General features: G+C 44.2%; 2 protein-coding genes across 3 annotated transcripts; both read left to right on the top strand.

Moving 5' to 3' along the window:
* Positions 1-5,262: 5,262 nt before the first annotated feature.
* On the top strand, positions 5,263-21,885 carry LOC130283199 (uncharacterized). The gene is made up of 5 exons (XM_056532404.1): positions 5,263-5,337; positions 8,168-8,371; positions 12,362-12,475; positions 13,780-13,836; positions 21,730-21,885. The coding sequence occupies exons 1-5, from the start codon at positions 5,263-5,265 to the stop codon at positions 21,883-21,885; spliced, it is 606 nt and encodes a 201-aa protein (XP_056388379.1).
* A 2,050-nt stretch (positions 21,886-23,935) lies between these two features.
* Positions 23,936-48,750, top strand: LOC130282099 (uncharacterized). Of its 2 annotated transcripts, none has more exons than XM_056529991.1 (2): positions 23,936-24,052; positions 48,332-48,750. In XM_056529991.1, the coding sequence occupies exons 1-2, from the start codon at positions 23,939-23,941 to the stop codon at positions 48,533-48,535; spliced, it is 318 nt and encodes a 105-aa protein (XP_056385966.1). In that variant the 5' UTR covers positions 23,936-23,938; the 3' UTR covers positions 48,536-48,750. The 2 variants fall into 2 exon arrangements, 1 of the variants encoding a protein (XP_056385966.1); XR_008846246.1 differs by lacking the exon at positions 23,936-24,052 and adding an exon at positions 28,533-28,663.
* Positions 48,751-72,089: the final 23,339 nt, after the last annotated feature.

Consider the following 72,089-nt stretch of genomic DNA (forward strand, 5'->3'; position numbering starts at 1 on the left):
ACATCCTGAAAGCCTGGGTACTTGAGCACAAAGCGTTGTACAATCAGATTACACACATGTGCCATGCACGGCACATGTGTCAACTTGCCCAACCTCAATGCCGCCAACAAATTTGTTCCATTGTCACAAACCACCTTGCCGATCTCCAGTTGGTGCGGAGTCAGCCACTTGTCCACCTGTGCATTCAGTGCCGACAAGAGCGCTGGTGCGGTGTGACTCTCCGCTTTGAGGCAAATCAACCCCAAGATGGCGTGACACTGGTGTATCCGGGATGTGGAATAGCACCTGGGGAGCTGGGGGGGGGGGGTGCCGGTGATGTGGAGCGAAACGCAGCAGTGGAAGAGGACTCGGCCGAGGATGTTATGGAAGAGGATGGAGTAGGAGGAGTAGAGGAGGTGGAAGCTTGCCTACCTGCAAGCCGTGGCAGTGTCACCAACTCCTCTGAAGAGCCACGCATTCCATGCTTGGCAGCCGTCACCAGGTTTACCCAATGCACAGTGTAGGTGATATACCTTCCCTGATCATGCTTTGCAGACCAGGTATCTGTGGTCAGATGGACCCTTACCCCTACACTGTGTGCCAGACATGCCATAATTTCCTTTTGCACAATGGAGTAAAGGTTGGGGATGGCCTTTTGTGCAAAAAAATTTCGTCCGGGTACCTTCCACTGCGGTGTCCCAATGGCTACAAATTTTTTAAAGGCCTCAGACTCCACCAGCTTGTATGGTAAAAGCTGGCAGGCTAGCAGTTCTGACAAGCCAGCTGTCAGACTCAGGGCTAGGGGGCGACTTTGAGACATTGTCTTCTTGAGCTCAAACATCTCCTTGACAGACACCTGACTGTGGGCAGATGAACAGGAACTGCTCAAGGCGAGAGACGGATGGTTGAGAGGGGGCAAGGAGGGCAGCAGTGGTTGACCTGGCTGAAGATGCTGGACCAGGAGGAGGATGGCGGCTTTGACTTTGTGTGCTGCTTGTACTGATGTGTTGATCCCATAGGCATTTGTGATGTGACATCATGTGCCTTCGCAAAGCAGTTGTGCCTAGGTAGGTGTTGGACTTCCCACGACTCAGTTTCTTCTGGCACAGGTTGCAAATGGCCTCGCTGTTGTCAGAGGCAGACACACAAAAAAAAATGCCACACTGCTGAGCTCTGCGATGACTGCATTCTGGTGGTAGCAACAGCATGCGTTGATTGGCGTCCCGTCTGGCTGACCCTGGGTGCTGATGCATGCTGTCTGACTGTGCCACTAGCTACTTGCAACGACCTCCCCCTGCTTCCAACTCGTCTCCTCCTCCTCTCTGTCTCCCCATCTGAACTTTCCCCCTCTTCTTCTCTTCTAGCGGGCACCCACGTGGCATCCACGGACACATCGTCATCATCAACACCTTGACCACTATCTGACACCTCAAGAAAGGAAGCAGCAGCGGGTTCAACATCATCATCACACCGTACGTCCATATGTATAATGCTGCCTTACTGAGACATATCCCTGTTAACTACATCCTCTGGCAATAATGGTTTTGCATCACTCATGTCTTCAAACTGATGTGTAAATAACTCCTCTGACGGATCAAGTAAAGCTGCTGTGGTGCTAGTGTTGGTGGTGGCGGCAGGCGGGTAAGTTTTAGCATGAGAGGTGCCCGAAGCTAAGCTAGGGGAGAAGGACGGTGCGTCAAGGTTCCGAGCGGAAGCTTTAGTAGTAGATTGGGTGTCTTGTGATAGACAGTCAACTAAGTCCTCAGAACTTTGGGGGTTCAGGGTACGTGGCCTCTGAACACTGGCCATTCTAGGGCCAAAGGGAATCTCAGCACCACGACGGCCCCTGCGGGGTGGCCTTCCTCTGCCTGTCATTTTTTTGGTTAAATTTACACAAGTGTCACACCTAATGTGATTTGCACTAGGGTGACACAATTTGCCCTGCAGGCAAGAAAAATGGCAACTGTGACGTGAACTATCAGTGACGGCTGATTTTATTTAACAGCCAAAAAAGGTATTTTTTTTTATTTGCACAACTGTCGCACCTAATGTGATTTGCACTAGGGTGACACAATTTGCCCTGCAGGCAGGAAAAATGGCAACTGTGACGTGAACTAACAGTGACGGCTGATTTTATTTAGCAGACAAAAAGGGAATTTTTTTTTAATATGCGCAACTGTCACACCTAATGTGATTTGCACTAGGGTGACACAATTTGCCCTGCAGGCAGGAAAAATGGCAACTGTGACGTGAACTGACAGTGACAACTGATTTTATTTAACAGACAAAAAGGGAATTTTTTTTTTGTTTGCACAACTGTCACACCTAATGTGATTTGCACTAGTGTGACAATGAGCAAAAAAACTTGCCAGCGGAGTTCCCCTTTTAAGCAGTGGTCCCCAACCAGGGTGCCTCCAGCTGTTGCAAAACACGCGGACTGATATACTTTAGCCCTTTGAATACTGTAGTAGTTAGTTGCTTTAAAGAAAAAAAGCTTGCCAGCGGAGTTCCCCTTTTAAGCAGTGGTCCCCAACCAGGGTACCTACAGCTGTTGCAAAACACACGGACTGATATCTTTCAGCCCTTTGAATACTGTAGTAGTTAGTTGCTTGAAGGAACTTAAGTTTGATTCTGGAGTACCCCTTTTAACCAGCGGTTCCCTCCCAACCAGGGTGCCTCCAGCTGTTGCAAGACTAATGGACTGATATCTTTCAGCCCTTTGAATAATGTAGTAGTTAGTTGCTTGAAGGAACTTAAGTTTGATTCTGGAGTATCCCTTTTAACGTGCGGTTCCCTCCCAACCAGGGTGCCTCCAGCTGTTGCAAGACTAACGGACTGATATCTTTCAGCCCTTTGAATACTGTAGTAGATAGTTGCTTGAAGGAACTTAAGTTTGATTCTGGAGTACCCCTTTTAACCAGCGGTTCCCTCCCAACCAGGATATCTTTCAGCCCTAAAAATGGCTTTTTTGGGTGCTGTCCTTAAAGCAGATGTTACACTAGTGCTTTAGGAGTAAACTGGACCCTGAATACACCACCTAGCAGCAACCTAGCTATCACTTTCCCTATACAGCAGGAGCAGCTTCTCTAACCCTCCACTTCCTAAGCCTGCAGCATGCTGAATGAGGCTAAAATGGCATCCATGCAGGAGGTAGGAGGGTCTGGAAGGGAGGGACTGATGCTGATTGGCTGTAATGTGTCTGCTGACTCTGACTCACAGGGTCAAAGTTTACTGCAATGTTAAAGTATCGGGGGTGGATCGAACTTCACATATGTTCGCCCGGTGATGCAAAAGCGAACATGCTAAGTTCGCCGGGAACTGTTCGCTGGCGAACAATTCGCTGGCGAACAATTCGTGACATCTCTATCTGACACCTCAAGAAATGAAGCAGCAGCGGGTACAACATCATCATCACACCGTATGTCCATGTGTGTAATGCTGCCTGACTGAGACATATCCCTGTTAACTACATCCTCTGGCAATAATGGTTGCGCATCACTCATGTCTTCAAACTGATGTGTAAATAACTTCTCTGATGGATCAAGTAAAGCTGCTGTGGTGCTAGTGTTGGTGGTGGCGGCAGGCGGGCAAGTGGTAGCATGAGAGGTGCCCGAAGCTAAGCTAGAGGAGGAGGATGGTGTGTCAAGGTTCCGAGCAGAAGCTTTAGTAGTAGATTGGGTGTCTTGTGATAGCCAGTCAACTAAGTCCTCAGAACTTTGGGTGTTCAGGGTACGTGGCCTCTGAACACTGGCTATTCTAGGGCCAAAGGGAATCCCAGCACCAAGACGGCCCTGCAGGCAAAAAAACTGGCAACTGTGACGTGAACTGACAGTGACGACTGATTTTATTTAACAGCCAAAAAAGGTATTTTCTTTTAAATTTGCACAACTGTCACACCTAATGTGATTTGTACTAGGGTGACACAATTTGCCATGGAGGCAAAAAAAAATGACAACTGTGACGTGAACTGACAGTGACAACTGATTTTATTTAACAGCCAAAAAAGGATTTTTTTTTAATTTGCACAACTATCACACCTAATGTGATTTGCACTAGGGTGACACAATTTGCCCTGCAGGCAAAAAAAATGGCAACTGTGATGTGAACTGACAGTGACGACTGATTCAACAGCCAAAAAAGGTATTTTTACAAGCCTGATGGAAGAAATATGCAGTGGTAAGGAAGAAAAAAAACCTTTTCAAAGGGCGCTGCTGTTGTCCTGGTGAGATGAAGATGAAAAGTCCGAGGCAGAAGTATTTTGCAAGATATAGCTTCTTTATGGGTGTAGAATCATAGCAAGCAGGGATACAGGCTAGATAACGCGTTTCGGGGGACAGCGCCCCCTTCTTCAGATCAGTGATAACAACTGGTGGTGCTTACATGGTATATATACATTTAAAATGGGCGCCAAACATAAGGGGGAGGGGCTACAGTAAACAGGGGCACATACTGTAAAGGCATGATAAATACATCAAAATAGACATGCAAATCATGAAAACCTATTCTGACACATAGAACAGCCTGATGGAATGGAGCTATTACAAAAACTCTAAATAAAATCATTGGTGAACAGTAGGTAATATGCGAGCATCTGGAGCCGCTGGCCGCAGCTCCGGAGTGTGCGGCGGAAGTGGCCGTTGCTACAGACACGTATCCATGCAGTCTGTCGGAAGCGTCCGGCCAGAGTGCGTTGCCCGGGAGACGCACGACGCGCAGAGGCGCAGCGCGTCACGGGCAGCGCTCAGGAGGCCGGCTCACCCGTGATGACAGGCACTGAAGTCCCTCGCTGGAACCCACAGGAGGGAAAATGTCAGGATGATAGTATATGATGAATAGGCAGTGGTAGTTAATGTGTATAGACGTCAATAAAAGTGTCACTGAATATGGACATCTTGAACTAGAGCCAGTGAGGTGGCAATGAGAAAAGTGGGGGGGGGGGGGGCTTAAGGGGTGGAGGGAAAGTAATAAGGGGGGGGGGGAACAATGGGCAGAAACAGAAAAACGATCTATGATGGTAGAAATAATAATGAAAATAAAAATAAATAAATATAAATAAAAATAAAAATAGAATTAGAAATAAAAATACATTTTTTTTATTTATTTATTTATTTATTTATTTTTTATTTATATTTATTTATTTTTATTTTCATTATTATTTCTACCATCATGGATCGTTTTTCTGTTTCTGCCCATTGTTCCCCCCCTTATTACTTTCCCTCCACCCCTTAAGCCCCCCCCCCCCCCCCACTTTTCTCATTGCCACATCACTGGCTCTAGTTCAAGATGTCCATATTCAGTGATACTTTTATTGACGTCCACTGCTTTTATTACTGCTTTTATTACTGCTTTTATGAAGAGGTGAGTAGAAGCCTTGACAGAGGAATGGCTGTGGATATAGTGTTTCTGGATTTTGCTAAAGCGTTTGATACTGTACCTCATAGACGTCTGACAGGTAAGCTAAGGTCTTTGGGTTTGGAAATTTTAGTTTGTAACTGGATTGAACACTGGCTCATGGATCGTACCCAGAGAGTGGTGGTCAATGATTCGTACTCTGATTGGTCCACGGTTATTAGTGGTGTACCCCAAGGTTCTGTACTGGGCCCGCTGTTGTTTAATTTATTTATCAATGATATAGAGGATGGTATTAACAGCTCTGTTTCTATCTTTGCAGATGACACCAAGCTTTGTAGCACGGTACAGTCTATAGAGGATGTGCATAAGTTACAAGATGACTTGGATAGACTAAGTGTCTGGGCATCCACTTGGCAAATGAGGTTCAATGTGGATAAATGTAAAGTTATGCATCTGGGTACTAATAACCTGCATGCATCGTATGTCTTAGGGGGGATTAAACTGGCAGAGTCACTGGTAGAGAAGGATCTGGGTGTACTTGTAGATCACAGACTACAGAATAGCATGCAATGTCAGGCTGCTGCTTCCAAAGCTGGCAGGATATTGTCATGTATCAAAAGAGGCATGGACTCAAGGGACAGGGACATAATACTCCCCCTTTATAAAGCATTGGTACGGCCTCAACTGGAATATGCTGTTCAGTTTTGGGCACCTGTCCATAAAAGGGACACTGCGGAGTTGGAAAGGGTGCAGAGACGGGCGACTAAACTAATATGGGGCATGGAACATCTTCAATTGTTTAGTCTTGAGAAGAGATGTTTAAGGGGGGATATGATAAACGTATATAAGTATATTAATGGCCCATACAAAAAATATAGAGAAAAACTGTTCCAGGTTAAACCCCCCCAAAGGACGAGGGGGCACTCCCTCCGTCTGGAGAAGAAAAAGTTTAGTCTCAAGGGGCGACACGCCTTCTTTACTGTGAGGACTGTGAATTTATGGAACAGCAGGAACAATTAACAGCTTTAAAACAGGATTAGATACATTCATGGAACAAAATAACATTAATGCTTATGAAGAAATATAAAATCCCATTCCTTCCCCAATATCGCGCCACACCCCTACCCCTTAATTCCCTGGTTGAACTTGATGGACATATGTCTTTTTTCGACCGTACTAACTATGTAACTATACTATGTAACTGTGCCTTTACAACCCTGTGTGTGCCAAAGTACCTTATTGCTTGGAATCTGCCCAGTGATTAAGTAAAGTTTATCTTCAAGTTACCAAAGAGTCTGGATCCTCATTACCGCACATAACATCACGAGTACATCCCCAGACACTACTACCCTGAGCTGGCCTGGACTACTTATTACCCTCGCTGGCACCAAGCACATAGGGGCCAATGAAATACAGATATTATCCTATTATTAATATTGACCTATTACTATTGATCCAGACATGGAACAGAGCAGTTTTGTTTTAGAAAATGTTACCATGAAATATCTGAATAATGCGGTTAGCATAATTTTCTAGAAGAAGTTATTACGGGAAATACCATTTGTTATGAGTTGAGATGAGCAAATTTTTGAAAAATTCGACTCGGCCGATTCGTAGGATAAAAAATAAGTCGATTCAATCCTAATAAATTCTCTGCAAATTTTTAGTAATGTATTTTAATAATGTGTTTAATAAAGTGTGTGTGTTTCACTTTTTTTCTCTATTTTTTTTACATTTTTTAGGTACTGCTACTACTCCCAGCATGGAACAGACTGTTCCATGATCGGAGTAGTAGTACCTGTGCTAATAGACAGATTGCCCTAGGTGTCACTCCTGACACCCACTGCGATCGTCCTGTAAAATGTATAGATGCGGGCGGCATTCTCACATCTAGATAGGACGATCTCATCTCCTACACTCGCATCTCTGGACTATACTCTGGCCGGCCAGTGATGTGAATAGAATTCACATCACTTATTCATATTTCCCACAGAGAGCTGTGATTGGCCAGATGGATCCCGCTACTCACAGCTCTCTCTGGGAAATATAAATAATAGGTATATATACGGCATATACTCATACTACAGTGGGACCAGAGAAGAGCGGCTGGCCGCCCACATCTATACATTATACAGGACGATCGCATCGGGTATCAGAAGTGACACTCGCTGCGATCTGTCTATTAATGCACTTACTACAGCTCCCAACATGGAGCAGAGTGTGCTCCATGTTGGGAGCAGTAGTACCTACAGTTAAGGACAGGTCACAGTAAGTGTCACTCCTGACACCTGATGCAATCGTCCTATCTATTGCAGAGATGGGAGCACAGGAGAAAGCTGCTCGCATCTATTCTTTCTACAGGACGGTTGCAGGGGTGTCGCTAATGAAGAAATTTGTTATTTAGAATCGAGTCAAAGTTCAGATTTGGTTTGAATAAAATTTTTCATGAAATTCGGAACAAATTCGACTTTGTCGGATTCGATTCGCTCATCTCTAGTTATGAGCATTCTTTTCATTTCACTCCAAATCTGCAGTGGACCGTATTGAATGAGACAAATATATGACAGCACTAACCAGCATAATACTACAGTAATGTTACTATTTTCAGGGGAGGAGTCAGGGAATTGGATATTTATGGACTTTGACTTTATTACAGTTTTATAGAAGTTGATGCAGCATTCCATCTGTGCCGATCATGCTCTGTGGTCATAAAACAATTGGATGTAATCTTGTTTAAGAGCAAGGTTTCGATTTCACAACCAGCTTCAGTATTTTTCTATTGCTTCCTGTTGTTTTCGTCTTCCCAAGTGCTGATGACTTTATTCCTTTTCTACAGCACATTGTATGTATGGCTTCACAGACAAATACTGTCCATTTCCATGACCCTGTAAACATCAACAGACTGCCTCCGCTACAACAAAATGTAGACCCCAGGTGGGGTGAGCCTCTGCCTGAACCTTACATCAATTCTTCTCCTGGTTACAATCAGAGAATGGCTTTTCACCCAGTCTTTCTGATGTCAAAACCCAGAATGCGTGGGGTAAGTGCCAATCTTATGAAATTATTAGTATTTACAAATAATAACATTACATATAATAGCATCTTACCTAATGACTCTGTGTAGCAATGATTTTGTGTTTGAAAAATATCAGCATTGGTCAGAATGTGTGCTGCTGCAGTAGGTAAAATCGTGGTTTGGGTAAGAGAACCTCTCAATATAGGTAAATTAATAACTAGCTATATAGATTACATATGGATTTTAAACCCCTGGCAAAAAACACAAAATCACCACACTTGTTCACCCCGTTTTTTTTACATAAATCACTGATACAAATAAAATCAATAAAAATACCAATGGTTGATTATCAGCTGAACATTCTATTATAAACCTAAAAATGGCATCCTTTTTTTTTCCCAAGATCAAGTTAAAGGGGTAGTCCAGTGCTAAAAAACATATTCCCTATCCTAAGGATAGGGGATAAGTTTCACATGGTGGGGTGTCCGACCGCTAGGGCCCCCCACGATCTTCTGTACGGGGGCACCGGCTCGCTGGCCAGATAGCAGGTGTCGACCACCGCACAAAGGGGCAGCTGACACGCACCCTCAATACATCGCTATGGCCGAGCCGGATATTGCCGAAGGCAGCACTCCGGCTCTGCCATAGAGTTGTATTGAGGGGGCGTGTCAGCCGCCGCTTCGTGCGGTGGTCAACACGCCCCCTTCCCACAGGCTGCCGGTACCCCGTACGGGAGATCACTGGGGGGCCCCAGTGGTCGGACCCCCCGCGATCTGAAACTTATCTCCTATCCTTGAGATAGGGTATAAGTTTTTCAGCACTGGATATCTCCTTTAAAAAATATCGAATCACTCAATATTATGGAACAAATTATTAAATCCCATTGTAAATTGTATTTCATAAACAAATGTCGGGACAAGTCTAAAAATGCAAATAAGTCTGCTGTTAAAAGGAAAACTGCTTGTCAAGCCCATATCAACTTGTGGACTTCATGTCTATGGGAGGAGGAATGACAGCTATTTACTAGCGTCATGCCCCCTCCCATACACATTAATGGAGGGAAAGGAAAAACAAAAAGACATGCGCCCCTAGTGACATATGTAAAATACACCAAAAGAATTGATAAAGGATAAATAAACTCATCCTGTCCAGTTGCGCTAAGAGCACAACGTCTGTAAGCATGTAGAATAATATAATATCAGGTCCTGCCGCTATGTTCCTCCCGATTCCAGAGGCAACAGGTTCCAATGTGGTTGACTAGGAGAGTAAGCATCGAAAAATAGGAACTCCGAACACAAAGAGCACAGACAACGCCACTCACCATTCAGGAACTGCTTTATTGAAGTAGTCGCAGCATAACAGGTACAGGCAGGTCAAGCGGTGTGGAAGCGGGGTTGCCCCAGCTTCCACACCGCTTGACCTGCCTGTACCTGTTATGCTGTGACTACTTCAATAAAGCAGTTCCTGAATTGTGAGTGCCATTCTCTGTGCTCTTTGTGTTCAGATTGCCCTTGTCTCTCATAAACTGAGCACCAGCGCATCAGAGTTTTCCTCAGGCCGGACAGTTCTCCACATTGTATAGTCTCATCACTTAGTGACATTGTATAGTCTCATCACTTAGTGACGCTAGTGCCGGATTCTCCTCCTACCTTCTTGAAAAATAGGATCTGGTTCCGGTCCAAGGTGAAATACCTTGCGGCATAGATCAGTATATAACTCTAAACTATTTATTAAAAGCACCCATCTATGCATTTCTGTCCCAGTTGATGCACTTTATCCTGAAGAAGGGCCCAATCCGGGCCAGAAATGCATAGATGTGTGCCTTTAATAAATAGTTAACAGTTATATACTGATCTATGCCGCAAGTTATTTCACCTTGGACAGGATCCAGCGCTACACCAGTTCCTATTTTTTGCTGCTTACTCTCCACATGGAGGGGGCGTGGTGTGACATTGAGGCTTCAATCTTTCATGTTCAGAACACCGCAGCGCCGGCCCTGAGATCGTTGGGAGGTCCCAGCTATCAGACATCTTATCCCCTATCTTTGGAATAGGGGATAAGATGTCTTGGGGCAGAGTACCCCTTTAATATGAAATTGGCCTTTTAGCTAGGAAATTATTGTATTGAAAACAGAGCCCAAACATTTTTAAGAGAACTTAAATATGCACCACTAATCTTTTACATAGCCTAGAGACTTGTCAGAAGTTTTGACTGGTTAGGGAAACTATGAGCTAAGATTCCCACGATCAATGGAATGAAGGGCAACACACACTCAAAGACTTGACATCAATAATTATCAAACAGTAAGCAAGTAGATCTGCCAAACAATGTCCATGCAAGTGCAAATCAGTGCACACAGTACAGTGCACACATACTAGTGTACAAATATTTATACCATACTTTGTATACGAAAAACAATAGGGTCCAAGTACAGTGGCAAACCTTGTAACAAAAAAAAAAAAAAAACAATTGTAAAGTAGTGGCATGTAGCTATATCAGATAATATTGTCCACATATTTTCACACCAGTACAAATATTTTGGGGCATATTGTGCAAAAAACTGTGTTAAACAATGTGAAAATAGCAGTGTCATATAGTATAAAAATAGCAGTGCCATATAGTATAAAAATAGCAGTGCCATACACTGTTAAGATAACAATAACAAAAAACAGCTAATAAGCTAATAATACGAAAATAACAGCTCATATAGAGTAAAACTAACAACACTATATCCTAATATGTTTTATACAATACATAAAACAGCAGCACTAACCTATGTCCATACATCGTAGGTGTGCTATTTAGTGAGTAAATGATAGTGAGCAATCTCCCACATGCCCATCTTAAAGGAAGGTGCTTCCTTATATTGAAGACCAGAGATATTTGTCCAAACCCTGAGGAGCACACACCCTAATTACTTCTAAATATGGTCCGAAGCCATTTACTTATTTAAAGATCATGGTCCTGCCTAAAATTTCCAGCGCTAGGTGTTTACCCATCCAAACTTACAGGAACAGTTCAGATCAGTAGATAGTGGAAGAACAAGTTAAATTCTTGAAATATTTGGTTTTACAGCTGCACTGCATTTGGTGAGTGCCATCTGTTCTCTTGCAAAGTGGATATTACTATGATAGCATTTCTGCACTCTTCCAGGATTGAGCACCTCTAGCAATGCAGTTGCACCTATGTGTACCCATACTCAGGGGGAGATTAATCAAAACCTATCCAGAGGAAAAGTTGCTGAGTTGCCAATGTCAACCAATCAGATCACTTCTTTCAGTTTTCAGAGGCCTTGTTAAAAATGAAAGGAGCAATCTGGTAGGTTGCTATGGGCAACTCAGCAACTTTTCCTCAGTTTTTGATAAATCTCCCCCATAGACTCTTGCCAGCAACTCCTCGGTGTTCACATTGCACAGTTGTGCCGATTGCTGTACCTACTTACCAGTAATTCATGGTATGTTCACACAGTTAAAGGAGTTATCCAGGAATAGAAAAACAGAGCTAATTTCTTTCATAAACCAATCCCTGTCTGTCTCCAGGATGGGTGTGGTTTGGCAGCTCAGTTCTATTGAAGTGAATGGAGCCAAAAGGTAATAAATACCACACACAACCTGGGGACAGACGTGGATCTTTTCCTGGATAACCCCTTCAATAACAACCATGTGTGTGAACTACCTGTTTTTGGAAGCATTTTTGGAGGCTTTTTTCTCATTCTCAGGAGATCGTGGGGTGGGAGGGGGGCTCCCAGCCGTCAGACCCCCAAAATCGACTACTTATCCCCTAGGGGATAGGTTAATTTTGGCTGCAGTACCCCTTTAAGATTTCCATGGCACATGTTTACACCAAATTTGCCAAGTGCTTGATGCAGCTGAATTTCTTAAAAAAAACATGGCCTAATGCAGACATGGTCACATATTATGATACAGTTAGGATTGGGGAAATGCAAGGAAAATACTGAAAAGAAGACAAAAAAAAAACAAATAAGTAAGTAACACGATTTGTTACATTTCTCAGCTTACACAGATTGGTGTGGCGCATTTGCAGCTTGCACTTGGAATTATCCTAAACTTTTTTGGTGAACACATTTATACTTGGTTCAGTTATATCATCTTCTGGGGACCACCATTTGTAAGTATTTATTTGTATAGCTATTTATCTATCGTTCATCTATTTCAGACCCTGATGTGCTAATTTACAATGTAATACAAATTTTAAGGGCTTTAATTCAGTTTCTACTTTATATGGCACAAGTTGTTGACTCTTAAAGCTCAGAAAATGAAATATGGAAGATTTAGAAATATTGGCAAAGAGCTTTTAATATGCCTATATATTTAAACATTTTACTGGGGCCTTCCATTCTGGCATCTAAATCTATCTTGTATGCTATGAACTTTAACACTGTGAATATACTTGCGCCATTGCACACTATTTTCACTGGTAAAACTAATATAAGAGAGCAGTTTATATGTGGGCTTGTATGGGCTAGCATTTATTACTGTTGATATTAACTATTATATATGATCTCTTTCAACCAGTACCATTCCCCTACAATCTGAATAGGCAATCAACTTCACGTTGATAGCCGCCAAGAGTTCTACTACAATTTGTAGAAAAGTAGGACCCACTCTCCATTAGTAAATACCTAAAAGAGTAAAGATATGAGCATAGTATCTACAAGATGGTAGTCTCTGTGGTGGTAAGTGGCTTTACCAATACTCACATAAACCTCAGTTTCAGTATGCCTTCTTTTGGTTTGCAAAGACAGTCAATGTGCCGATTAAGCCAACCATTGCCCACAATAGTGATTCATATAAGTCATATCCTGTGTGGAGATCAGTAGTGATCCAGAGATTGTTGGAATGGCAGCAATAGGGGATCTGGTAGGTTACATAGCTACATAATTTCAACATTGCTATGAACGCTTGGCCGCCACAAGCCAGTAGACCCTTGTGAGACAGGTTAGTTTTACCCTACTGATGATAGTTACATAATTTGTAAGGCTGAAAAAAGACATACTTCCAGTTCAGCATATTACCCTGTATCATTCAGCCTATTAACCCTATAGTGTTCTATCTAGTACCTTATAGTGTTGATCTAGAGGAAGAAAAAGAAAACATGAAGTAGAAGTCAAATTGAGCCAATCCATGGATCAAAGTTCCTTTCTGGCACCAAATTGTAGTTTTTGTTTTAAATACACATTAGGATGAATTTAAAAAATGTGTTATTCCAATGTTCAAGTAATTGCACTATACATCAGAAGTCTCCGTGTATGAGAATGTCTGGTATCATTCATAGTCATTCTCACTTCCATCCAGCTTTATGTAGAGAATGGCCTGTGATCTACTCTCCACTCCACTTTATCTATTCTATACTGCAGGATATATTAAGTAATTGTGAATTGATGAGTTATTTTGTCTTTTTCTTTTGCATAGTTGATCTGCTCTGGATTTCTGGCTGTTGCTGCTCACGGCATTGTCTCCTCCAAGTTGGTAAGCATAAGCTACACTAGTGAATATTCATGACAATAATATGGTCTTAATTTATGCAAATATATAAGGTTGATTCAAAACAAAAGTAAAGACCAAATGATACACAGAGCCTATACTAATATAAAAAGAAGTGTGGTGAGTGGGTGTAACAGGCTATTGGGATTAGGTTGCGCAATTGTCAAGTTCCTGCTGCCAGAAGCAGGGTTATGTATGAAGGCTGAAATGTGTGATGAGTTGTAGTATCTTGATATGTTTTCCCGCAAACCACTACTTCAAATAAGCTGTAATCCATACAAAAGGCCCCGGAAATAATACCTCTAAAGACAAGGTTTATAGAAAAAAGAACTTGTTCTTACATCTGGTGCAGATCCAATACAGAGAAATAACACTTTGGGACATTGCATATTTGAAATACAGCACTTTGTGGTTTGAGAAGCTTTTGGTAATTTGCCAAAGTCACAGTCCAAAAGTCATTTAAAGATATAAGACTTGATATTAAGAGACTTGTAGTTCTCCTTAGATTTAGATTTACTTCTCCCTTGTTGTATAAGACTCAGAGACTAAGTCTACCCTGGATATCATATGATCCCCCAGCTTGATCTTCACTACAATTTGGATGAGACATAGTTGAAGATTTAGACCTGCCTTGTTTCTCCCTTGTGGTACATGTTAGAGGCTATGTATTAGCATTATACGATCCTTTTTGGCATAGCCCAGCTTGTCCTCCACTGCACTTGAGATGAAACTTGACCAAAATATTTTTTCTCTTGGGCTTGAGGCTGGAACATTGCACTAAATGTCGAATTTATCTGAGTAAGCTATCAGGGGTTTTCATGGGGCTGTACCATGGTGAACTGTGCAAGGATCCCTTTCTCTTTTTCCTGTGATGTTATAACTATGTACAAGTCTGCACTGTGTTTACATGCTGCACTTCCTCTTCCTGTCCCATCATACCCAGCATGCCAAGAGGCTATGCTCTAATCTCCCCCCTAAGATTTGCCCAGTACTGCCCTTTCACTGCTCTAGACTTCTTTCACTCCACCCGCCAACACCTTTACACACTATATTTGCCAACAATCCTGAATTTGCCAGGACTGTCCCTATTTTGTAAGGGTAAATATTTGATCCTAGGCACTGTCCTGACAGTATTGCTTTTTATACAGCTGTTACTTATTGGTTTAATAGTCCAATAGATAACAGCCAGCAGAGAGTGTTCTGCATGCTAAATCCAGCAGCCCTAAACAGCACTGGCTCTGCCTCTACATCCTATTTATCTTTGCCTGTGTGAAGAACCGGACCTCCATCCTCTTCCTGCTCTTAGTAGTTGGGTGCCAGAAATCCACCGGGGGTAGCACTGAAGGGTAGTGTCAAGACCAATTGAGTTAGTCCTCTCCAGCTCAACCTTCCTAGTAGATTTGTGCAGTGTCTGTATCTATGACTGTAGTTGCCCCATATGGTTTAGCATTGTCATTATAATATGGGCTTTGTTATGAAGATATTGTGGATAGAACAAAAAGACAACAAAAGCGCAACAATGTGCCGTTATTCTGATAAAAAAAAGTGGAGAAAGGCAGTTGATAAGTTCTGCTCACCTGGTAGTGTTATGCTTAGAGCACAAAACCTATTGATGCATTTCGCCCAATCTGTGGGCAGATAGCCGTGGTGCAGCCAGGAGCTAACCCGTCCGAAGATCGTCTCAGGACGGTTGTGCATGCAGGGATGGATCCACAAGAGAGGACAGAAAAAGGATGCTCCGATCGGCGCTTCACCGTAGTGTTCGTGGCAGGTACCGAATCAATGGAAGAGATTAGAATCACGGGATGCGTGAAATAAAATGTGATTTATTGGATGCAGCACTAGGAATACATATTTCAAGGGGTTGGACCCCCTCTTCGTCAGGTCCGATGATTGGTTTATTACACATAGCGTCATTTTACACATAAAAAAACGCGAAAGAGAGCGGTGAAGTTAAATAACATACAGATTGTCATAAAAAACATGTGCTATAATACAACAAATTTACAAATCCCTTGTAGCATATGCGTTCAGAGTAAAAAAGAATCAGAATTAAACACTTAAAAATAGAGAGGAGTTTATTACACATTTAGTTGCTACAACCGAGCATGACAGTCGGTCTTGCCTACTGTTCCTGTCAGCATACGCCTGAACTAAAAGAAAGCTGTGTTAGAGCGCCGTAACAGCTCAGAATCCGCAACAGCATTAGACTGGGCTAGAGCTGTATGGGAGATGGCCGGATCAGGAGCACTGGGAAAAGGCAGAGCAGAGGCATAACTATGATGTCTGAAATGTTTCCCTCCAACTCGCAAAACTCGAACAGAGCTGGCAAAGTAGGTGTTCAAAATACGTTTAGGAAAAATGTAAGAAACACAGAAAAGAGAATTTTAGGGTTCATGGAAACTCATATTGAGGAATACAACTGGGCAACTGCAGTGAGTGGAGGGCATAAATCCAGAACATGTTATTAGTGTAAGGGGGAATGAAATCTATTGTGTGGCAGTGTGGCAAGGAAAGGGTGTATCTCCCTTGCTAACTCTGGAGAATGCTCCACCTGTGGCCTGATTAATGAGGTATCAAGAAGGGGAAGTGTGTGTAAAAGGAAAGGAAACAGAATAGTTGGGGCTCTCCCTGGGAAACAGCATGTCACTGTAGGCAGAGACACTCGAACCGTGTTGAGGAAGCACACAGCCGGAGCTGTGAGTGGTCCAAGAAGTGGTGTGAACTGTGAGTAGCAGTTGTGAGGGTAGCTCACCAGTTAGTAGTCAGGGCATGCTGATATGTGTAGTCAGTGACCAGACAGTCTAGGATTTTATTTTGTTCCTGTGTTATGTTTGTTTTTCCCCTGCAACCTGTCTAAATAAAGCTGGCAAGGCGCCAGACTTGCATGAATAACCGTTATCTGCGGGTTCATTGAGTGGAAACGTGTCCCGTGGCAGTGTTTAGGAAGATCCCGGAGCTATCCCCAAGGAGGAATCCTTAAAATTGGTATAATGGATATAACATTTTCAATCTTATCTTCATCTTGATGGAAAAGGGCGATGTGTTTTGAAAGGCTGTGTTTCATTAAGCATTTTTTATTATTACTGCGATGTTAATTGAGGGGAAGATGGAAGTTGAAGCTTCTGAGTGGTGTACCCCACATACTGCTTCCCACACTTTCAATTAATCAGGTAAATGATATAAGATGATTGACACGTCATGTTGTATTTGATTAAAAATTGTTCTCCTGTTTGGGTACTAGTAAACAAGTTTTTTTTTTTATTCTATTGTCGTGCAACGCAAACAACGTGGCCTTTTACATCTATATGCACCTAAATTGGAAGGTATGCATTTATAAGATGAAATGTCTTTTGTCGCTTTTCTGCTGCGACTGGGTGCAATGATATTTCGCAAGGATGGTGCCCTCAGGAAAGTTAAACCAGGTTTGTCCGGTAAAATGCTAGAAAAAAATGGGTCAGCTTTTAGAATTCCCCAGTGTTTATTTAAAATATTTCTAATCTTGTGGTGACCACCCGAGTAGGTGGCTGTAACATTGGTGTCATATTCGTATCCAGATTTTTTTGGCTGCTGCTGTTTTCAGTGATATTTTTGGGTTTTCTTTTCTATTACCTTTTTTCACTGATTCTTTATCTCCCAACGTTAAATCTGATACGTCAGGGATGACAGAAGGTTAGACAATCATCCTGGGTGAGTGATGTTTTAAAAAGGGCATCTTCTACAAATTTTTGGGGATATCCTTTCTCCAAAAAACGGGTTTTTAAAATTTCGGCTTGTTGAAGAAAGGTGGAATCTTTGCTGCAATTTTTCCTGATCCTCCGGAACTGTCCATATGGCATATTTTCTCTCCCCTTGCGATAGTGGCCGCTGAGGAATGGAATGTAACTATTAGAATCAACTGGTTTAAAATATGTGGATGTGATGATGTGGTCGTCTTCATGTCCAATAACCCTATGGAGTCTGGGGAGTAATTCAGTGGTGAGGGAAATGCCCCAATCATTACTGTTGATTTGTCAATTTGTTCAATAGTGCCTCACCATAACAGGAACCCTAAAATTCTCTTTTCTGTGTTTCTTACATTTTTCCTAAACGTATTTTGAACACCTTTTTTATCGGCTTGGTTCAAGTTTTGCAAGAAACATTTCAGACATCATTGTTATGCCTCTGCTCTGCCTTTTTCCCAGTGCTCCTGATCCGGCCATCTCCCATAGAGCTCTAGCCCAGTCTAATGCTGTTGTGGATTCTGAGATGTTAATGCACTCCAACACAGCTTTCTTTTAGTTCAGGCGTATGCTGATGGGAACAGTAGGCGAGACCGACTGTCATGCTCGGTTGTAGCAACTAAATGTGTAATAATCTCGTCTCTATTTTTAAGTGTTTTATTCTGATTCTTTTTTACTGTGAACGCATATGCTACAAGGGATTTGTAAATTTGTTGTATTGTAGCACATGTTCTTTATGACAATCTGTATGTTATTTAACTTCACCGCTCACTTTCACGTTTTTTTTATGTATAAAATGACGCTATGTGTAATGAACCAATCATCTGACCTGCGAAGAGGGGGTCCAACCCCTTGAAATGCGTAGTCCTAGCGCTGCATCCAATAAATCATATTTTATTTCACACATCCCGTGATTCGAATCTCTTCCATTGATTTGGCACCTGCCACGAACACTAAGGTGAAGCGCCGATCGGAGCATCCTTTTTCTGTACACTCTTGTGGATCCATCCCTTTGTTATGAAGAGGGATACATGGCTGATTTAGCCATGTATCACTGTGCCCACATAATACCCGCAGTGCTGAACAATAAAGGTCAGCTAGATAATACCCCTAGTAATGTATCAGCAATAAAGCAGTAATTTAGGGGAAGTTCACATTTCAACCAATGCAAATATCGTAGCACACCTCTGCCAGATCCATTGCTTTCAATGGACTGAACATAGTCTAATAGCAACTGTGTTTGGTCTAGTTCTAAGCATATATGACTTTGAGTCCCAACCCCCTGCAAAAAAAAAGTATACACTTATTAATGGACCAAATGCAGTAACTTTTAGGCTATGAATAATCAATTCCAAGGAATTCTTTTAGGGAAAAAAAAGGTACATTCTGTTAAATGCCACCCATGATAAACCACACCGACAAGCCCAACCCCCTAAAAAAAACACACCCCACTAAACCATGCTCTGTCCAAGCCTGGCAACATTTATTTTTAGTGTAACCAGCTCAATGTGAAGAACCAATCATCACACACAGAAGGTAAACAAAGAAAACATTTACATATTTCCATATATCTTAATCCCTTGTATACACATCTATACATCTGTATATACATATATGTCTAGTTAAAGATTTATATGCTGTATTCAGGGCCAAGGCCAGAAGGGACAGAGCAGGAGAGATAGCAATATTGCATGGTACTTGGTGAGATTGGGACAAAGCAGGAGAGACAGGAAGAGTGTGGGTAGGGGGGATGGGGAAAAACCAGTGGACACAGAGAGAAAAGAACAGAGCAAAGGAGATGGGACAGTCAGATGAAAGATGGGGACAGAGCATGGGACATGGGCAGATTGGCACATAGTAACATAGTTCATAAAGTTAAAAAAAGACCAGAGTCCATCTAGTTCAACCTGTTAAGGTTGGCTGCGGTTTAGGCCTTAAAATGTTCATGACTGACGCCGTATACTGCTGAGTGTCGACACAAGAAGTATACACCAGACAAAAAGTTTGTATAAAACTCTTTCTCAGCAGGAAGCTCAGGAGCTGTCCCAAGGAGTTCTAAGAGTTCTGTTTATTACACGGAAGTACATTGGTTTTTGCATTTGACAAAAAGGATAGCTTAGTTATCACATCAAAATCATCATGCTATTTTTGATTGGTTATTTGAGTATTGCGTCTGTGTATATATTAGCATATTTAAGCATTCATTTCTCTCTTGGCCAAAGTTCACTTATGCTGCCCTCTCACTCTCGTACGGGAAAATTACGGATTTCTCTGTCCTTCTGCACAGTCTATATCTCTTCAAATATTTTGTCTTCCAACTTTCAGCTTCTTCTTATCTTGCTTCTTTTGGCCTCGTTCCAAGGTCTTCATCTTAGTCACAATCAAGCTAAAATGTCTCATAAGGAAAATAATGTTTTTCTGCAGCATATTAGCATATATCTCTAATATATATATATATATATATATATATATATATATATATATATATATATATAATCGATCAGTAATCAAAATCATAAGGGTCATCCTTATCAAACCTCTATTCCTAATGAGTCCCTATGTAAGGAAAAAATCCATATACTAGAGGTAAAAATTCCTTCCCGATTCCAATAGCTGGGTATCTAGGACAAAACTGAAACATGGTCAGATGGAGGCAAAGCATGGGACATATGGGGATGACTGGAATTGTGGTAGGATCAGACTGTACAAAAAAGCAACTATGCCTGTGTAGATGAAAATCCCTGCACCGAACCTTCATTACAGACAGGGGCAGCACTGCCCGGTTTCTGTAGATCTTTACAATAATAATTCCTTAAGATATATATATATATACATATATATATATATATATATATATATATATATACACACGTATATGGGCTGCATTACCAAACACAACATGAGAACAGGCATGGCAATATGGGGGAGATTTATCAAAACCTGTCCAGAGGAAAAGTTGACCAGTTGCCCATAGCAACCAATCAAATAACTTCTTTCATTTTTTAAAAAGGCCTCTGAAAAATAAAAGCAATCTGGTTGATATGGGCAACTGAACAACTTTTCTTCTGCACAGATTAAAATATCTCCCCTATGTTCTGAAAAAAAGCAGACATATTTTTACAAACCTTTCAAACCCTTTTGTGGTAACTGGTGTGATTAGGGCAGATGTTGTTACCCTAGGGGCAAATGGAATTAACCCCTTGTATTCGTGACTCCAGGGCATGGTTTATTCTCGATACCACCCAAAGGTATGCCACTGGATCCTGGGCTAGGCATTGGGGCAATGATGACTCAAACGCCAAGTTACAGAAAATGGTAGCTCTACTGAGGGTAGACAGATGGTAAAGTCTATACAGTTCAGGCAGGGCCCACGGAGGTGATCAATGACTCAGAGACCTTAAGGGCTTGCTGGGACGTGTAGTAGGACTGGACAATTTAATGCAGGCCACACTGACTTGACAGTTGCTGACAGGGACTGACTTGATTTGACTGATGACTGACAAAGTAATGCCTGTAGCTTACTTGCAATCGACTGTGGCTGCAGACTTGGCTTGAGGCCTCCTTTGACTCTGGACACACACTGCACAACTGCACTGCACTGGACCTAAGCCAGAAGCAAGAGAGCACAGAGGCTCCACCAAAGGGTTTTATGGGACAGACTCTGGGGAGCCCCATTGGTCACTCTAAGGTCATCTGGTCAATGATACCTCCTGGGTAACAATCACATGACATATCACATGGTACATTTCTTAAAGTAACACCATATTATATAACAACATACATTGTAAAACAATATATATTGTAAAATATATATAGGGGGGAAAGGGGGGCCCAGAGGACACTGAAGGTAGTCTGCTGGACAGGGCAGCAAGGGTACGAGATAACACCTCCCATACTGGGCCACCACACGTTTTTTATACAGTATCTGATATATACAACACTTCCACAATGCATAGCTCATTTTATTATTAACTGAAGCCGGAGCAGTATTATACTTTGCAGTTGTCATCCACACAGAAGATGTAAAAAGAAATACAGGTAACGGATCTGTGCAGACAGAACCTCCAAGACACACCGCTCTCTAGTAACACGGCACAATAATTCAGTACAAGTGCAAATAAAATATTCACGCTTAGAATTTTCTCCCCTAACACAGGTCAGAGCGTGCAACGTCTTCCAGACCATCAGTATTCTCATCTCTATTTCTGGGCTAGTCTTATCCTGCATTGATGCATACAGTATTTATTCATGTTCTGGGAATTGTGGAAATGTAAGTATCACAATTGATGGTGACAATTTTCAGGACAAATGACCTGGTACTGGAGGATTTTGACCACCACAGATTTTAATATTGAGGGTGTATTCTCATGTACAGTATCCTGGGCAAATTTCATACAGAGGATTTGAAGCTGTGTTCAGTCATTTGGTTTACATTGTCATCTGCAGCATAAAATCTGCAGCTTCACATCCTGCCCATCAAAAATGCGCAGGATATTGTATGTGTGAATAGACCCTTAAGTATCCCAAAACTACATCTTATTACTTTGGGACTGGAAACACCACTGATTCTGCGAAGAGGAGTCTTCTGTGTCCTCCTATATGAATGGGACAGAGAACTACATACTGTATGCTTGGCTACCTCAGCAGTCTAGCTTGGCTACCTTCAGCACATGCATGACTGTCCCTTCATTCACACTGGGACCTCCACCAATCGCTTATCCTGTGGATAGGTGATGAGTTGTTACTTTGAGATAACCCTGTTAAAGGTGTACTCTGGCCCCAAGACATCTTATCCCCTATCCAAAGGATAGGGGATAAGATGTCTGATCACGGGGGTCCCGCCGCTGGGGACCCCCACAATCTAGCATGCAGCACCCACCTGTAAGTACTGCCGGAAGCGCTGGAGGCTCTCAGTCTTATGCATGCCGACCACGGGGATGGAGTATCGGGATGTCACGGCTCCGCCCCATGTGTGATGTCACGCCCCGCCCCCTCAATGCAAGTCTATGGGAGGGGGCATGACGGCCGCTTCCGGCAGTACTTACAGGAGGGTGCTGCATGCTAGATTGCAAGGGTCCCCAGCGGCGAGACCCCCGCGATCAGACATCTTTTTCCCCTATCCTTTGGATAGGGGATAAGATGTCTTGGGGCCGGAGTATCCCTTTAAATGTAATAGTTAGACATTACATTAGTGAAAGCCATGAAAAGGCAATAGCTTTATTTATAGTGTAAAAAGAACTCACAATATGTTGTACCAAATTATTATGCAGTTTTGGAAAACATTTAATAGGTTATAATACCATATAATGGGCCTTCACAGGCTTACCTTTACATCTGGGACCTTCTACTTGTGAGCCAAGCAAAAAGTGTTTATTTTCCTTATATGTAAATAATATAATGATCACCTCAAATGCCAAAAGAGCACTTTAGGCAAACAGCCACACCCTTTGGCCCTTGCTGCTCATCTGCATATATGAAATAATGCTGAATACTCCGCTTTCCAGCAGAAGGTAGCAGATGTATAGGTATGCCTAAGAAGGCCCTTTACACCCTACCGGCCATTTTTATTAGTTATTTTATGTGAAGCCATCTGACAGATTCCCTTTAAGGCTATGTTTGCACGACAGAATTTCCTCACTTTTTTCCTCTACTTTTCCATGCAAAAACCATGGAACACAAGTAATTTGAAGCAGATTCCATGCAGAATTTCCAAAATCTTCTCTGTAGTCTGGTTAACTTTGTACTCAACTCTCTGAAACCCAGGGCTTTGAGAACCTCTGACTAACTTCCTTCTAGAAGGTTCAAGTAACTACCTGGAGGTTGGGGCCAGTCTTAAAGGGGCACTCTACTGGCCAGCGTTCAGAACTAAATGTTCCGAATGCTGTTTTTGCGCTGCGGGGGTCAGCCACACCCCTCAATGCAAATCAATGGGAAGCCCTCCCATGGACTTGCATTGAGGGGGCGTGGCCAAGATGTCATGAGGGGCATGGCCGATCCCCAGCAGAGTGAAAACAGCGTTTGGAACATTTACTTCCGAACTCTGGCCAGTGGAGATCCCATTTAACATTGCTCTCTATGGAGAGCAGTGTACTATCTTTGATCATAAGATGGCAGTGTTACCTAACCTTTGTGTATCTCAGTTGTAACATGTGTGGGTGTCGACTAAGGAGCAAACAGTATACTTCACAAGTAATATTTTTCCACCTAAAGTCATCCGACACCCAACCCCATACCCGTTGTTGGGACATCACATACACAAAAAGCTTAAGATATTTACTTTGATATTGAAGAGCAATCTGTTTTCCATTCTGAATAATACAGAAAATGACAATATTGATGTTTTATTTCATTTACAGATTGGAACTATGGTTGTCCTACCTTTAGTTATTTTTACTAATGTGATACAGATACAGTACTCCGGCTATATTGTACACTTCGGGTTCCTTTCCATGAATTATATGTTGGAGCCTTCTACACAGGTACTGTATGGATTTCAGAGCAAAATGATAAAATGTATTACAAACCACAATCCATATAATAGATCCCCATACAATATAATCAAAAGGATAGTATAAGAAACAAAGTAACTCTGGTTCAAAGGCTGTGTCTGGTATTTAAGATCAGCGCCCTATAATACACAATTGCGAGTCTGCTTTGAAGGGGTACACCGGTAGAAAACTATTTTTTGAAAATCAACTGGTGGCAGAAAGTTAAACAGATTTGTAAATTAATGCAAAAAGGCAAAGAAAGGAGAGGGCACACTAAAGTGTTACTGCACCTGAATCGGGAATATTGCAGGACATCAGTGGCCCGTAATGAGTCTCCTGCGGGGTGCACATACGAGAAGCGTGAAGTATCAACAAATATAACAAAAAAGGCACGTACGTGCACTCAACCGCTCAATGGAGACTGCTCAGCATGGGGGTCCAGTCCACGGAAAGGCTGGATCACGGCATCGGTGCAGGTAAGTGGGGCGCTCGAAGGCTACGCCGGCTGTTTCACACGTGTAAGCGTGCTTCTTCCGACCTCAAAGTTTTACGTAATTGCGCCCGGTTTATAACAGAAGCAGAGTGAAATGCGGTAACCATAGCAATGGTAAACATATCAACGGAGAGTGTGAAGGATCAAAAAAGAACCGATACCACATGCGGGTGTGACAAAGGAGAAGTGGAAGAATCAATCGGAATGAGTGCACACCTAGAAGTGGAAAAAATAAAGCAACAATAGAAGCCAACCAATAGAAAGGGGTAGTATAACTAGAAAAGAGCTACTAAAGAACCAAACTAGCCACCGGTGCCAAACGAAGTAAAACCCGTCCCAGCAACTATATAGCAAAGAAATAAATTTAATATAGTATATACTATAGGATATGAATAGCCTAAAAGTGGGGAGTAAAATAAATAATTGAGCACCTGTCAGTGTTATCTGCTTTTAGAGATAGCAGTTGAGGATGGATATGGACACACAACCTGCAGATGCATCAGGGCCCATAAACACAGGAAGAGATGGTCCTGTAACAGCCTGGACAAAATTAGGGTGCTGAGCGTTAAAGCTCTAGAGTACAAGGTTACGAATTTATCGGAGAAAGAACTGAGACTTTTTTGGACTATTAATTCCTTGAAGGCAGCATACCAAGAAAGTGGACGTGTCCAGAGGGGACTTAGGGTCTATAGACCCCGTCGCAGTTTTTGGATAATGAGAGCTTTATGGAAGCCTGGAAAAGTGCTCATGCTACCCATTCAGAGAAATTGTCAACCTTAGTCATAGAACAGAACCAGCAAGAATACCTCAGCATTGCAGAGGAGTTATGTAAAACCAAGAAGGAACTTCGCACCCGACTATCCCCACAACAAGCCGAGATCTTTTTCACTAATATAGAAAAGAAAAAAAAAATCACTGAAATTGAAGAAAAAGAAAGGAAGCACAATAAATGTATTCGCGACAAAAAGGATTACGATAGTAATAACACTTTTACATGGAGGAATCAAAAGCAGTTTAGAGGAAGCACAAGAGGTGGGGGCAGACGATGTTTCCAAAGGAAATGCCGTAGTCCAGACTATTGGAAAACCGAAATAAGTAAGGAATCAAGAATGCCAGGACCTTTTTCCGATACAACTAAAACCGTCCCTTTAGACGTAAGATGAGGTGAGGGAAGCGCAACGGGAAGAGCCTTCCAAAAAAGGAAAACAGTATCTTGGAATGAATAGAAAAAAGTGATAATTTCATTAACATCTCAGGAGAGGAGTTACCATCTGAATGCATAGAAGCGCTTTCTAAGGGTCTAAATTTTGGACTTCACGAAAATTTTGATATTGTGAGCTTGAATTGAAATTGAACTCTTTAAAGCGACTAGAAAAATGTCTTTGCATAAAATATTCAGCAATAAGTCTAACGTCTCCAATATTTTCAAAGAAGGCTGCATCCCTTGTAAAGTAGGCCAATTAGTTTTTTTTGCTGTACATGGGTTTGAGTCTCAAGATAATGATTTTGTCCGCATGTTAGCTGAATTAAATGTTCCGTCCCATGATCATGATCTTGTAGAAGACAGTAAGGCAGTGTTTACGGGAGGCAATCCTTCTACCTACAATCCCCCACTGGCACCAGGTTCCCCCATAGATTTGTTTACACAAGCAGTCATGCACGATATGAAATGTCTCATATACCCTGAGAAACCTACTAATCTCACCCCTAGCGAATCTAAAGCTCTGGAGTGGCTTGCGACACAAGATCCTCTCTTCGCTGTCAAAGCTGACAAAGGAGGGGGAGTCGTTGTTATGTTGAAAGCGGATTACCAATGAGAGGCCCAGAGGCAGCTAGCAGATCAGGAGACCTACCAATTATTAATTCAGGACCCTACCCAAAAATTATTAGAGAAATTAAGTTTGTTTTTACTTCCACATGTGGAGAAGGAACTATTGACGCAAAAATTATAGAACGACTGCTCCCTTCCTTTCCTAAAAACCAAAATGGCACATACTGCCCAAGGTGCATAAGTAACTGACCAATACCCCTGGTCATCCGATCGTTGCTGGGATTGGATCCGTGACTGAGCACCTTTCTAAGTATATTGATTGGTTGTTGCGTCCCCTGCTCCATTCTATTCCTTCTTATTTGAAAGACTCCACCGCTGTTCATTCAAGATCTTCCGTGGTCTAAAGATTACAGCCTAGCAAGTATTGATGTGGAGAGCCTGTACACCCGCATCACTATTGATGCGGGTATACAGGTGATCCGCTTTTTTCTCCAACAAACAGACAAATCATTGGGGTTTATCAATTTCGTGTGTGATGCCATCAATTTTGTACTTACACAAAATACATTCCAGTTTGACAAAAGGTGGTACAAACAAAATATTGGGACTGCTATGGGGACCCCCATATCATGCACGTTTGCAAATATTATTTTAGCGGTTTTTGAATATTATTATGTAAAATTACACATTTGCTAAACATATTAAAGCATTTAAATGATATGTGGATGATACCCTGATCATAATGGACGGTCCAGAAACACTGTTCAATGATTTTGTTCACCACCTTAATTCTACGAACACCATGAATATGCACTTTACGAGCGTTTTTAGCACTACCAATTTAAAATTTTAGGACATTAACAATGTCATTTCTCCAGAAGGACTCTGTACCGAGGGCTTCAGAAAAGGGATTGCTAAGAACAGTATTTTACATTTTTCTAGCTCGCATCTAGTTCACACCAAACGCAGTATTCCACTTAGCCAATTTATCTGACTTAAACACCTGAATAGTGACCCTGAAACATATAGCTGTCAGGCAGACGAATTAAAGACAAGGCTGCTAGCCAGTGGGTATCCCCCCTCGTATTTAAAGAGCGCTGAGGAAAAGGTGTCACAGATGTACAGGCAAGATCTCTTGTGCTACAAAAGGAAAAGAAACAAGAAGAAAGACGCTTCACTCTCTCGTTCAGAAATTCTAGTATGAATTCTACGATAAATATCACAATCCATACATACTGGCATTTTCTTGAAAATGACAAAGATATATGTAACATAGCTAAAAAAAAAAAACACCATTAATTACTTTTCGTAAAAATATGACCATTTCTGATCATCTTAAACATCTAACGAAGAAACAGCAAAAAAACACAGAGACTTCTGGCCAGTGGCTGAGTGATATAAAAATAACGGGCAATTTCAAATGTGGAAATTGTCGTTTCTGCTGTTATAATACTTGTGCAAAATCATGTAACCTAGGAGGTGTTCATTTTCCAATCTCTCAAATGATCTCGTATAAAAGCTCATATGTAGTGTATTACATCATATGCCCATGTTCACGCTTTTATATAGGTCAAACTAAGTGCCAGCTACGCGCACGTTTTAGAGAGCATCTTTATACTCTTAAGAAAGGCACTGGTATTCCTAGACTTGCGGAACACCTCGTAACATGCCACAATAATAATGTGGATATATTGAAATTTGGGGGTCTTCTAAAAATCGTTGTACCTGACACAGGGGGTGATCTTCATAATTTACTTCTCCAGCAAGAAGCCTGCACGATCTTGAGAACTGGGGCTCAGGGTCCTGCCGGCTTCAACGATCGTGTGGACATGTCTCCCTTCTTGGTCTAATTTATTTTCCTCCCCACTTTTAGGCTATTCATATCCTATAGTATATACTATATTAAATTTATTTCTATGCTATATAGTTGCTGGGACGGGTTTTACTTCGTTTGGCACTGGTGGCTAGTTTGGTTCTATAGTAGCTCTTTTCTAGTTATACTAGCCCTTTCTATTGGTTGGCTTTTATTGTTGCTTTATTTTTTCCACTTTCAGGTGTGCACTCATTGCGACTGATTCTTCCACTTCTCCTTTGTCACACCCGCATGTGGTATTGGTTCTTTTTTGATCCTTCACACTCTCCGTTGATATGTTTACCATTGCTATGGTTACCGCATCCCACTCTGCTTCTGTTATAAACCGGGCGCGATGACGGAAGAAGCACGCTTACACGTGTGAAACAGCCGGCGTAGCCTCCAAGCGCCCACTTACCTGCACCGATGCTGTGATCCAGCCTTTCCGTGGACCGGACCACCATGCTGAGCAGTCTTCATTGAGCGGTGAGTGCACGTACGTGCCTTTTTTGTTAGATTTGTAAATTACTTCTATTTAAAAAAATGTATCCTTCCAGTACTTATCAGCTGTTGTATTCTCCACATGAAGTTCTTTTCTTTTTACATTTCTTTTCTGTCTGACCACAGTGCTCTCTGCTGACACCTCTGTCCATGGCAGGAACTGTCCAGAGCAGGAGAGGTTTGCTATGGGAATTTGCTTGTACTCTAGACACTTCCGGACATGGACAGTGGTGTCAGTAGAGAGCACTGTGGTCAGACTGAAAAGAACTCCATAAATAAATACAACTTCCTATGGAGCATACAGCAGCTAAGAAATACCTGATTAAGATTTTTAAATAGAAGTAATTTACAAATCTGTTTAACTTTCTGGCACCAGTTGATTTGAAAAAAATTAATAAAAATGTTTTCCACCAGAGTACCCCTTTAACAGACCAGCAGATGGTACGACTTCTACAAGCTAAGGAAAGCCATCAACTCAGAGGGCACCCAACAACCATGTTGGGCCATCAGCTCTGCAGTTCAACCTCATTCAGGTGAATGGGGCTGAACTACAATATAAGATGTAATCTGTAAATAAGAATTGGTTTCTTTCTGTTTCTGGACCCTTTCATTTCAATCCTGAACAATCCCTTAGAGGGTTGTTCAGCACACAAAAAAAAACAAAAAAAAACATAGCTAATTTCTTTCAAAAACAGCACTACTGCTTGACTGGATGGGATTTTAGATACATCCCTTCCTCTCTAACCCACTCTTAACCACGTAACAACCCCTTCTCCCAATAGAAAAGACACTGACACCTGCTGTGGGAAAATTGGGCCGTGTGGCCCATTTATTTAACAAACCAATAAATAACATTTGAATATTTACATATAAACATAACCAAACTGGAGGGCACTCCCCTCCCCCAACCGGATTTGTGCAACACGCTTCTTACCCCTGGCCGCGAGCCCCTGGCCCAGGGGCACCCCGGTAACCTTCTACACAATCCCTCGAACTCTTGAGGCCCAGAACCACCACCAGGAGGCCCAATTGAACCATCTCAAACATTTATCTTTCAAACTACTAACTCCCCCGGGACCCTTTCACATGCCTCCCCCTTATCAGAATCCCACCCAGCAAGCGTTTAAAAGAGGGCGGGCAGGCGGGACCTTCTCCTCGCTTCTACACGCCGACTGGTGAGTACCCTCCCCCCCTGGGGCACCCCCCTATATACACTCCTCCCCCTCCCCTCCAGATGACCTCTCTTTCATCCCACTCTCGAGCCACCTGCTACTGTCCCTTAAAGGAGCAGCAGCCATTTAACCCTTTAACCCCCATTCCCTTGAAATATACCTCTAACCCCATTAACCCTTACTAACATCTGGGAGGGCCACTAAAACCCCCGTCAAGACGCCACTACGCCAGGGGTTCCCCCGCTCCGTTTGCTCCCAGTCTGCATGTTGTGTGTGGTATTAAAACTTGGCTCCATTCATTTCAATGAAATTGAGCTGCAAAACCACACCCAAGTTGCAGGCAAAAAAAACAGCTCTTTTTTTTTTAATGCTGGCTGGATAACCCCTTTAAATTAGCTTTTGTTAGATGGCAAACTTTCAGAATCGGTCATCTGGAGGGCCACAGTTTGAGACCACTGCCCTAGACTTACAGATCACAAAATTAACTCAGATCCTTGCTCAGAGACTCCCAAACCATTTAAAGGGGTACTCCAGTGAAAAACTTTTTTTTTTTTATCAACTGGTGCCAGAAAGTTAAACAGATTTGTAAATTACTTCTTCTTAAAAATCTTAATCCTTCCTGTACTTATTAGCTGCTGAATACTACAGCGGAAATTCTTTACTTTTTGAAATACAGAGCTGTTCGCTGACATCATGAGCACAGTGCTCTCTGCTGACATCTCTGTCCATTTTTGGAACTGTCCAGAACAGCATATGTTTGCTATGGGAATTTCCTTTTACTCTGGACAGTTCCTAAAATGGACAGAGATATCAGCAGAGAGCACTGTGTTCATGATGTCAGCAGACAGCTCTGTGTTTCAAACGGAAAATAATTTCCACTGAAGTATTAAGCAGCTAATAAGTACAGGAAGGATTAAGATTTTTTAATAGAAGTAACCTACAAATCTGTTTAACTTTCTGGCGCCAGTTGATTAAAAAAAAAAAAAAAGAAAAAGTACCCCTTTAAGACCCAAAGTGAAATAGCTCAGAGTGAATTTAGATGCCAGACTTATGACCCTAAAGTGAATTAAGACCCAAGATTCACATGGACTCCACTGTAATATCCCATTATTCAGCCAGCGCCTCCTACGTTGTACAGTCAGGGATTGTTAAGGAAGTACTCTGCTGGAAAACAATTTTTTTTTTAATCAACTGATGCCAGAATGTCGACAGATTTGTTAATTATTTCTATTTAAATATCCTTCATTACTTATTAGCTGCTGTATGCTCCACAGGAAGTTATTTTCTGTTTGAATTTCCTTTCTGTCCAGAGCAGGATAGGTTTGCTGTTACGCCTAGCGCTCCGGGTCCCCGCTCCTCCCCGGAGCGCTCACGGCGTCTTTCTCCCTGCAGCGCTCCGGTCGGTCCCGCTGACCGGGAGCGCCGCACTGTCATGGCCGTTGGGGATGCGATTCGCACAGCGGGACGCGCCCGCTCGCGAATCGCATCCCAGGTCACTTACCCGTCCCGGTCCCCTGCTGTCATGTGCTGGCGCGCGCGGCTCCGCTCTCTAGGGCGCGCGCGCGCCAGCTCTCTGAGACTTAAAGGGCCAGTGCACCAATGATTGGTGCCTGGTCCAATTAGCTTAATTGGTTCCCACCTGTTCCCTGGATATATCTAGTCTCCTCCCTTGCACTCCCTTGCCGGATCTTGTTGCCTTGTGCCAGTGAAAGCGTTTAGTGTGTCCAAAGCCTGTGTACCTGAACTTCTGCTACCCATCCTGACTACGAACCTTGCCGCCTGCCCCCGACCTTCTGCTACGTCTGACCTTGCCTCTGCCTAGTCCTTCTGTCCCACGCCTTCTCAGCAGTCAGCGAGGTAGAGCCGTTGCTAGTGGATACGACCTGGTTGCTACTGCCGCAGCAAGACCATCCCGCTTTGCGGCGGGCTCTGGTGAAAACCAGTAGCCTCTTAGAACCGGTCCACTAGCACGGTCCCCGCCAATCCCTCGCTGACACAGAGGATCCACTACCTGTGAGCCGAATCGTGACAGTAGATCCGGCCATGGATCCCGCTGAGGTGCCGCTGCCAAGTCTCGCTGATCTTCCCACGGTGGTCGCTCAGCAATCGCAGCAGATTGCCCAACAAGGACAGCAGCTGTCGCAGTTGACCGCCATGTTACAGCAACTTCTGCCTCTGCTACAGCAGCAACCATCTCCTCCGCCAGCTCCTGCACCTCCTCCGCAGCGAGTGGCCGCTCCTAGCCTCCGCTTGTCCCTGCCGGACAAATTTGATGGGGACTCCAGACTCTGCCGTGGATTTTTGTCTCAGTGTTCCCTGCATATGGAGATGATGTCGGACTTGTTTCCTTCAGAACGGTCTAAGGTGGCGTTCGTAGTAAGCCTTCTCTCAGGAAAGGCCTTGTCTTGGGCCACACCGCTCTGGGACCGCAATGATTCTGCCACAGCCACAGTCCAGGCCTTCTTCGCTGAACTCCGGAGTGTCTTCGAGGAGCCAGCCCGAGCTTCTTCTGCCGAGACTGCCCTGTTGAACCTGGTCCAGGGTAATTCTTCCGTTGGCGAGTATGCCGTACAATTCCGTACTCTTGCTTCAGAACTATCCTGGAATAACGAGGCTCTCTGCGCGACCTTTAAAAAAGGCCTATCCAGTCGCATCAAGGATGTGCTGGCCGCACGAGAGATTCCTGCCAATCTGCAAGAACTCATCCATCTAGCTACCCGCATTGACATGCGTTTTTCTGAGCGACACCAAGAGCTCCGCCAGGAAAAAGACTTAGATCTCTGGGCACCTCTCCCACAGTATCCGTTGCAATCTACGCCTGGGCCTCCCGCCGAGGAGGCCATGCAAGTGGATAAGTCTCGCCTGACCCAGGAAGAGAGGAATCGCCGCAGGGAAGAAAATCTCTGTCTTTACTGTGCCAGTACCGAGCATTTCTTGGTGGATTGCCCTATCCGTCCTCCACGCCTGGGAAACGCACGCGCGCACCCAGCTCACGTGGGTGTGGCGTCTCTTGGTTCCAAGTCTGCTCCTCCACGTCTCACGGTACCCGTGCGGATTTCTTCTTCAGCCAGCTCCTCCCTCTCAGCCGTGGCCTGCTTGGACTCCGGTGCCTCAGGAAATTTTATTTTGGAGTCATTTGTTAATAAATTCAGCATCCCGGTGACCCGTCTCGTCAAGCCGCTCTACATTTCCGCGGTCAACGGAGCCAGATTGGACTGCACCGTGCGTTACCGCACTGAGCCCCTCCTCATGTCTATTGGACCCCACCTTGAGAGGATTGAATTTTTCATTCTCCCCAACTGTACCTCTGAGGTTCTCCTCGGTCTGCCTTGGCTCCGGCTTCATTCCCCCACCATTGATTGGACCACCGGGGAGATCAGGAACTGGGACTCTGCCTGCCACAGGAAGTGCCTCTCCCCCCCTCCCAGTCCCGTCAGGCAAGCCTCTGTGCCACCCCATGGCCCCCGTCCTGGTGTCACACTGCCCCGTGCCAGGTCTCGCCCTCTGCCCTCCCTCCCCATTCCCACTCCTGCTGTACTGCCTGCCGTTGAGGAAACCCTCCATTCTTTCCCGGTGTCCTCATCCCAGGGGAGGCAGTTACTGGACAAAGAGAAGGGGAGACCTAAGGGGGGGGGTACTGTTACGCCTAGCGCTCCGGGTCCCCGCTCCTCCCCGGAGCGCTCACGGCGTCTTTCTCCCTGCAGCGCTCCGGTCGGTCCCGCTGACCGGGAGCGCCGCACTGTCATGGCCGTTGGGGATGCGATTCGCACAGCGGGACGCGCCCGCTCGCGAATCGCATCCCAGGTCACTTACCCGTCCCGGTCCCCTGCTGTCATGTGCTGGCGCGCGCGGCTCCGCTCTCTAGGGCGCGCGCGCGCCAGCTCTCTGAGACTTAAAGGGCCAGTGCACCAATGATTGGTGCCTGGTCCAATTAGCTTAATTGGTTCCCACCTGTTCCCTGGATATATCTAGTCTCCTCCCTTGCACTCCCTTGCCGGATCTTGTTGCCTTGTGCCAGTGAAAGCGTTTAGTGTGTCCAAAGCCTGTGTACCTGAACTTCTGCTACCCATCCTGACTACGAACCTTGCCGCCTGCCCCCGACCTTCTGCTACGTCTGACCTTGCCTCTGCCTAGTCCTTCTGTCCCACGCCTTCTCAGCAGTCAGCGAGGTAGAGCCGTTGCTAGTGGATACGACCTGGTTGCTACTGCCGCAGCAAGACCATCCCGCTTTGCGGCGGGCTCTGGTGAAAACCAGTAGCCTCTTAGAACCGGTCCACTAGCACGGTCCCCGCCAATCCCTCGCTGACACAGAGGATCCACTACCTGTGAGCCGAATCGTGACATTTGCTATGGGGATTTGCTCCCACTCTGGACAGTTCCTAACATGGACAGAGGTGTCAGCAGAGAGCACTGTGGTCAGACAGAAAATACATTTATAAAGAAAAGATCTTCCTTTGGGGCATACAGCAGATGATAAGTACTGGAAGGATTAAGATTTTTAAATATAAGTAATTTACAAATCTGTTTAACTTTCTGGCACCAGTAAAAAAAAAAAAAAAAAAAAATGTTTTCCAGCAGAGTACCCCTTTAAATCGTCTTGCTTAGCATGGACACAGGTCTCATAAAAACCTAGGAAAGGTGGCTTAGCAGCTTCTAAGATGGATGCAGACAGATGGCACCAATGTGGAAAAGTCACCTGTCTGGATTACACACTAAACAAATGCAATCTGCCGTGTGTGTCTGTTGGAGAAAGCTGAGAATGGAAGATCTAGGAGTTTCCTAAGTGGGTCCCCCACTCTTCAAGTCTATTCACAGTGGTACACATCCTTGCTACAACCCGATTGCTGAATTCCAAAAACCTAGACCATAACATAATTAAGAATAGTGTGACAAACATAGGATAGGTGATTTAACCCTTACTCACCCCCATTTGCCAGGGGCGGGGTTTATGTTTAAAGTCCCATACAAGTCTATGGGAAATATATGTTACTGCATAACTTCCAAACGGCTGGAGATATTTCGATAATACTTGGTCACATGTTACTTATGTGTCCACTTAAAATATAGGATAGTTAATTTAACCCTTAACTACCCCCATTTGTGAGGGTCGGGATTTTTGTTTAAAGTCCCATGCAAATCAATGGGAAATGTATGTTCCCACATAACTTCTGTACGGCTAGAGATATTTCAATTCCTGGTACACATATTACGAGTCGGGATAGGAGGACGGGATAGGAGGTCGAGATAGGAGGTCGGGATAGGAGGTCGGGATAGGAGGACGGGATAGGAGATCGAGATATGGGGATGGGATAGGAGGTCGTGATAGGAGGACGGGAAAGGAGGGCGGGATAGGAGGACGGGATAGGAGGACGGGATAGGAGGACGGGAAAGGAGGTCGAGATAGGAGGACGGGAAAGGAGGACGGGAAAGGAGGTCAAGAAAGGAGGACAGGATAGGAGGACGGGATAGGAAGACGGGATAGGAGGACGGGATAGGAGGTCGGGATAGGAGGTCAGGATATGATGACGGGATAGGAGGTCGGGATAGGAGGTCGGGATATGACAACAATATATGAGGAGGGGATGTGAAGTCAAAAGCTTCCTCCTTTGTTTATTTTCCTCCCCAACAAGGATTAGGAAGGAAAAACGGGGCAACGCCGGGTACTCAGCTAGTATACAATATTATTAACTAAATTTGGCATCTACTTGGTCATTGTAACATGAGAAGATATGTCCCTACTGCAGGAAGCAAGGACCCGGGAGTGTCTAAGGCTAAGTTTCTACTTGTTATTTATTTTTTTAAATGCCAAGAAAAACGCCAATTCTGCCGAATGGCGTTTTTTCGGCCAGATGTTAGCTGTAAATCAATGAGAAATTACAACATTCTTATTCCACTTGGAGTTTTTCACTTTGGCGTTTTTTTTAATCCTTTTGGCATTTTTTCACTCTTTTTTGGCGTTTTTCAGCTCCTTGGCAGTTTTTCTAAATTGCAGCAAGTTGAGCCACTGGCGAATTTTTTTGTCAAAATCGTGGCGTTTTTCCCCCATAGAAGTCTATGGGAGTGATCTTTGGCGATCCAAAAAAGTGATAGAGATACCTTTCTTAATAAAATTTCGTAGGGTACCATTAAAAAAATATATAAAAAAGATACAGTAGTGAAGGAAAAAATTGTATCTAACGAAATTAATCTTTTTTATAACAAAATTGTTATTCATTTTTAAAACAGGGATCAATTTATGTGGGCGAGTGGGGACCTAAAAATAAAATCGACAATAATAAAAATGTAGTGTGTGTGTTTTTCACTTTTTTACTTTATTTTTTACATTTTTTAGGTAGTACTACTACTCCCAGCATGGAACACTGTTCCATGATGGGAGTAGTAGTACCTGTACTAATAGACAGATCGCCCATTGCGATCCTCTTGTATAATGTATAGATGCGGCCTCTCTTCTATGGTCCCCTGCACTGACGTATATATACACATATTCATATTTCCTGCAGAGAGCTGTGATTGGCCAGATCGTTCCAGTCAATCACAGCTCTCTGTTGGAAATAGGAATATGTGTATATATACGTCAGTGCAGGGGACCATAGAAGAGCGGCCGTCAGCATCTATACATTATACAGGAGGATCACAGAGGGTGTCAGGAGTGATATCTACTGTAATCTTTCCTTAACTGCAGGTACCACTACTCCCAACAGAGAGCACACTCTGCTCCATGCTGGGAGCTGTAGTACCTGCATTACTAGACAGATCGCAGCGGGTGTCATAAGTTACACTCGCTGTGATCTGTACATTAATGCAGATACTACAGCTCCCAGCATGGAGCAGAGTGTGCTCCATGTTGGGAGTAGTAGTACCTACAGGTAAGAACAGATCACAGCGGGTATCACTACTGACACCCGATGCGATCGTCCTGTCTATTGCAGAGATGGAGCGGCTTTGTCCTGCGTTCGCATCTCTGCACTATACTTCGGCTGGCCACTCACTCATTCATATTTCCCTCAGAGCAGTGATTGGCTGCAACCATCCGGTCAATCACCACTCTGGGCGCGGAAAATATGAATGAGTGATGTTCTATTCACATCAGTGGCCGGATTACAGAGCAGAGATGTGAGCGCTGTATAGAGACGCTCCACATCTCTACTGTATTATGGACGATCGCATCGGGTGTCACTACTGACACCCGGGGCGATATGTCTATTAGTACATGTACTACTACTCCCATCATGTAACTACCTAAAAAATTAAAAAAAATAGAGAAAAAAAGTGAAACACACACACTATTAAAAAAATATTTAAATTTTGTTATAAAATATATACATTTTGTTAAATAAAAAATTTGTCATCACTACTGCATCCTTTTTTTTTTTTTTTTTGGTACCCAACAAATTTTGGGTACTAAAAAAAACTGCCATGGTGCAATTTCCACACAAATGAAAAAATGGCAGAAAAAATGCCAGACACAGGAAATTGCACTGGCGTTTTTTCATGCTTTTTTTTTTCAACCCAAAAGATGCAGGACAAAAAAACAAGTAGAAACCTAGCCTAAAATGAGTATTCCAGTCTTCTCCAACTAACACACATGGCAGTTGTTTAGTGTGTTATCCAGACAGGTGACTTTTCCACATTGGTGCCATCTGTCTGCATCCATCTTAGAAGCTGCTAAGCCACCTTTCCTAGGTTTCATGAGAACTGTGTCCATGCTAAGTAAGATTTAAAGGGGTACTCTGCTGGAAAACATTTTTTTTGTTTATCAACTGATGCCAGAAAGTTAAAGGAGTACTCCGGTGAAAACCTTTTTTCTATTAAATCAACTGGTGGCAGAAAGTTAAATATATTTGTAAATTTCTTCTATTAAAAAATCTTAATCCTTCCTGTACTTATTAGCTGCTGAATACTACAGAGGAAATTCTTTTCTTTTTGGAATGCTCTCTGATGACATCACGAGCACAGTTCTCTCTGCTGATGTTATTATAAAAATAATAACACTTTATTTATTGTTGTCCTTAGTGGGATTTGAACCCAAGTTCCCAGCACTAAGGATAAAGGATAGGGGATAAGACGCCTGATTGCGGGAGTCCAGCCGATGGGCATGCCCGTGATCATGCACGCGGCACCCCGTTTGTAATCAGTCCCCAGAGCGTGTTCGCTCCGGGTCTGATTACGGGCGACCACCGGGCCGGCGGCATGTGACGTCGTGTGACGTCACGCCTCTGCCCCCTATCTATGCTATCACGCCCCCTCCCATAGGCATGCATTGAGGGGCGGAGCGTGACGTCACACGGGGGCGGAGGCGTGACGTCACACGCCGCCGGCCCGGTGGTCACCAGTAATCAGACCCGGAGCGAACACGCTCCAGGGACTGATTGCAAACGGGGTGCCGCGTGCATGATCACGGGCGTCCCCAGCGGCGGGACTCCCGCGATCAGGCATCTTATCCCCTATCCTTTGGATAGGGGATAAGATGTGTAAGCACCGGAGAACCCCTTTAAAATAGTATTGCACTAACGGTGGGACAATGGTTGGGGTTTATAGTCCAATGTTTGTAATAGGATATGTCCAATAAACAGTTTTTGCAGCGCTGGAGGCTCGCAGTTACGAGCCCACTGAGTAAACTTGTATGCGCAGTAGCGCTTAAGATCTATCCTCTATACCCCGACGGCATGGGGATAAAGTACAAGAGGAAAAATAGATCAAAGTAAGGCACTTAGTGCCTCTTACCAGCTCCGGCGAAAGCAGTCATATGCGCATAGCAGCACTTAACTGTGATCCGGATTGATGCTTCTCTGCCCTGGCAGCACGGGGAAGGTGTAGGAGAGGTGAAGATGTCCAGTACAAATGGTTATTGCGTAGTCTGCTGGAAAAGGTAATGTTCATTTGTAGCGTGTGGCAGCGCTGGAGGTCTTTGGTGTGGGATCCCTCTCTACCCCGACGGCACGGGGAGAAGCTGAGAGGGCAGTAAAAGACCAATAGTGGTGGACAAATAATCCAAATAGTCCCGACTTCTTGTGCAAAGGCAGTCTTGTACCAGACGCGTTTCGGGGAGCAGCGTCCCCTTTTTCAATGGTGGATATTTAAAGACTGCCTTTGCACAAGAAGTCGGAAATTTTCTGCCTGGAGATTCCGTAGTCTGAACCTAGCCTTACCATTCTATTTTAGGGAGCTGCCTGCGGCAAGGGCCCTGCCCCAGACCTCACAGTATTATTCAATAAATGTAATTATATTGTATATCTTATTATCAGACACTTCCTTTCTTTCTTTTTTATTTATCTCTATTTATTCTGCCTTATTCTAAATTTTCTTCCTAGCCTAGTAGGACTGCTATTTTTCCATTTTTTAAACCAGTATATATTTGGCACATGGGTATGTGCAACGCAATATCCTCGGTTTAGGTCTCTTACAAACAAACAAAGCAGAGATTGGGGGATGGGCACTCCAACACGTCTAAATGGCAAGCTTGCAAAAAATATATAAGCACTGTAAGTAAATCCCGGTGATAGAAAAAGTGGGGTGCCAGACACTAGCAGGAAAAGCAAATCCGCAAAGTACAACAAAAAAAAAGACCAAAGGATATGTCTGCACTCACCACGAAAGTAAAGTTCAATTCATGCTTTATTGTAGATACAGTGGGGGAGATTTATCAAAGGATTTAGACAGTTTTTTCCTGTCTAAATTTGTCGCACAGAAAGTCGCAGTCTAAATATGTGCGACTTTTCTGCGACTTTTGCTGTGGAGGATTTTTAGAACATGATGCATGCAAGTCTATTTTAGATGGAAATGCATTGGAAAATGCATTGGTGCTGAATTTATCAAGTGCGACTTTTGTGCGACAAGTCGCATCTGCCCAAAATACACTGAAATGTCAGACCATGTTGGAGCAGGTCTAAATGCAGTTTAAGCTGTAGACCCTGAAGTCTGAGCACAGAATTTATCAAGGGCTGTGAGACCTTTGATAAATTAGGAGCACAATAGACAGGAGACGACCACATACGCTGGTCTATAAGCATACCCAGAATAGACTAGATTAGTAAATGTCCCCCAATATCTTCAAACAGAGTCCACGTACAAATCTTCACCCAGGGTGCAGGGAGGGAGAGCGGCTAGGCAGCCGACGACAGGAGCGTATAGCTAGAACGACAGCGCGGTTTAGCGTCAAGGACGCATCATCCGCAGGAACCAGATGATGCATCCTTGACGCGAAACCGTGCTGTCGTTCTAGCTATACGCTCCTGTCGTCGGCTGCCTAGCCGCTCTCCCTCCCTGCACTCCGGGTGAAGATTTGTACCTCGACTCTGTTCGAAGATGTTGTATCTACAATAAAGCATGAATTGAACTTTACTTTCGTGGTGAGTGCAGACATATCCTTTGGTCTTTTTTTTTGTTGTACTCTTATATTTTACGTAGAGCTCCCACACTTGTACATTAGATTTGTAAATTGCTTCTGTTAAAAAATCTTAATCCTACTAGTACTTATCAGCTGCTAAAGTCCAGAGTAGGAGCAAATCCCCATAGCAAACCTCTCCTGCTTTTGACAGTTCCTGAGACAGACAGAGGTGTCAGCAGAGAGCACTGTTGTCAGACAGAAAACTCACCTTTAGCAGCTGATAAGTACTGGTAGAATTAAGATTTTTTAATAGAAGTAATGTACACATCTGTTTAACTTTCTGAAGCTAGTTGATATGATAAAAATATTTTTTCACTGGAATACTCCTTTAACCCCTTGGGGACGGAGCCCATTATGACCCTAAGAACGGCAGCATTTTTTGCAAATCTGACCACTGTCACTTTAAGCATTAAAGGGGTATTCCAGGCAAAAACTTTTTTTAATATATCAACTGGCTCCGGAAAGTTAAACAGGTTTGTAAATTACTTCTATTAAAAAATCTTAATCCTTCCAATAGTTATTAGCTTCTGAAGATTTCTGTCTAACTGCTCAATGATGATGTCACGTCCCGGGAGCTGTGCATGATGGGAGAATATCCCTTGCATGATGGGAAAATATCCCCATAGGAGCTGGACAGCTCCCGGGACGTGAGTCATCAGAAAGCAGTAAGACAGAAAACAGCAACTCAACTTCAGAAGTTAATAACTGTTGGAAGGATTAAGATTTTTTAATAGAAGTAATTTACAAATTTGTTTAACTTTCTGGAGCCAGTTGATATATAAATTTTTTTTTTTTGCCTGGAATACCCCTTTAAATCCCCTTCCCGACCTATGACATACCTGTACGTCATGAGTGGGAAGGTGTTCCCGACCCATGACATACAGGTACGTCATTAACATTTTTGCCGCTACTCGCGGCATCCCGCAGCGCCCGGTAAGATGGTAACTATCACTGATAGCCAGCCATCCCCCCCCCCCCCCCCCCCCCCAGCGAATGCTGCTATCAGCTAGTCAAATCTGACTAGCTGATAGCAGCGTTTCGCTATCAGAATACTTAGCAGCGCGGTGTGTGAGTCCCGAAAACAGGGATCGGGACACACACCGCTCTGCTAAGTGTCCCTGACCCGTCCCCCGGCGTCACTTACCCGGCCATAAGGTGTCCTGAGCGGTCCCGGCGCGATCTCACTGCTGCCTCTGGGAGTTTCAAAACTGCAACTCCCAGCATGCCCAGACAGCCTTTGGCTTTCTGGGCATGCTGGGAGTTGTAGTTTTGCAACATCTGGAGGTCCACAGTTTGGAGACCACTGTATAATGGTCTCCAATCTGTGCTCTTCCAGATGTTGCAAAACTACAAATCTCAGCATGCTCAGTCTGTCCAGGCATGCTGGGAGTTGTAGTTCTCTAACATCTGGAAGAGCACAGATTGGAGACCATTATACAGTGGTCTCCAAACTGTGGACCTCCAGATGTTGCAAAACTACAACTCCCAGCATGCCCAGACTGCCCAAGCATGCTGGAAGTTGTAGTTCGGCAACATCTGATCCTTCAGATATTGCCGAACTACAACTTCCAGCATGCCTGGGCAGTCTGGGCATGCTGGGAGTTGTAGTTTTGCAACAACTGGAGGCACACTAGTTGGGAAACATTGTCCGTTTCCTACCTCAGTGCCTCCAGCTGTTGCAATTGTTGCAAAACTATAACTCCCAGCATGCACTGACAGACCATGCATGCTGGGAGTTGTAGTTTTGCAACAGCTGGAGGCACACTGGTTTGGAAACACTAAGTTTGGTTGCAAAACACTTGAAAGTTTATTACTTAACTTAGTGTTTCCAAACCAGTGTGCCTCCAGCTGTTGCAAAACTACAACTCCCAGCATGCACGGACAGCCAAAGGGCATGCTCGGAGTTTGCAACAGCTGGATGTTTGCCCCCTCCCCCCAATGTGAATGTACAGGGTACACTCACATGGGCGGAGGTTTATAGTGAGTGCTGCAAGTTTGAGATGGCGCAAATTTTGCGCTGCAGCTCAAACTTCCAGCGGCAAACTTGCTGTCAACCTCTGCCCATGTGACTGTACCCTAAAAACACTACACTACACTAACACTAACCAAAATTAAAAAGTAAAAAACACTACATATACACATACCCCTACACAGCCCCCCTCCCCCAAAAAAATGAAAAACGCCTGGTACGCTACTGTTTCCAAAACGGAGCCTCCAGCTGTTGCAAAATAACAACTCCCAGTATTGCCGGACAGCCATTGACTGTCCAGGCATGCTGTGAGTTTTGCAACAGCTGGAGGCACCCTGTTTGGGAATCATTGGCATAGAATACCCCTATGTCCACCCCTATGCAAATCCCTAATTTAGGCCTCAAATGCGCATGGCGCTCTCTCACTTTGGAGCCCTGTCGTATTTCAGGGCAACAGTTTTGGGACACATATGGGATATCGCCGTACTCGGGAGAAATTGCCTTACAAATTTTGGGGGGCTTTTTCTTCTTTAACCCCTTATAAAAAGGTGAAGTTGGGGTCTACACCAGCATGTTAGTGTAAAAAAATTAATTTTTTTACACTGACATGCTGGTGTTGCCCTATACTTTTCATTTTCACAAGAGGTAAAAGGGAAAAAAGACCCTCTAAATTTGTAATGCAATTTCTCCCGAGTACGGAGATACCCCATATGTGGGCGCAAAGTGCTCTGGGGGTGCACAACAGGGCCCAGAAGGGAGAGTGCACCATGTACATTTGAGGTGATTTGCACAGGGGTGGCTGATTGTTACAGCAGTTCTGACAAACGCAAAACAATAAATATCCATATGTGACCCCATTTTGGAAACTACACCCCTCACGGAATGTAATAAGAGGTGCAGTGAGAATTTACACCCCACTGGCGTATGACAGATTTTTGGAACAGTGGTCTGTGAAAATGAAAAATAAAATTTTTCATTTGCACAGTCCACTGTTTCAAATATCTGTCAAACGCCAGTGGGGTGTAAATGCTCACTGCACCCCTTATTAAATTCCATGAGGGGTGTAGTTTCCAAAATGGGGTCACATGTGGGGGGGGTCCACTGTTCTGGCACCATAGAGGCTTCCTAAATGGGACATGCCCCCCAAAAACCCTTTCAGAAAAACTCACTCTCCAAAATCCCATTGTCGCTCCTTCCCTTCTGAGCCCTCTACTGCGCCCACCGAACAATTTACATACACATATGAGGTATTTCCTTACTCGAGAGAAATTGGGTTACAAATTTTAGGGTGATTTCTCTCCTTTTACCCCTTGTAAAAATTCAAAAATTGGGTCTACAAGAACATGCGAGTGTAAAAAATTAAGATTTAGAATTTTCTCCTTCACTTTGCTGCTATTCCCAGTTTTTATAATGGGGTCATTTATGGGGTATTTCTAATATGAAGACCCTTAAAATCCACTTCCAACCTGAACTGGGCCCTGAAAAAGTACGATTTTGAAAATCTTGAGAAAAATTGGAAAATTGCTGCGGAACTTTGAAGCCCTCTGAGGTCTTCCAAAAGTAAAAACTTGTCAATTTTTTGATACAAACATAAAGTAGACATATTGTATATGTGAATCAATATGTAATTTATTTGGAATATCCATTTTCCTTTCAAGCAGAGACTTTCAAAGTTAGAAAAATGCAACATTTTCAAAATTTTCATGACATTTTTAGATTTTTTTTACCAAGAAAGGATGCAAATATCAGTGAAATTTTACCAATAACATAAAGTAGAATATGTCACGAAAAAACAATCTTTGAATCAGAATGATAAGTAAAAGCATTCCAGAGTTATTAATGTTTAAAGTGACAGTGGTCAGATTTTCAAAAAATGCCCAGGCCCTGAAGGTGAAAATGGGCTGGGTCATGAAGGGGTTAATAACTCTGGCATGTTTTTACTTATAAATTTGATTCCGAGATAGTTTTTTCATGACATATTCTACTTTATGTTAGTGGTAAATTTTTGTTAAAACTTGCATAATTTCTTGGTGAAAAATTCCAAAGTTTGATGAAAAATTTGAAAATTTTGCATTTTTCTAACTTTGAAACTCTCTGCTTGTAAGGAATATACATTCCAAATAAATTATATATTGATTCACAAATACAATATGTTTACTTTATATTTGCATCATAAAGTTGACATGTTTTTACTTTTGGAAGACATCAGAGGGCTTTAAAGTTCAGCAGCAATCTTCCAATTTTTCACAAAATGTTCTAAATCGTAATTTTTCAGGGACCAGTTCAGTTTTGAAGTGGATTTGAAGGGCCTTTAAATGAGAAATACCCCACAAATGACCCAATTATAAAAACTGCACCCCTCAAAGTATCCAAAATGACATTCAGTAAGTTTGTTAACCCTTTAGGTGTTTCACAGGAATAGCAGCAAAGTGAAGGAGAAAATTCAAAATCTTCATTTTTTATACTCGCATGTTCTTGTAGACCCAGTTTTTGAATTTTTACAAGTGGTAATAGGAGAAAAAGCCCCCAAAATTTGTAACCCAATTTCTCTCGAGTAAGGAATTACCTCATATGTGTATGTCAAGTGTTCGGCAGGCGCAGTAGAGGGCTCAGAAGGGAAAGAGCAACAATGGGATTTTGGAGAGTGAATTTTGATTAAATGGTTTTTGGGGGCGTGTCACATTTAGAAAGCCCCTATGGTGCCAGAACAGCAGAAAACCCCACATGGCATACCATTTTGGAAACTACACCCCTCAAGGCACATAACAAGGGGTCCAGTGAGCCTTAACACCATGCAGGTGTTTGACGACTTTTCGTTAAAATCGGATGTGTAAATGAAAAAAAAAATATTTTTCACTAAAGTGCAGTTTTTTCCCCAAATTTACAATTTTTACAAAGGGTTATGGGAGAGAATGCCCCCCAAAATTTGTAACTCTATCTCTTCTGAGTATGGAAATACCCCATGTTAGGACGTAAAATGATCTGCGGGCAAACTACAATGCTCAGTAGAGAAGCAGCGCCATTGAGCTTTTGGAAAGATAATTTGTTTGGAATGGTAGTCAGGGGCAATGTGCGTTTACAAAGCCCCCTGTGGTGCCAGAACAGTGGACCCCCCACATGTGACCTGATTTTGGCATTTGACAGATCTTTGGAACAGTGGACTGTGCAAATGAAAAATAAAATTTTTCATTTTCACGGAGCACTGTTCCAAAAATCTGTCAGACACTTGTGGGGCGTAAATGCTCTCTGTACCCCTTAATACACTACATGAGGGATGTAGTTTCCAAAATGGGGGTCACATGTGGGGGGGTCCATTGTTCTGGCGCTATGGGGGCTTTGTAAACTCATGTGGCCTTCAATTCCGGACATATTTTCTCTTCAAAATTCCAATGGCGCTCCTTCTCTACTGAGCATTGTAGTGCGCCCGCCGAGCGCTTTACATCCACATATGAGGTATGTTCTTACTCAGAAGAAATGGGTTTACAAATTTTGGGGGGATTTTTTCCTATTTTCCCTTGTGAAAATGAAAAATTTAGGGCAACACCAGCATTTTTGTGAAAAAATTATTTTTTTCATTTTCCCATCCAAATTTAATGAAAATTCGTCAAACACCTTTGGGGTGTTAAGGCTCACTATACCCCTTGTCACGTTCCGTGGGGGGTGTAGTTTCCAAAATAGGGTCACATGTGGGTATTTATGATTTTGCTTTTTGTCAGAACCACCGTAAAATCAGCCACCCATGTGCAAATCACCAATTTAGGCCTCAAGTGTACATGGTGCGCTCTCACTCCTGAGCCTTGTTGTGCGTCCGCAGAGCATTTTACGCCCACATATGGGGTATTTCCGTACTCAGGAGAAATTGCGTTACTAATTTTGGGGGGCTTTTTTTCCTTTTACTGCTTGTGAAAATAAAAAGAATGGGGCAACACCAGCATGTTAGTGTAAACATTTTTTTTTTTTTACACTAACAAGCTGGTGTAGCCCCCAACTTTTCCTTTTCATAAGGGGTAAAAGGAGAAAAAGCCCCCCGAAATTAGTAGTGCAATTTCTCCTGATTACGGAAATACCCCATATGTGGCCCTAAACTGTTTCCTTGAAATATGACAGGACTGAATTAGGAATTGCATAGGGGTGGACATAGGGGTATTCTACACCAGTGATTCCCAAATTGGGTGCCTCCAGCTTTTGCTTAACTCCCAGCATGCCTGGACAGTCAGTGGCTGTCCAGAAATGCTGGGAGTTGTTGTTTTGCAACAGCTGGAGGCTCCGTTTAGGAAACACTGCCGTACAATACGTTTTTCATTTTTATTGGGGGGGGGGGGGGACAGTGTACGAGGGTGTATATGTAGTGTTATAACTTTTATTTTGTGGTAGTGTAGTGTTTTTAGGGTACATTCGCACTGGGGTATTACGGTGAGTTTCCCACTAGGAGTTTGAGCTGCGGCGAAAAATTTGCCTCAGACCAAACTTGAAGCAGGAAACTTACTGTAAACCTCCCTGTGTGAATGTACCCTGTACGTTCACATGGGGGGGGGGCAAACCTCCAGCTGTTTCAAAACCACAACTCCCAGCATGTACTGACAGACCGTGCATGCTGGGAGTTGTACTTTTGCGACAGCTGGAGGCACACTGGTTGGAAAACCTTCAGTTAGGTTCTGTTACCTAACTCTGAATTTTCTAACCAGTGTGCCTCCAGCTGTTGCAAAACTACAACTCCCAGCATGTACTAATCACCGAAGGTCATGATGGGAGATGTAGTTATGCAACAGCTGGAGGTTACGCAACTACAACTCCCAGCATGCTGAGACAGCTGTTTGGGCATGCTGGGATTTGCAGTTTTGCAACATCTGGAGGGTACAGATTTTAGACCACTGCACAGTGATCTCCAAACTGTGACCCTCCAGATGTTGCAAAACTACAAATCCCAGCATGCCCAGACAGCCCAAAGAGCTGTTTGAGCATGCTAGGAGTTGTAGTTTTGCAAGATCTGGAGGATACAGTTTAGAGACCACTGTATAGTGGTCTCAAACTGCAGCCCTCCATCTGTTGCAAAACTACATATTCCAGCATGCACAAACAGCTGTCTGGGCATGCTGGGAGTTGTAGTTTTGCAACATCTAGAGGGCTACAGTCTCAGACTGTAGCCCTCCAGATGTTGCTAGGCAACTTACCGGCTTCCGTAGGATCCAGGGAGCCGTCCTCTTCTGCCGCACGACGCCGCCGCCCACCGGTCTCCGTCGCCGCCCGCCAATCACCGTCGCCTGCAGCCTCCGGAGGGGTAAGTGGACCTTCGGCGTTCGGTACCCTTCGGTTCCCCATTCTGCTCCGCCTATTGTGGGTGGGCAGGATGGGGAAAAAGAAAGTAAACCCCTCCGCCCCCGATCTGCTATTGGTGGTCGCGTCTAGACCATAAATAGCAGGGATAGTAGGGGTGGCACCCCTGCCACCTCACTCCTATGCCTTCAGGGGAATCGTAGTTGTCTTAGACAACCGCGATCCCCCTTCTATTCCGGGTCATCATAGACCCGTAATGACCCGGAATCGGCGCAAATCGCAAGTGTGAATTCACTTGCGATTTGCGCCGATTGCCGACATGGGGGGGGGGTGCCTAATGACCCCCCTGGGCATTTGCACGGGGTGCCTGCTGATAGATATCAGCAGTCACCCCGGTCCGGTCCTCGCCCGGCGTGCGGCGGGGACCGAAATTCCTACGGGCGTATGGATACGCCCTTCGTCCTTAAGTACCAGGATGCAAGGGTGTATCCATTTGCCCTTTGTCCCCAACAGGTTAAGACACTCTCTGGTCCTTGGCTCTTGCAGTAGGATACATATCTTCTCATGTTACAATGACCGAGTAGATGCCATATTTAATTATTAATATTGTATATAATGGTCAAAGTAACCTGTCACAGTATACTTAATTTTGTTAGTTCTTCACCGAGTACCCCTTTAATAACAAAGGGGGGGGGGGTCATTGTAGGTGAATCTATCTTCTTTTCTATTTTTAAGTCAGCCAGAGCCAGAAAAATAATTTGCCATTGGACAACCAATTTATGAAGCATTATATTAATATTATAGTCCTTATAATGGATAACGTGATTTTCGAATGGATTTTCTCTTTGTAGACCCCTGCAAATGTAAATCTTGGTTTTGTACCCTCGGACCCTCCTTCATATTCACAAGCAACAAACTATGGACCACCACCACCATTTCAGCAACCTGCACCGTCACCCCCACCACCCCCATATCCTTGTTTAGCACCAACTTCCTCATCTGATGTTTCTAATGAATGGAAAGACTATTTACAACCACCACCGTACTCTGAATAAGGACCTTTACGATTGAAGGAAGAAAATACAGTTATTGACGGAACTGATAATTATATGGAATATTTCTAGGATATGCTGTCTGTTGAGGGTCCGACTGCTGTGGAGAGCCTTTGGTCTCTTCAAGTATTTCCTTGCTTAAAGCTCGTGTTGTGATGGTCCCCAACTAGCAAGGGCAGTGTCTGCCAAGCATTAAAAAGTCTTGTTGCCTACTTTGTATATTTGTCTAGTTGCATTAAATTAACTATATAAAATAGTAATGTGGATTTAAGTATCATGTACTATATTCCAGTCAAAAGAATATGTATGCTATGAATACATGTACACATGCTCATGACAAATGCTCTTAGCTTGTATGAGATTTCACTAGTAAGAGTAGCAGCTTGTGATCCAGATCTATTCTTCTTACCATGAAGTCAAAGGCTGCAGAGCTATGTCATTGGGTCCCCCAATCACCCAGAGACACACTATAGTATATAGAACCCTTTGCTGCTCTCTGCTCCTCCTTCTTACTCCACACTTTAAAAACTTAAATCAACTGGTGCCAAAAAGTTAAACAGCTTTGTAAATTACTTCTATATAAAAATCTTAATCCTTCCAGTATTTATCAGCTGTTGTATACTACAGAGGAAGTTGTGTGTTCTTTTCTGTCTGACCACATAGCTCTCTGCTTCCTGCCTCTGTCCATGTCAGGAACTGTCCAGAGCTGGAACAAATCCCCATAGCAAACCTCTCCTGCTCCAGACAGTTCCTGACATGGACAGAGGTGGCAGCAGAGAGCACTGTGGTCAGACAGAAAATAACTATAACACTTCTTCTGTAGTATACAGCAGCTGATAAGTGCTGGAAAGATTAAGATTTTTTAAATTGAAGTAACTAACAAATCTGTTTAATTTTCTGGCACCAGTTGATAAGAAAAAAAAATGTTTTCCACCAAAGTACACCTTTAAATGGGCACTGTCATTAAACATGATTTTTAATATTTGATTCCTTGTGCCAAATAAATAACTTTTGTAATTGGCTTTCATAAAAAAAAAAAGTTTTATGTTAGTGTGGCACTGGGTGTTAGTAGACGTACCTTGTTCACTTTGTGGCGCCAGGGCACCGTTTATCTGATCCACGGTCCAAAGGTGGGAAGCAGTCTTCCTGGGCCAGACTCGATGAGCCAGTAAACACAACGACATCAGGTTACGGTTAACTGCTTTTACTGAGCTTGCGAAGGTGGTATAGCACAAACAGTTGGCCTTAGTGGAAGAGTTGCAGCGTACCCCTTGCGAGCCTTGTTGCCATTCTGAGACTTGTGGTGTTTTTCACCGGACAGAATTATAGACTGTAGATTCTGGTTGCTAGGGTCCTTCCAAGGCACTGTAAACTACTCTGCAGTGGCGGTTCACAGAAGAGGTAAAGACATTTAAAACATAACATTCATTGGTGCTATTAAAACAATAATATCCCCACTAACACAAACACAACGAAATTGGTCAAGAGAGGCTCTGAGGCCATAACAAGCAATGATAGTCGGAGTCAGACAATTCGATGGCCCAAATACTGACAATGTGGGGTGACAGGGATATGTTTGGAGACCAGGTAGGATGGGGCTATAGCCCTAATACACCCTAACAGGGGAGATGTTGTGCCCACTCACCCTGCTCGCTCAGGGAACTGTCGGGGCACTCATCCCCCTGCCCCGGTCTACCCCTTGGTCAGCCCCTACACTAGAACAAATTCGTAGCCCGCCCAACGCGTTTCCCCCAAGTTACTGGGTTCATCATGGGCTCCAGGGCAAATAAGAAATCACGTCAGTAAATGAGAAACTCAATGTAAACAATAATACATAAAGTGCGACGAGATAACAAGGTGCAAACAAAGTTCATAGGCCAATAAGGTGCAACAGTGATGATAAAGTGCACCAACTAGAACCAACACATTAACAAAGTCCAAAAAATAAACACATTTCCCTTAGAAGGCAGCCAAGGGACAAAGTGGCAAATAGCGTGCTGGTTACCCAGAGCAGAGCCCTGCTACTGGGTTTGAATCATGTGACCACAGTGGCGGTCGGCGAGATGTCGGGAACTGCAGTGGCAGAGTGTGCGGTTACGGCGTCTGTATCCCGTTGGTCACATCAGTGAACCGGGGATCCTTAAATAGCACGTTCACTGATGCATGCGCTGCTTCCGGATGCTGACGTCACAACTGTGTGCCAGCGTCACTTCCGGGGGCGCGTCTGTGCTACGGAGCGGAGCGTCCTGCGTTGCCAGGCCATGCTGGTAATACACTACGCATGCGCCAATGGCAACATACCTTTCAATAGTACAAATGAGTATTAGGAGGCTGGGGCTGACAATTTAAACAGGTAAAGATATTTACAAAGAGAATATTAGTGACTGAGTTAGTGGTAATGATGAACACATGGACAGCAATGGTTACAGTGCAATCCTGGAGAAATGGCTGTAAATGGGTAGAGAGAAACAAGGCTCTGCCACAAGGGCACCTCTCCTCTCAAGGGTTGACCAATAGTCTCTGGTGTGGGAAACATTACTCAGAATGTAGGCTTATACATTGACACCATCTTAAAGCCCTTCGTAATGGCACTTCCTTCCTACACCAGAGACACAACAGACCTGTTGCAGAAACTTGATGGACTGACCATTGAGGAGGGGTGTCTTTTGGCAAGCATAGACGTCGAATCCTTTTACACCTCTATCCCTTATGATTTGGGGATAGCAGCTGTGGAATTTTTTCTCCAAACTAGGGGCCTCCCATTTCGGGCCCACAGCCAGCTAGTCTCCGAATTCTTGCGCTACACTCTCACCAGGAACTATTTTCTCTTCGATAGGCGGATTTACCATCAAACGCGTGGGACCGCGATGGGGAGCCCCTGCGCCCCCACTTACGCCAATCTATATTTAGGATGGTGGGAGGAGTCAGTGGTTTTTGGTGAGTTATTGTCGCAATACACGGAGCTGGTTGGGCTGTGGGCCCGTTACATAGACGACATTTTTATTCTCTGGAATGGGTCGTCAGACCAATTCAGGGAGTTCGTGGCTATTCTGAATCAGAACGCAATAGGATTGCGTTTTACATATGAGCTTCATATTGATCAAATCCCCTTTCTAGATGTTCTAATTTCCAAGAATAGTCAAGGGGGTCTTGATACCACCATTTACCGCAAGCCTACAGCCACGAACTCCCTTCTTAGTTGGAATAGCCATCATCCTAGGTCTGGGTGTAGAGGCATCCCGAAAGGGCAATATCTGCGCATTAGACGCAATTGCTCTACGGAAAAAGAATTTGTGAGGCAGGCGGCTGACCTGCGCCACAGATTCAGGGAACGCGGGTACCCGGATTGGGTACTGAGACAAGCGTACCAGGAGGCTTAGGGAAGGGAACAGAGTACGCTCCTTACTCCCAAACAAAAACCACCTGAGAAAGCCATCACCCGTATAGTGGCCACCTATGATAATGGTACCCCCGAGATTAAGAATATCATTGAAAAATACTGGCATGTTCTCTTGATGGACACGGACCTCCAGGAGGTTCTTGATACTTGTCCCCAGATTTTGTTCCAGCGGGGACGGAATCTGCAAGATAGATTAGTACACAGCCACTTTGTCAGACCAGGTCAGACTCCTACCTGGCTACATCGGAACATCAAGGGGTGCTTTAGATGTTCTGGCTGTATCGCCTGTGGTCACATCTCGGTGACAAAAACCTTTACAAGTTCTGTGACAGGCGATACATACACCATTCGAGATTTCATTAACTGTCGGAGCAAGGGGGTGGTCTATAAGGCCAACTGCATTTGTGGTTTTGAATATATTGGAAAAATAAAACATGAGATGAGGAGGAGGGTGGGGGATCACTTGAGAGACATTGCCAATTCAGCAGACAAACCCCTGGCAAGACATGTTCATGACACCCACGGAGGGGACCCAAAAGTGGTCAGCTTTGTGGGGATTGAGCTGGTGCGACTGATAAACTGATTCCTTGTGCCAATTTCCTTGTGCCCTGTTTAAATTGTCAGCACCAGCCTCCTAATACTCATTTGTACTATTGAAAGGTATGTTGTCATTGGGGCATGCGTAGTGTATTACCAGCATCGCCTGGCAACGCAGGATGCTCCGCTCCGTAGCACAGACACGCCCCCGGAAGTGACTCCGGCACACAGTTGTGACGTCGGCATCCGGAAGCGGCGCACGCATCAGTGAGCGTGGAAGCAGCCGGTTAGGTAAGTGCTATTTAAGGATCCCCGGTTCAATGATGTGACCAACGGGATACAGGCGCCGTAACCGCGCACTCTGCCTCTGCAGTTCCCGATATCTCGCCAACCGCCACTGTGGTCACGTGAGTCAAACCCAGTAGCAGGGCTCTGCTCTGGGTAACCAGCACGCTATTTGCCACTTTGTCCCATGGCTACCTTCTAAGGGAAATGTGTTTATTTTTTGGACTTTGTTAATGTGTTGGTTCTAATTGGTGCACTTTATTATCACTGTTGCACCTTATTGGCCTATGAACTTTGTTTGTACCTTGTTATCTCATCGCACTTTATGTATTATTGTTTACATTGAGTTTCTCATTTACTGACATGATTTCTTATTTGCCCTGAAGCCCATGATGAACCCAGTAACTTGGGGGAAACACGTTGGGCAGGCTACGTATTTGTTCTAGTGTAGGGGCTGACCAAGGGGTAGACCGGGGCAGGGGTTGTCCTTTCAAGGACGAGTGCCCCTACAGTTCCCTGAAAAAGCAGGGTGAGTGGGCACAACATCTCCCCTGTTAGGGTGTATTAGGGCTATAGCCCCATCCTACCTGGTCTCCAAACATATGCCTGTCACCCCACATTGCCAGTATTCGGGCCATCGAATTGTCTGACTCCGACTATCATTGCTTGTTATGGCCTCTGAGCCTCTCTTGACCAATTTCATTGTGTTTGTGTCAGTGGGGATATTATTGTTTTAATAGCACCAATAAATGTTATGTTTTAAATGTCTTTACCCCTTCTGTGAACCGATATTTGTAGCAGGGTAATCAAATTGCTTTATCTGTGAATTTATTCTGCAGTGGCATATAATCCTCCCGCGAGTGACACTTGTAGGATGACCAGTGGTAAACTTGAACTGAAGTAGGCCTCTACTTAGGACACACAACACCGCACACCTGAGCTTAGCTGCTGCTCAGGAGCACACACTGGGTGAATTAACTGACTAACTGTGTACTCACTCTAGTGTGAACTGACTAACTTCTCCCCTGTACCTCACTATACAAAGGGGACTTTTGTGGTCTCATTGGCTACATGGTCACATGGGGTTTTCTGCTCACATATTTAAAGGCACAGTAATATATCAAACATACATACATGGAACAATAACAAAATTAATGTAAAGAAAATATATTACTCTTCTTTTATAATGTCCATATAATTAATATACAAAAGAACGTTATTGGGCCCAACACTCGGTGCTGACAGGCTGCCCAAGTCAGTCCTCAACCACGGGACAGCCACTTGTGCTGAGACACCACATTAGTTTTTCTGCTGTATACTTCTGGCCACCAGGGGTCTCTCTTCTTGGGCAGAACACATTCCATCTGGTCAAAATCTCAGATTTTGGTCTCCTGCTTGTAAAGGCAGGAGACCAAACTCAGGAAGTGTTTTCTGTGTTTACCTTGATTGACAGCTGAACAGAGCCTCACTTAAAGAAACACAGACTGAAAGCTGCTGCACAAAGCTTGAGGTATTCTATTCATCACAGCACTGCAATGATGTGAGGGTGGAAATGGTCCCTCAGCAGGCTTCAGTGATGTCATGTCTGCTTGGAAATGTCCACTTTTTCCTGCTGGGAGATTGCACTATGTGAGCAAGAAAAGTTAGATACAGAGAGCTTTTTAAAGCTCTGAATTTTTTTTTTAAGGGTCGAAGGAGTGTTAGGAGTAGTTAGAGAACATAGCCTGAGTTAGTTTAGAAAAGTTTACTTGGTGACAGGTACTCTTTAAGCATATCCTGAAGGGATAGGAGTGAGGTGGCAGAGGTGCCACCCCTCCTATCCCTGCTATTGGTGGTCTAGACGCAACCACCAATAGCAGATCGGGGGCGGGAGGGGGGGCTTTACTTTAGTTTTCCCCGTCCTGCCCACCCATAATAGGTGGGGCAGGGCAGGGAAAACGAAGAGGACCGGGCGCCGACGTCCACTTACCCGTCCGGAGGCAGCGGAGCGACGGTGATCGGCAGGGAGCGACGGTGATCGGCGGGCGGCGGGCGGCAGAAGAGGACGGCTCCCTGGATCTGACAGAAGCCGCTAAGTTGCCTAGCAACATCTAGAGGGCTACAGTCTGAGACCACTATAATGGTCTCTAGACTGTAGCCCTCCAGATGTTGCAAAACTACAACTCCCAGCATGCCCAGACAGCATGCTGGGATTTGTAGTTTTGCAACAGCTGGAGGTCTACAGTTTAGAGACCACTGCACCGTGATCGCTATACTGCCCTCTAGATCTTGCAAAACTACAACTCCAAGCATGCCCACACAGCTGTTTGCTGTCTGGGCATGCTGGGATTTGTAGTTTTGCAACATCTGGAGGTCCACAGTTTGGAGATCACTATTAAGTGGTCTCTAAATTGTAGCACTCCAGATGTTGCAAAACTGCAAATCCCAGTATACCCAAACAGCAAATAGCTGTCTCGGCATGCTGGGAGTTGTAGTTGCGTACCTCCAGCTGTTGCATAACTACATCTCCCAGCATGCCCTTCTGTGATCAGTACATGCTGGGAATTGTAGTTTTGCAACAGCTGGAGGCACACTGGTTGGAAAATACGGAGTTAGGTAACAGAACCTAACTGAAGGTTTTCCAAACAGTTTGCCACCAGCTGTTGCAAAACTACAACTCCCAGCATGTACTGACCGACCATGCATGCTTAGAGTTGTAGTTTTGCAACAGCTGGAGGCACACTGGTTGGAAAACACTGAGTTAGGTAACAGAACCTAACTGAAGGTTTTCCAACCAGTGTGCCTCCAGCTGTTGCAAAAGTACAACTCCCAGCATGCACGGTTTGTCAGTACATGCTGGGAGTTGTAGTTTTGCAACAGCTGGAGGCACACTGGTGTGAAAATACTGAGTTAGGTAACAGAACCTAACTGATGGTTTTCCAACCAGTGTGCCACCAGCTGTTGCAAAACTACAACTCCCAGCATGTACTGACAGGCCGTGCATGCTGGGAGTTGTAGTTTGCAACAGCTGGAGGCACACTGGTTGGAAAATACTGAGTTAGGTAACAGAACCTAACTGAAGGTTCTCCAACCAGTGTGCCTCCAGCTGTTGCAAAACTACATCTCCCAGCATGCACGGTCTGTCAGTACATGCTGGGAGTTGTAGTTTTGAAACAGCTGGAGGTTTGCCCCCCATGTGAACGTACAGGGTACATTCACACAGGCAGGTTTACAGTAAGTTTCCTGCTTCAAGTATGACCTGCGGCAAATTTTTCGCTGTAGCGCAAATTCCTAGCGGGAAACTCACCGTAACCCACCAGTGCGAATGTACCCTAAAAACACACTACACTACAATAACACCTAATAAAGGGTAAAACACTACATATACACCCTCTTACACTGACCCCCCCCCCCCCCCCCCCCTCAATAAAAATGAAAAACGTATTGTACAGCAGTGTTTCCTAAACGGAGCCTCCAGCTACTGACTGTCCAGGCATGCTGGGAGTTTAGCAACAGCTAGAGGCACACTGTTTGGGAATCACTGGCATAGAATACCCCTATATCCACCCCTATGCAATCCCTAAATTAGTCCTCAAATGCGCATGGCGCTCTCTCACTTCGGAGCCCTGTTGTATTTCAAGGAAACAGTTTACTGCCACATATGGGGGATTTCCGTACTCGGGAGAAATTGCACTACAAGTTTTGGGGGCTTTTTCTCCTTTTACCCCTTAAGAAAAGTAAAATGCTCTGCGGGCGCACAACAAGGCTCAAGAGTGAAAGCGTACTATGTACATTTGGGGCCTAAATTGGTGATTTGCACAGGGGTGGCTGATTTTACAGGGGTTCTGACGTAAACGCAAAAAAATAAATACCTACATGTGACCCCATTTTGTAAACTACACCCCTCACGGAATGTAACAAGGGGTACAGTGAACATTTACGCCCCACAGGGGTCTGACAGATTTTTGGAACAGTGGTCCGTGAAAATGAAAAATGTAATTTTTTTGTTTGCACAGCCCACTGTTCCAAAGATCTGTCAAACGCCACTAGGGTTTAATGCTCACTGTACCCCTTATTATATTCCGTGAGGTGTGTAGTTTCCAAAATGGGGTCACATGGGGGGCATCCACTGTTCTGGCACCACGGGGGGCTTTGTAAATGCACATGGCACCCGACTTTCATTCCAAACAAATGATCTCTCTAAAAGCTTAATGGCGCTCCTTCTCTTCTGAGCATTGTATTGCGCTCGCAGTGAACTTGACATCCAAACATGGGGTATTTCCATACCCAGAAGAAATGGGGTTACAAATTTTGGGGGGGATATTTTCTCCTATTACCCCTTGTAAAAAAGTAAAAGTTAGGGAAAAACCAGCATTTTAGTGAAACATTTTTTTCTCATTTACACATCCAACTTTAACAAAAAGTTGTCAAACACCTGTGGGGTGTTAAGGCTCACCATACCCCTTGTTACGTTCCTTGAGGGGTGTAGTTTCCATAATAGTATGCCATGTGGGGGGGGGGGGGTTGCTGTCCTGGCACCATAGGGGCTTCTTAAATGTGACATGCCCCCCAAAAACCATTTCAGAAAAACTCACTCTCCAAAATCCCATTGTTGCTCCTTCCCTTCTGAGCCCTCTACTGCGCCCGCCGAACACTTGACATACACATATGAGGTATTTTCTTACTCGAGAAATTGGGTTACAAATTTCTTCTTTTACCCCTTGTAAAAATTCAAAAACTGGGTCTACAAGAACATGCGGGTGTAAAAAAATGAAGATTTTGAATTTTCTCCTTCATTTTGCTGCTATTCCTGTGAAACACCTAAAGGGTTAACACACTTACTGAAAGTCATTTTGAATACTTTGAGGGGTGCAGTTTTTGTAATGGGGTCATTTATGGGGTATTTCTAATATGAAGGCCCTTCGAATCCACTTCAAACCTGAACTGGTCCCAGAGAAATACAGATTTTGAAAATTTTGCGAAAAATTGGAAAATTGCTGTTGAACTTTTACGCCCTCTGATGTCTTCCAAAAGTAAAAACATGTTAACTTTATGATGCAAATATAAAGTAGACATATTGTATATGTGAATCAATATATAATGTATTTGATATGTCTATTTTCCTTACAAGCAGAGAGCTTCAAAGCTAGAAAAATGCTAAATTTTCAAATTTTTCATCAAATTTTTGAATTTTTCACCAAGAAATGATGCAAGTATCGACAAAAATTTGCCACTAACATAAAGTAGAACATGTCACGAAAATACAATCTCGGAATCAAATTTATAAGTAAAAGCATCCCAGAGTTATTAATGTTTAAAGTGACAGTGGTCAGATTTGCAAAAAATGCTCCCGTCCTTAGGGTCATAATGGGCTCCGTCCCCAAGGGGTTAAATATAGCTGAACATTTGATGTAGAACTTATATCTTTCCTTAAAGGGGTACTCTGGTGAAAGCCTTTTTTTTTTTTCTTTTTTTTTTTTTAAATCAACTGGTGCTAGAAAGTTATACAGATTTGTAAATTATGTCTATTTAAAAATCTTAATCCTTCCAGTACTTATCAGCTGATGTATACTACAGAGGAAGTTGTGAAGTTCTTTTCAGTCTGACCACAGTGCTCTCTGCTGACACCTCTGTCCATGTTAGGAACTGTCCAAAGTAGGAGCAAATACTCATAGCAAACCTTTCCTGCTCTGGACAGCTCCTGACATGGACAGAGGTGTCAGCAGAGAGCACTGTAGTCAGACTGAAAAGAATACAACTTCCTATAGAACATACAGCATCTGATAAGTACTGGAAGGATTAAGATTAAATAGAAGTAATTTAAAAATCTGTTTAACTTTCTAGCACTAGTTGATCAGGAAAAAGTAATGTGCCGTAAGACCAATATATATGTATAATACTAGAGATGAGTGAATTGAATCTGACTAAGTCATGCATCTGATGAAAGGTCACATGACCTGAAACGCGTCATGCTTGGCGCTTACTCCAAGGATTTTAATCGTTTGTCCTACTGAAGTCTCTCCATGTCTATGCTTTTAATGTGATGAAAATAAAGGTGAAGTTTCTTATCCGCTGGCATCTACCTGCTTTCTTCTAAATTTGGAGGACTATTCTGCCGAGCGGTGACCGGGTGAGCTGACTATCTACTACTTTTGCTGCTAATTTACAAATCTGTTTAACTTTCTAGCACCAGTTGATTAGAAAAAAAATAGTTTTCCACCGGAGTACCCCTTTAAAGCATTACTGTCATTACTAAGAAAAAAAGAAAAGCTCAAATCAGTGTAGTAATGTGCCGTAAGACCAATTTATATGTATAATACTAGAGATGAGCGAATCGAATCTGACGAAGTCAAATTCGTTCCTAATTTCATGAAAAATTTGATTCAGACAGAATCCAAACTTCGACTCGATTCGAAATAATGATTTTCTTCATTAGCGACACCAGCTGCGATCATCCTGTATAATGTATAGATGCGAGTAGATTTCTCCTGCGCTCGCATCTCTGCAATAGATTGGACGATAGCAGCGGGAGTCAGGAGTGACACTTGCTATGATCTGTTCTCAACTGCAGGTACTACTGCTCCCAACATGGAGCACACTCTGCTCCATACTGGGAGCTGTAGTACCTGCATTAATAGACAGATCGCAGCGGGTGTTACTTCTGACACCCGATGCGATTGTCCTGTATAATGTATAGATGCGGCCAGCCAGCCGCTCATCTCTGGTCCCACTGTAGTATGAGTATATGCCATATATATACCTATTATTCATATTTCCCGCAGAGAGCTGTAATTGGCTGGAACCATCTGGCCAATCACAGCTCTCTGTGGGAAATATGAATAAGTGATGTGAATTCTATTCTCATCAGTGGCCGGCCGAAGTATAGTGCAGAGATGTGAGCGCAGGAGAAAGCCGCTCATTCGACAATCGCATCGGGTGTCTGCTGTGATCTGTCTATTAGTACAGGTACTATAGCTCCCATCATGGAACAGTCTGTTCCATGCTGGGAGTAGTAGTGCTACCTAAAAATTTAAAAAAATAGGAGAAAAAAAAGTGAAACACACATACACACACTTTATTAAACACAGCATTAAAATACATTATTAATATAAAAAAAATGAATTATAAAAATATATTATTTATACATTTAAATGGCCCCTTTCTACATTTTTATTATTGTCGGCTACATTTTTAGGTCCTGCCCGCCCACATAAATTGATCCCTGTTTAAGAATTAACATTAACATTTTTTATTTTTTTTTTATTTTTTTGGTGGGTTTATAATTTTTTATACACCCAAGAATGGAGTCTACATTTTAGGCTGCTTTCACACAATGGGGGATATTTATCAAAGTTGTCTATGTCCCGCATCAATATAGACCAAACTACAGAGGGTTAGTCTGGTCTATTGTGCACCTAATTTATCAAATGGCGCACAGCTCTTGATAAATTCTGTGCACAGACTTCATGATCTATGCTTTAGTCTATATTTAAACCTGCTCCAACATGGTCTGACATTTCGGCGTACTTTCAGCCTATGCGACTTGTCGCTGAAAAGTCCCTTTTGATAAATTCAGCACCAATGCATTTTTCAATGCATTTCAGTCTAAAATAGACTTGCATGCATCATGTTATAAAAATCCTCTAGAGCAAAAGTCGCAGAAAAGTATTTAGACTGCGACTTTCTGTGCAACAAATTTAGACAAGAAAAACCAGTCTAAATCCTTTGATAAATCTCCCCCAATGAGTATTCATCCATTATTAAACATCCATTTTCTGTATTGTATAATTAAAAAATGGATGTATAATAATGGATGAAATAACTGGTGCTAACGGCTGAGTAATGTCCGTCAAAATAACCGCATATTCATCCGTTAATACACGTTATAACATCCGTCATGTACTTTTATTTTATGGCCATTTAAACACCTCTGTCTAAAGACTCCCGCAGACAGGACTACTACTACTACTCCCATCATGGAACAGACATGTTTCCATGATGGGAGTAGTCGTTCCCCGGCTGCGGGAGTCTGCCGGTGGCTGGGGAGGCTACATTAGTGTTTGTACGAATTCCCCCTTCATGGGTGTAGTACATGGGCTGAGGGATTGATTGCACCAAGTCTCACTTCTGAGACCCGATGCGATCAGAAGTTATTAAGCAGGGGAGCGGGCGGCATGCTCCGCTCCCCTCTGATGTACGATATATTTTTACTTTCACTTTTAAATTCCCCGCCGGGAGCCCTGAATAGCCGCCACTGAAGAGCCATTCAGGGCTCCCAGCAGGGTTTTTAAACTACTAATATGACCCCCAAATGTATGCCCCATGCATATTTATAATAATTCATTGGCCCCAGTGTGTTTATAATAATTAATCGGCCCCAGTGTGTTTATAATAATTAATTTTCCCCAGTGTGTTTATAATAATTCATTTTCCCCAGTGTGTTTATAATAATTCATTGGCCCCAGTGTGTTTATAATAATTCATTGGCCCCAGTGTGCTTATCCCCCCCCCCCCCCCCCCCCCATTGTCCTTATTTCCCTTACAGCTGCCTGCTCCTCATCTTCCAGGGCAGCAGTGGGACATGTCGGGAACCGGCGGCGGTAAATGAATGAATGAAGCATGTCCCGCATGTAGGCTTCATCCATTCACCGCCACCACTTGACATGTCCCCACTGCTGCCCTGCTCCTAGCACAATCAGCACACAGCGGGGACCTGTCTATTCTCTGCTGCTTATCTCTGTCGAGTATGGAGATGAGCAGCACAGTATAGACATGCTCCTTTCTTCCCTCCCTTGTCATGAAGTATGCACAAACATTTTTACATTTGCTAAGTTTTTAGCCCAAAGTGCATGCTCTATATAACTCTAATGCAGCCATGTGAAACTATATGTTGCAAATACACAAAAAAATACATTCATAAAATGACCTAAGAGACATCATTTTGCATCTAAATAATAATTAAGCAACTTGTATTGCTTTTATGTGTGCATGAAAATGTTCCTCTTCTGAAAAGGCTACAAGCTGTCTGGATCTTATCTGGATCTCACAGGGTTCAGCTCACACTGGTAAAACCTGACTGATACACTGCAGCACAGAAGAGCAGGAAAAAGAACAAATTTCCTGTGAGCAAACAGCTCTGATTTCTAATTAGGACCAAACAGACTAGTATACCAGGGTTGGTTTGCAAAATTAAAGAGACAGGGACCCCTAGTAGCTGATAATTTTTTTCTAACTTTGCTTTAGCAAGCCAATTTTTATATGAAGTATATTATAAAAATTCTTTATTTTTAAGGAAGTATTACATTGAAAAAAGTTGTTTCTAACAACAGTTACACTTTAATATGGGGAAGATTTGAGCCTAATGACTTTCTTTACAGTCTGAGGACAAGTTGTCATAACTAAATAAATGGATTCAGCAGTGCATATGCTCAGTATTACATCCTTATATATTAGCATGTCCATTAGTCGTGCCTCAGTGGAAAATAAATATCTTCTACCATTTACAATGATCAGCAATGCTGCTTGTATTAATTCCAATGTTATGACTTTACATATGATCTTTGGTCATGATTTCAACACATTGTCATTGTTTAGTAACTTCCTCATAGCTTGGTTGAACCTGTTAATTTGGTTCAAACAGTGACACCATCAACCTGGGTGGAATTACCCTTTTCGGATATATATCATATTACAAGTTAGTTCTCTATTGAAGTGGGACTGTGAAAGTCATAAATCTTCAATAGCTGAATGTTAGTTTAGCTGAAAGCTATCTCTCTGGATCTCTTCATACACATGAATGTTTGGCAAGGCCTAAGGTTCATGTGTTCTCAAAGGAAACAGGATGGGTAAGCTACTGCCGGCCAGCTCTGGCTGTGGGTTATCTCTCAGAGAATGAAAGGATAAAATTGAACATGCCCAATTCTTCTCTTCCCCGACATACTGTAATTTGTCAGGGGAGAGTTTGGAAGTCCCATACACTTAAGAATGTGATGGTACCACCGAAGTCGGTAGGTTTAGCTGATTTTTGACTTAAGTGTATGGGGACTCTAAAGGGGTATTCCAACCATAGACATTTTATCCCCTATCCAAAGTATAGGGGATAAAATGTCTGATCACAGGGATCCCACCCCTGGGACCTCCCGCAATCTCCGTGCAGCTCCCAGAATTCTGTGCCAGGTGCTGCAACAGTCTCGGAAACCAGCATTTCCTCTTTGGATAGGGGATAAGATGTCTATGGCCGCAATACCTCCCTAAAAACCAGGTGGCCTCAAAGGGAGTCTAACAGCTTATTTATTTTCATCAAAATAGTTGCAGACCCCTTACACAGATCCCATTAACACCAGGGCTGCGGAAGGTGGTAAAAACATGACATAAAATAAATTTCCTTTATTCCAAGGTCTTTCTCAAGTCTGTGCATATCATAAAGAATAAAAGGCAGTAGACAGTACTTCCGTTTTTAATGATATGCACGGACTAAAGTTCTAAACGAACTTGAAACGTGTTTTAAGGTGCTACTACTCGTAATTTCATAAACTTTTTATGAATAAAATCGATCAAAATTGGGAGAAGCGTCAAGTTTGGATAATTTTATGGCCATGTTATTGCTGAGACCTTTGAGAAAATCGGGCTGATCCAAGGTTGCTGATCTGAATGTACTACGTTTACATTTATAGATGTTGTGCTCTCAGTGCAGCAAATTGTGGTAAACACAATTGCTTACTATATTGCTCTTTTTACCATTTGATGATGCACTAGGAGCGCACTTTTGTTTTTGTTTCTTCAATTTCTCTTTTGTTCCGAGGGGCACAAGTGTCCAGGAGGTGGGACTTAGCTGCTAAAGCTTCGCAGAATCACTTGCCTCCTTATTCTACCTACCTCCCTGTCGTATATGATTGACATGCAGGTCTCAGCATATATATACATCAAATATACAGAACAGATGGAGGGGAAGTGAGTAGGTGAGAGTGATGCTGTAACGCCGAGCGCTCCGGGTCCCGCTCCTTCCCCGGAGCGCTCGCAGCATTCTGCTCTGGCTTGCAGCGCACCGGTCAGACTCGCTGACCGGGAGCGCTGCTCTGTGTCCTCCGGCGGGGATGCGATCCACGCGGCGGGACGTGCCTGCCCGTGGGTCGCATCCCGATCATCTCACCTGTCCCTTCCTCCTGCTCAGTCCCGGCGTGCGCAGCCCCGGGTCTCTCAGATTTAAAGGGCCAGTGCACCATTAATTGGTGCCTGGTCCAATCAGTTCCCAAGCACTTCCACATAGAAAAACCCACTTCCCCTTCCTGTCCTTGTCGGATCTTGTTGCCCTAGTGCCCTGTGTGTTCCCAAGCCTGTGTATCCAGACCCTTGCCGTTGCCCCTGACTACGAACCTTGCTGCCTGCCTTGACCTCTTGCTACGTCCGACCTTGCCTTCGCCTTGTCCTTGTGTACTACGCCTATCTCAGCTGTTAGTGAGGTCGAGTCGCTATCGGGGTATACGACCTGGGAGTTACCGCCGCAGCAAGTCCATCCCGCCTTGCGGCGGGCTCTGGTGAAGACCAGTAACTCCTTAGAACCGGTCCCCTGGTACGGCCCACGCCATCGTCTCACTAACACAAAGGATCCACTACCCGCTTCCAGTCTGGTTCCTGACAGTAGATCCAGCCATAGATCCCGCTGAGGTACTGTTGCCAAGCCTCGCTGACGTCACCAACGTGATCGCCCAGCAGTACCAACAGTTCGTCCAACAAGGACAGCAGTTGTCACAGTTGACTACTATGTTTCAGCAGCTTCTATCTCCTCCTCCAGCTTCAGCATCTCCCCCACAGCGAGCTGCCGCCTCCACGCCCAGAGTCCGCCTGTCTCTACCTGACAAGTTTGATGGGGACTCTAAGCTCTGCCGTGGGTTCCTGACCCAGTGTTCGCTGCACCTGGAAATCCTGTCGGACCACTTTCCCACTGAACGGTCTAAGGTGGCATTCGTCGTCAGTCTGCTATCTGGAAAGGCCTTGTCCTGGGCCACACCGCTTTGGGACCGCAACGATCCTGCCACTGCTACCATTCAGTCCTTCTTCACCGAGGTTTGTAGTGTCTTTGAGGAACTTGCCCGTGCCCCTTCCGCTGAAACGGCCTTGCTAAACCTTGTCCAAGGAGACTCTACAGTGGGCGAATATGCCGTATGTTTCCGCACTCTGGCCTCCGAGTTGGCCTGGAATAATGAGGCTCTCTGCGCGACCTTCAAGAAAGGTTTATCCAGCCACATCAAGGATTGTCTGGCCGCACGAGAGATACCCTCCTCCCTGACTGAACTCATCCACTTGGCTACCCGCATTGATATGCGCTACATTGAAAGACGCCAGGAGCTTCGCCAGGAAAAGGATCTTGTTCACGCCAGGCGTAATCCGCACCTGCCTCCTCTCTTCCAGCATCCATTGCAACCTGTTACTGTACCTTCAGCCGAGGAGGCCATGCAATTGGACCGGTCTCGCCTGACCCAACAAGAGAGGACTCGCCGTAGGAACGAGAACCTGTGCTTGTACTGTGCGAGCTCTGAACATTTCTTTAAGGACTGTCCTCTTCGTCCTCCGCGTCAGGGAGAACGCATGCACCTAGTGAACATGGGAGAGGCGTTACTAGGTGTGAACTCTTCCTCTTCACGTCTTACTATTTCAGTACGGATTTCCTTGCCCACTAAGTCTTCCTTCCCTGCTGAGGCCTTTCTGGACTCTGGGTCAGCAGGAAATTTCATTGAAGCCTCACTCATCAACAGGTACAATATTCCTGTTACTCGTCTCGTCAAACCTCTCTTCATTACCTCGGTGAATGGAGAGAGACTGGTCTGCACCGTGCGTTATCGCACCAAACCCCTGCTCATGAACATTGGAGTTCACCATCTTGAAAAAATTGAATTTTTCGTATTGCCCAACTGTACTTCAGAAATTCTTCTTGGTTTGCCCTGGCTCCAGCGTCACGCACCTATCCTCGAATGGGCCACTGGGGACGTTAAGAGTTGGGGACCTTCCTGCCACAAGCGATGTCTTAAGTCGGTTTCTGTCAATCAAGCCTTCATCGCTTCTCCATTGTCTGGTCTTCCTAGGGCCTATCAGGACTACTCAGACGTTTTTTGTAAAAAGCAAGCAGAGGTCTTACCACCACATAGACCCTATGACTGTCCTATCGACTTGCTCCCTGGCACCACTCCGCCCCGTGGAAGGATTTACCCACTCTCCACTCCAGAAACGCAAGCCATGTCTGAATACATTCAGGAAAACCTAAAATGAGGTTTTATCCGAAAATCTTCCTCTCCAGCCGGAGCTGGATTCTTCTTTGTTTCCAAAAAAGACGGATCTCTACGTCCTTGTATAGACTAGACTGTCTTAATAAAATCACAGTAAAGAATCGCTATCCTTCGCCTTTGATCTCCGAACTCTTTGATTGACTGCGTGGGGCAAAAATTTTCACTAAACTAGATCTAAGGGGCGCATATAACCTTATCCGTATTCGACAAAGTTATGAATGGAAAACCCCCTTCAATACTAGAGATGGTCACTTCCAGTACCTTGTCGTGCCCTTGAGGACTTTGTAACGCCCCTGCAGTGTTTCAGGACTTTGTCAATGAGATCTTTCGGGACATGCTGTATTCCTGTGTGGTAGTCTATTTAGATTACATCCTCATTTTTTCCCCCCAACCTAGAGGAACATCGCCTCCATGTCCGTCAACTGCTGCAGCGCCTACGCAAAAATCCTCTTTATGCCAAGATTGAGAAATGTTTCTTTGAATGCAGCAGTCTACCCTTCCTGGGTTACATAGTGTCCGGCCAAGGCCTTCAAATGGACCCTGACAAGCTATCTGCGGTTATGGATTGGCCACGCCCCAATGGTCTACAAGCTATCCAACGATTTCTTGGATTTGCTAATTATTACCGACAATTCATTCCCCACTTCTCCACCATTGTTGCTCCTATTGTTGCATTAACCAAGAAGAATGCTAATCCAAAATCCTGGCCACCACAGGCGGAGGAAGCCTTTAACCACCTCAAAGCCGCCATTGCCTCTGCACCAGTCTTGTCCAGGCCTGATCCTCTCAAACCTTTCTTCCTTGAGGTTGACGCCTCCTCAGTTGGAGCTGGAACTGTTCTTCTATAAAAAAAAACGCTAAAGGAAAAAATGTCACTTGCAGATTTTTCTCCAAAACGTTTTCCCCTCCTGAAAAAAACTATTCCATAAGTGACCGTGAATTATTGGCCATCAAGTTGGCACTCAAAGAGTGGAGACATCTTCTGGAAGGGTCCCTTCATCCCATTGTCATCTACATGGACCATAAAAACTTGTCCTATCTCCAGTCCGCCCAGCGGTTAAATCCTCGCCAGGCTAGATGGTCGTTGTTTTTTGCCCGTTTTAATTTTCAGATTCATTTTCGCCCTGCGGGCAAGAACATCAGGCAGATGCTCTATCATGCTCCACCGATGTCTCAGAATCTGAAGCCTTTCCTCAACACATCATACCCCCAGAATGTCTAATCACCTCTGCTCCTGCTTCTCTAGTGCCAATTCCTCCAGGAAAAATGTATGTTCCTCCACGTCTTCGCCTCCAAACTCTCAAATGGGGTCATTCCTCCCACCTGGCTGGTCATGCTGGAATCAAAAAGTCCATACAGTTAATTGCCAGACATTATTGGTGGTCCTCTCTGGAGAGAGATGTGACGGATTTTGTACGGGCCTGTACAGTGTGCACATGTGACAAAACTCCATGCCAGAAGCCAGCTGGTCTTCTTCCTCTGCCTGTACCTTAACAACCATGGTCCCATATAGGTATGGACTTTATCACTGATCTTCCTGTATCTCATGGCAACACTGTCATTTGGGTGGTCGTGGATCATTTTTCCAAAATGGCCCATTTTGTCCCGCTTCCAGTTCTTCCTTCTGCACCTCAATAGGCTAAGCAATTTTTTCTCCACATTTTTCGTCTCCACGGACTTCCCACGCATATTGTGTCTGATAGAGGCGTTCAATTTGTTTCAAAATTTTGGAGAGCACTTTGTAGTCAATAAAAAATCAAGTTACATTTCTCTTCCTCCTATCATCAACAATCCAATGGACAAGTGGAAAAAGTAAACCAGATCCTTGGTAACTACCTTCGACATTTCGTCTCCTCCCGTCAAGACGATTGGGTTGATCTTCTGCCCTGGGCTGAATTCTCGTACAACTTAAAAAATTCTGAATCTTCCTCCAAATCTCCATTTTTTGTGGTGTACGGCCGTCATCCTCTTCCCCCCCTCCCCATGCCCACTTCTTCTGGAGTCCCCGCCGCGGACGAATTGACTCAAGACTTCTCCTCCATCTGGAAAGAGACCCAAAAGTCACTCCTACTGGCCTCATCTCGCATGAAGAGACATGCTGACAAAAAGAGAAGAATTCCTCCTATCTTTTCCCCCAGTGACAAAGTCTGGCTCTCTGCCAAATACATCCGTTTCCATGTCCCTAGCTACAAGCTTGGTCCTCGGTACCTCGGGCCATTAAAAATAAAAAACAAATCAATTCTGTCTCTTACAAGCTCCATCTTCCTCCTTCTCTTCGCATTCATTCCGCTTTTTCCCCAAGGTCACCGTTCCTGCTCCTGTCACATGGTCCTCGGATGTCTTCTCCGTGAAAGAGATACTCGCCTCCAAGGTTGTCCGAGGTAAAAATGTTTATCTTATTGATTGGGAGAGTTGTGGCCCCGGAGAGAGATCTTGGGAACCCGAGGCCAACATCCTTGACAAGGAGCTAATTCGTAAATTTCTGGGTTCCAAAAAGAGGGGGAGACCCAAGGGGGGGGGGTTACTGTAACGCCGAGCACTCCAGGTCCCCTTCCCCGCAGCGCTCGTAGCGTTCTGCTCTGGCTTGCAGCGCCCCAGTTAGACTCGCTGACCGGGAGCGCTGCTCTGTGTCCTCTGGCGCGGATGCGATCCACGCGGCGATACGTGCCTGCCCGTGGGTCGCATCCTGATCATCTCACCTGCCCCGTCCTCCTGCTCAATCCCGGCGCGTGCGGCCCCGCTCTCTAGGGCACGCGCGCCAGGTCTCTCAGATTTAAAGGGCCAGTGCACCATTAATTGGTGCCTGGTCCAATCAGTTCCCAAGCACTTTCACGTAGAAAAACCCACTTCCCCTTCCTGTCCTTGCCGGATCTTGTTGCCCTAGTGCCCTGAGAAAGCGTTCTGTGTGTTCCCAAGCCTGTGTATCCAGACCCTTGCCATTGCCCCTGACTACGAACCTTGCTGCCTGCCTTGACCTCTTGCTACGTCCGACCTTGCCTTCGCCTTGTCCTTGTGTACTACGCCTATCTCAGCTGTTAGTGAGGTCGAGTCGCTATCGGGGGATACGACCTGGGAGTTACCGCCGCAGCAAGTCCATCCCGCCTTGCGGCGGCTCTGGTGAAAACCAGTAACTCCTTAGAACCGGTCCCCTGGTACGGCCCACTCCATCGCCTCACTAACACAGAGGATCCACTACTTGCTTCCAGTCCGGTTCCTGACAGATGCTTTTGCACTTAAATGGGCACTCTCATTAAAACAAGTTTTTGCTATTGCACTCCTTATGGTACATAAAAAATATTTCTAATGTACACTGTTTAAAAAAAAAAAAAAAACTAATAGGAGACCTAATAACTATGTATAAATATATCAGGGGACCTTACAGAGATCTCTCCCATGATCTATTTGTACCCAGAACTGTATCTATAACAAGGGGGCATCCTCTAAGTTTAGAGGAAAGAAGGTTTCTACACCAGCATAGATGGGGATTCTTTACTGTAAGAGCAGTGAGATTGTGGAATTCTCTCCCGGAGCAGGTGGTCATGGTTAACTCAGTAAAAGAATTTAAAAGGGGTCTGGATGCATTTTTGGAGAATAATAACATTACAGATTATGGATTCTAGATTAATAGGGACAGAACGTTGCTCCAGGGATCTATTCTGATTGCCATATTGGGAGTCGGGAAGGAATTTTTTCCTCGAATATGAGGGTTTTTTGCCTTCCTCTGGATCAACTCAGTAGGGACTCATTAGGGCAGTGCTTCATAACCTGGGATCAATCGAACCCCAGGGGTTCGGTGAGTCAGTCTCACAGGTTCGGCAGAGGTCAAGACACACACCCGACTCATATGATTCGTGATGACACGCCCCACTTGTCAATCATTGGCTGCAGGTGATCATGTCCCACCTAACAGATCTCAGAGTACTGTTTTACCCTACTGTAAAAGAAGCCTCCTATCCTTTGTGTCTCCACTCCTACGCAATCGCCTCCATACGTCCCACACTGGAACGCACCACTCCCGGCACAGCCTCCCGTGACGCACTTCTGGTACCGCGGCGTCGTAAACAGGCTAAGCCAGACGGTCCCCCTGACAAGCGGACAGCCTGGATGCACGGACGCCGTGGGTACAGGTAGGCACACTGAACCGCCACTGCCTTCACTCAATGTCTGGCTAACTGTGTCTAGTTCATAGTTAACCCTATCCTTACACTGAATCACCACTGCCTGTATTCAATATTTTTTTATCTGTGCCTATAATTTTGTGCCTTTTTTAACCCTATCCCTACCTAGCTACCCATATCATATTTTATTTTTACAATTAAGAAGGGTTTGGTGAATGCGCATATGAAACTGGTGGGGATCAGTACCTCCAACAAGGTTAAGAACCACTGCATTAGGGTTATAGGTTGAACTTGATGGACTCTGGTCTTTTTTTTAACCTTATGAAATATGTTACTGTTTCTTTACTCTTTCCCTCCTAGCCAACAGGTGCAACTACTAACAGGACAGCTCCAGGGACCGACACTAGAGGAAGTCCACACCTGGCCAACATCTGAGAAGGTGACGATGGAGCAGATCTTTGAGGGACTGTACCAGGTATTTGAGTCACATTCTCCATCTGAGGTATGTCTCCGGCTGTATGAAAGGCAAAAAAAGTCGGATGAGACTTTGAGAGCGTATGCTGTAGCCCTACAGAATGCCCTGGAGACATTCCAGAAATTGGAGGCTATCCCGAGCAGGGCAACAAAATGTTAATGGACAGATTTATTGATGGAGCCCATAACAAGTGGGACAAGGCCCAATTGAGAATGTTAGCAGTCCAAAACCCCCACATGTCATTTCCTGCTTTTAAAAGCCTGGCTATCCAAGTGATTGAGTCCGGGACTGAGTTAGAGGAAGTTTGTACTCCCCTTACACCTGTTCAAGAGCCACTAGGGGCGGTAGCCAGGCCTATACCATCACAGTCCCCTGTCCCTGCCCCAGTGCAACCCACTTTGCCAGTCATGGCAGCCTTAGATCTACAGAACATTGGGCAGGACATTGTGCAATTGACCAAGGCTGTTCAGGAGCTTGCCACCCAGCCTGCTCCACCTGACCATGAACCACCCTTACCTAGGAAACCTGCCTCTGCTCCTGGTCCCTGCCATCCAAATTACCGTAATCCTCCACCCAATAGATATTCAGGGACTCAGAGACCTTTCTGCACCTATTGTAACGAGCCCGGCCATTGGAAAATGCAGTGCTGGGATGTAAACGGATTCACCCTGAGGTCGGGGATCGGCCCTCAGGAAAACAGTCACAAAGTCCAACCCCCAAACGACCTAAATCAGGATTTTATGTCGCCTCCTGCCTCTTTGTAAAAGTTATTGTGGAAGGTGTGCCTTTAGAGGTGTTATTAGATACTGAGTCACAAGTGTCTACCATATCTAAACGTGTTTTCTATCAGCATTGGGATGCTAGTTTATTATGTGAGCCTGAAGATGTTAATTTCAGAGTAGTTGCAGGTAATGGGCAACCAGTCCCTAGACATGGATACTGGGAGCCAACTATTCAATTGGGAGAGCATGTACTTACCAGGCAGGGAGTAATTGATACTAATGTGACAGATAAGGGGTCTGCACTATTTAGATTGGGGATGAAGATTATTAAAAATGGTTTCACTGAGATATTAGATGCATTGTATATGCCTCTCTTCCCCATATGTCCCCTTCAGACCAGCGGGCTGCGCAGCACCACATGAAAGTTCTATAGGCGGAGCAGAAGTTTGCCAACAAGCAAGGTGAAATCTGCAGAGTATGAGTTCAAGATATCAGGTTGGTGACCTTACAACCCAACACTGAAACCATCATCTGGTGCTGTGCATGTCCTGGAGTCAAGAATAGGAACTATCAGGCCCTGCTGGAACCTATGCAGTTGGAAGATCCTCCTCTCATCCGAGCTGCGAGAAGTCTTGTCACTGTCACCAACGGGAGAGTACCGGTGCAGTTAGTAAACCTTAGTTAGTCCCGGTGCAGTTAGTACAACACTCCAGTGGTTCAGTTGTACCTCCTAGAGTTGAAAGACATTGTAACAGAATGTC

The sequence above is a fragment of the Hyla sarda genome, chromosome 7 (assembly GCF_029499605.1).
Source record: "Hyla sarda isolate aHylSar1 chromosome 7, aHylSar1.hap1, whole genome shotgun sequence".
Taxonomy (NCBI): Eukaryota; Metazoa; Chordata; class Amphibia; order Anura; family Hylidae; genus Hyla; species Hyla sarda.

Bases quoted from the DNA above. Each gene is read 5' to 3' on its own strand.
- LOC130283199 (XM_056532404.1), top strand. From the start codon at position 5,263: ATGTCCATATTCAGTGATACTTTTATTGACGTCCACTGCTTTTATTAC. The intron at 5,338-8,167 runs GTGAGTAGAAGC...CCTTTTCTACAG, and splicing joins ATTACTGCTTTTATGAAGAG to CACATTGTATGTATGGCTTC. The intron at 13,837-21,729 runs GTAAGCATAAGC...CCCCTAACACAG, and splicing joins GCATTGTCTCCTCCAAGTTG to GTCAGAGCGTGCAACGTCTT.
- LOC130282099 (XM_056529991.1), top strand. From the start codon at position 23,939: ATGGTTGTCCTACCTTTAGTTATTTTTACTAATGTGATACAGATACAG. The intron at 24,053-48,331 runs GTACTGTATGGA...TTCTCTTTGTAG, and splicing joins TGTTGGAGCCTTCTACACAG to ACCCCTGCAAATGTAAATCT.